The sequence below is a fragment of the Enhydra lutris genome, unplaced genomic scaffold (genome assembly GCF_002288905.1).
Source record: "Enhydra lutris kenyoni isolate GAN:26980312 unplaced genomic scaffold, ASM228890v2 scaffoldscaffold61, whole genome shotgun sequence".
Lineage (NCBI taxonomy): Eukaryota > Metazoa > Chordata > Mammalia > Carnivora > Mustelidae > Enhydra > Enhydra lutris.
The window spans coordinates 3,666,776-3,738,864 of NW_019154145.1; positions in this window are offsets into that span (position 1 = coordinate 3,666,776).

Below are 72,089 nucleotides of genomic sequence, written 5' to 3' on the forward strand. Positions count from 1 at the left end.
TTTATGCAAATGCATTAATAAGTGAATGGGACCATGTTTTACATCTCATTCTGTTTCTTACTCTTTTTCCTTCACTAAGTGCTGTATTTTTAAGACTCAACTATGTAACTGTGTGTACGTACGTACCATTTCTTACCTCCTGTTTATATAATGCTGCAAGGTGCATCATCACCACATTTATCTGCTGTCTTAGAAATGATGCTCTCCTATAAGGAAATGCTGGAATGAGCACCCACGTGTGTTTCCTTATGCACCAGCATCAGAATTTCAACTCTTCACCCACAAATAAATGCTGGAGTAAGCACCTATGTGTTTCCTTATAAACCTGCATCAGAATTACACTATTGGGTATTTACCCAAGTAAAAGTAAAACACTAATTCTAAGGGATACTTGTACCCCATGCATATTGTAACATTATTTACAATAACCAAACTATGGAAACAGCCCCAGTGGCCATCAACGGGTGAATGGATAAAGAAAAGGTGGTGTATACACAACAGAATATCTCTCAGCCGTAAAACGAAGGAATTCTTGCCATTTGCAACAACATGGATAGAGCTAGGGAAGATATTGCTAAGTGCAAAAAGTCAGTCGGAGAAAAATAAATGCCGTAAGATCTCGCTCATATGTGGAATTTAAGAAAAAAAAAATAAGTTAGGGGGAAAAAGGAGAGAGGCAAACCAAGAAACAGGTCTTTACTACAGAGAACACACTGATGGTCACCAGAGGGAAGGTAGGTAAGGGGATGAAGGAAATAGGGGATGGGCATTAAAGAGCACATTTATCACAATGAAAATCAATCAATCAGCCAATGAAATTGTAGCGACTCAACAGCACAGTCACTCTCCCAAGTTCATGTGAACACTCAGGTCAACCCACTTGACACCATCTTGCTTTCTTCAAAGGCTCTATATGAATCACTACCGTGGGCTCTGCTCCCCTGTTGCCGTTCTGAGTTTTATTCCATTCAACCCCACAGGTGTGCTTGCGCGTCGGGCAGCTCTGAAACCCTGTCGAGGAGCCATACCATTGACTCAGACTATTAGCCTGTTTCCCTGACTTTCGAAGCAGACTGCAACCTGCCAGAGGGTAGCGGTCACAGCCCCCTTCATTTGTGGATGCTTTGCAGCATCTGGGGTTTGCAACATTGGTTCGATAAAGGGTGTATTGCGTATCTGTTGAACACATTTCTAGTGTTGAATGATGCTGTCTTTGACTTGAAATAGCATCTTTTTCATTTCATTTCATGAGGAAATTGCATATTTTCTTGAGATCTCTACACAGAGTGGTAAGATCTCATGTGTCTTTGATAGGCCTTTTGGGGATTACCACCCAGATTCTAGGTTTGTGAATTTGGTCAGTGAGTATTAATAATCAACTCTCTTAATTCTCAGAAGGGTTAGCTAGGAAATTAGTCTTCAACTTGGAACTTCAATTATATACATAAAATCTACATGCTTTCCTCATTAAACACTAAGTTGGCTGAAGCTAGTCTTAAATTTAATAATTTTATTAGTATCCTAAAATTGCAGCAGGAAAGATTAATTGTGTTAATAATTAGAAACTGAGCATTAACTTTTTTCAAAAGAACTGTCTTTACACGATTATATTTCACTTCATTTTAGGAAAGCAGTGTATGTGCAAATGGAATATGATTCATTTGTGTCCCAACTTATGATTTTTTTTAAAGAATAAAGTTTTTGTAAAGACATTGAAATTGTGGTGTTATTGACCAACCATAAATGGTACTAGCTAACATTATGAAAATAAACAAACATCTCTTTTTAGAGCTTTGCCATCAGTGGATATGAAACAGACACAAAGCCATCAGAATTCAGGAGAAGTAATTAAGGATACAGGAAGAGCTGGGATGCCTGGGTGGCTCAGTTTTTAAGCAACTACCTTTGGCTCAGGTCATGATCCCAGGGTCCTGGGATCAAGTCCCGCATCTGTCTCCTTGCTCAGCAGGGAGCCTGCTTCTCCCTCTGTCTGCTGCTCCCCCTGCTTGTGCTCTCTCTCTCTCTCTCTGACAAATAAATAAAAAATAAGTTAACTAATTAAGGATATAGGGAGAGTATCTGCACGCAGGGTCTGTGTCCCTCCTCTACTCCCTGCTGACTCTACCCTCCACTTGCCAGTATGTGTCCAAGCAGCTGTTTCTCCTGAGTGGGTGTGTAGAAAGGCTCAACCTTCACGAGCCCCCCCCACTTCCTCCTGCACTCAGTGTGGGTCCCCTGGGGGTCTCTTGACTCTACGTGCTCACTGCTCTCTGTTAGATAGTAAAGCTGAGGCGACAGGGTGCTGGGATAGACGGGATGTAGGATTCTGTGTATACTAGATGACTGAGTTTGGTCTTGTCCAATTTACATGGTCAGTGTGAGTCAAAACTTGAAGTGTGTATGTATGCCTCAAGGCACTTCAGGCTAAGCTGTATGCCACCCATGGGTCATCACTGAGGATTCACACCAGTGAGTCATCTGGGGGAGGCAGCAAAAGCACAGGAGTAAGGAATGTTAAAAAAAAAAAAAAAAAGGCCCAAAGTAATTAAAATTTAAATATCAACTAACACTATCCAAGGATCTAGGGGAAAATAGAGCTTCTTGTCACATGACATCAGGAATCCTGGGTCTATAATCAAGCCAGTTACTCTGTTTAGGGAGAAAGACAAAACCAGCTTCTGAAAGGCCAGAAGGAATTCAAGGAAAAGCACAGGAAGTGGAAGGGCTGTTGTAGATACTTTCCTACTGAGCTGGCTACGGGAGCAGAGAAGCAGACGCTTCTAAGACCAGCTCTGGGAAGCCACCTCCCACCCGAACTACAAAGTCCTTTCTGTGAAAGTGTCTGTACCCTGGCCTTCCAGAGACCCAAGATGAATTTTTGTATGTTTAACCTGAAATGTGGAAACATTACATGCGCACTTAATTAGCCCATTTGGAAAATATTGATCAGAACACCCCGTTTTCTAACAAGTATTTTCAATTAGCATTCCAATCACTGTATTATTAACAAAGTCCCCATAAAACTAATCAGTCTCCTTTAGGCTTCAAAGATGTCAGTTTGATTACCTTAAAAACAATTAAAATGAGTTGCAATTTTGTATCAGTCTTCAAATCATATATGAACTGATGAACGGTCTCAAGTCATCATACTTTAAAATGCAACCAAACAGGTAATTATCATATACCATCAAATATAATTACACGTGCTAATCTCCATAAAATCCTACAAGCTAATATCATATATTAGCAGATAATCATATAGTTTAAAGGGACCCATCCATGCTGCATTTTTATGAACTCTCTGATCTGCATGAGTGAAGCATTCAGAGTCAGGGAAAGAGGAATGCCAATGCTGCTCAAGTTTTGTATTTTGAAACACGTGCCAGTCCTACAAGAAAGCATGTTCTAATTCAGGAGGCTAGGCTAGGAGTCTAGAATCCTAATAACCCAACTGGGGCTAGAAGGCACCAGCGGGAGAAGCTGTTTTCCTTCTGTCCGTGATTATCCTCTAGAGGCTCCACAGATAGCCGGATCAAAGGACTGTCTCATCTCCCCAAGTGCTTCTCATCTGCCTCCGCCTTCTCTCCATCCCTGAACAACGAACAAAGACGTTAGGAGTTTTTGGTTGATTTCCTTTGACTTACGAGTCCTGGCAGTTGATGCACTAGCACTAGGTTCCAAGACATAACCCTCCTTTCATTCCTAGGAATCCGTCCATCTGATAAGACTCTGGAAGAATTCTGTGTCTATTTAAGCACTTCCTGTCTTGCTTCTCCTCCACCGAAATAGGAGGTCCTGGATGAAAGCTCTTTGTTGAATATCCTTCTCCACCTGTTTGTAGATTTGGTGTGAAGGATATGCCCACATTATAATTTTTAATTTAATCTTTTAAAGTTTTGCTACTTAAACACAAAGAATGGAGCCACTTTGATAGATAAGGAGACCCAGGTAGATAGGTAGCATTTCAAAGGACACAGATTCTCTCCTCAAAGTAGGAGGGAAATAGAGCCTGTTGGAAACAGCCTCTTTTCAGTGCAAATATAATGAGCTCCTATTCCAATGGTGAGAAATTGACCATGAGGTTGGGTCTGGCTGTGGCAGTGGGTCAGAGAGTGGTGTGGCCCTGCCCTTGGGACCAGCTCACACCAGAAGAGCTAAGGACACATGCCCAGTGACTGGAAGGCAGCAGCATGTGTGGACAAGGAAGTATAAGAACCATATGCAGGCAGCACAGACAGAACTAGAAAGACAAGAGGACTACAACTTGGTTTTCCAGATTCTCAGACTCAAAGAGCTCAGAGGTCAGCTTTCACATAGCTGGTGGTGCTTAGAAGAAATGGTATGGACCACCCCCCCCCCCCGGAGAAATAACAGCATGAGAGCAAGCTCGGCTCTGAGGGTGGACTTCTGTCTCCTGAGAAGTGGGACCTCAGTACAGCATGGCCAGGCCGGCAGCAAAGACAAGTCTGGCCAAAAGATGAGGTTGCCGCTATTGCAGGCCAAGGCCTCATATGGGGAAATAATGGTTCTGAGCGAAATATCCACTCTGGGCATTCGTTAAAAGCCAGTTAGGATTACTCATTTCAATTATACAGTCACAGTTTTTGTTTTTGTTTTTTTTTTTGAAGATTTTATTTATTTGAGAGAGAGAGTGAGCACGAGCAGGGGGAGAAGCAGAGGAAGAGAGCACAGACGCCCCACTGAGCAGGGAGCCCGATGCGGGGCTCCATCCCAGAACCCTGAGATCATGACCTGAGCCGAAGGCAGAGGCTTCACCCACTGAGCCACCCAGGCGCCCCTGAATTTCAGTTTTTAAGTAAAAGCTTTAATTTGCTTTTGTTTTGGATGGTGGCTGACAGTGCCCAGTCTGCAGGTACAGCTACGGCACTGTGTCCATTCAGTTTGTCTTCCAGAAAGCGATCCATGGAACCCCAGAGACTTAAATCCGTCAGTTCCAAGGCTGAGATATGGTTTACAGACAGAACTACAAGGAGGGACAGGGTCTCAGGTGGGAAGCAGGTGATCTAACCCCACTGACCATCCGCACAGACATGCCCGCATGGCACTTCCTGTTATTTCACCCAAAAAGGGACAGAGTTATTTTTCCATGATTTACAGATGAGTATCCCAGGCATGGGTAGGCTAACATGTGTTCCTAAAATCAAACACTGAGAGGCTGTCCTTAGGATTCCAAAGGCCACTCGTCTTCCTTAAGAAAGAAAGTAGCCTCTGATTGCTAATTGTGTTGGGTGTTTACATTTCACGGTGCTGATCAAATTCTTGAAACATAAGTTTGAGTGGGTGTGTGGGTAGGGTGGAACCAAGGAGAGAGGCAGACAGACAGAGAGCCAGAGGGGATATTTTTTTTTTTAAGATTTTATTTATTCATTTGAGAGTGAGAGTGAGCAAGCAAGAGGGCACAAGCGGCAGAAGGAGAGGCAGAACAGGCTCCCCACTGAGCAGGGATCCTGATGTGGGGCTTGATCCCAAGACCCTGTGATCATGACCTGAGCCAAAGACTGATGCTTAACTGACTGACCCACCCAGACACCCCTAGAAGGGACATTTTCTGGGAGGTAGTGACCTTCCACTTTGGCCCTGCCAAAAAAGTAAAATTTTGGTGGTTAGCAAAGGGAAGCATCATGATTCTAGAACAGAATGCACATGGGAATGACAAAGAGCCTTCAGGGGACCATTGCACGAGGGATGGCTTCTTATGCTACTTCCTAAAATCCTCATTGTACTTGCTAAATACAAGGCATACAGTCACGTAGGTCTGGGCGATTCTGATGGTCCATTTTTGGAGATGTGTCATTGGAGCTCACAAATACAAGACTAGGAAAAGAGCGGAAAATAATCCTGTTAATTGTGTCTGCTGGTTTAGACAATGGGTTTTGGCATAACAGCTACAAACAGCCCATGCTGTATGTTCCCCCTAGGACATTGTGGCCTCTGTAACCATAATAAACATCTCACAGCACCTTCTCAGAGAATGGCCCTTCCCCGTTCCAGCAGCAGGTGTAAGGAGTAGTCCCACGGGCTTGGGCAGGCTGATGCACTCAGGGATGGACCTCATCCAAGCTGAGCTATCACATTCCCACTCTCTGGGATTCAGAACTGTAGCCAAGATCTTTTGGTCGGTCTCACCAAAAGGTTAGAACTGTAACAGGCAAACAAGTTGGGAATCTGAAAGTAGCCCAGTCCTATACCACAGATCAGCAAAATATGTCTGGAGAAAGAGAGACAGAGGGAGAAAGAGAAAGAGAGAGACAGAGGGAGAAGGACAGAGACAAAGAGAGACAGACATGGGCAGAGAGAAGGAGAATGAGAACAGGAGCCTCTGTTCCAGTTCCTTCCTCAAGCTTTTCTTCATCCATATCTTCTGGCTCCATGCGACGTCCCATCCTGTCTTTCTAAGAAACTCCTGCTTTAAGCTAGATGTTTGTTCCTGTTGTCTGTAACTAAAGAACGCAACCGATACAACAGGGAAGCCACATGGCTGGGCTCTGTGTGCTGTAATGATCTGATGACAACTTTTAGCATAGATCAGAGCAGGGGGAAAACAACTAAATGCAAAACACTTTGATGTAGTAAATCATAATAATTCATTTTCTCCTGGCTTAGAGTCCCTAGTAATGGAGAAGTGGTCCGCAGGAGTTGGCTGTCCCTCTGCGGGTCACGCATACAAATCAGGGGACATCAGGCTCAACACACTCATTCTTGTCCAGCTGGTGGGACAATTACAGACACTTATCCAAAGTTCCTATGCTGCTGTGTTGCTGTTTAATACCTGTTTAAGTAACAGGTATTATATAACCTGTTTAATAGCGTTTAAATAACAGTTTAATACTGTTGCATAATTTAGGCCTTTAATTAATTCAAATTGACCTTACTTTTTTGTCCCTTTCTCTGTTCCAGTCATGTGAAAGAAATTTTACCCACTTGTCATACACGCATGTGAGGATTCCCCAAGAGCCTTCTAGAGGTCGACTTGCGAACTAAACGAGCTACTGTCTGAAAGACCGTGTGGTGCCTGGCCCACAGGAAGTGAACTAGTGGGGGTCTCTCCTCTGCCTCTTCCCACTTCCAGCCCCCTCACCTCTCTCTGGGTGGAGACAGGAGATCATTTCTAGCCAACATGCGGGAATGGCAATGGCGTGGGTTGTCTGTAGACTGAAGCCAAGAAGAGCAGGTCTGTTTGCTGTGCATAGTCACGCCATGATGTTTAGAGGGGAAGGATGAGTGTCCCCATCAGACTTGGTTCTTCAGGGACAGTGAGGACCGGAGACTTCCTCTGGCCTGTGCTGCCTCAGTGAGGTGGGCAAGAGGTAAGCCCTGATCATGTGCAGTCTCTACGCTTTGGGATCATCGATAGCAGAGAATAATCTCTCCCAGCAAGAGAGAGCACACGGTCTCATGACTCTTGTGTTCTTCTTTTTTGTTGTTTTGTTGTTTGTTTTGGTTTGGTTTGGGTAGTTTGTTTTGCTTTTTGAGGAAGAGAGAGAGAGAAGGGAGGACAGAGGGAGAGGAAGGGAGAGAATCCCAAGCAGAGTCCATGTTGAGCACAGAAGTGGGATGGGGAACTCAGTCTCATGATTCTGAGATCATGACCTGAGCTGAAACCAAGAGTCAGACGCTCAACCCACGAGCCACGTGTGCACCCCTCAAGACCTTGTATTCTATCTATGAAACTGGGGCAGGGCAACATTCTCCTAAGAAACGGAAATTATGAAGACTCCTCTGTGAGCCCTGGAGATTCATAGGTACTCCCTTCATCTGGAATCCTTTGCCCTCCTTCCCTGTTGATGTCCTTACCCACAGAGCAGGGCGAGAGAAAGGGGTGGACTGTCCTGAGAACCCTCACGGCTCTCCCCTGTCTCGCTGCCCTACTGCAGGATGACCTCCGGGAGCCTCATGAGCTTTCTGTGGAGGCAGAGGTAGGAAAGTGACTCCCTCCGGAGCAGTGAAGAGGAGGAGATGGAAGCCACATGACACTATGGTGCCCAGAACGTTGGACTGTTACCAGCCATGCCGACGAGTTCGCAGGGGGGGCCACCGCAGGGCCCCATGTGCTGGCTGGGTCCCGGGGGTGGAGGTGGCCTGGGGACCGCCACCATCGTGCGGGGTCCTCCTGCAGGGGTGATTCTCACAGCGGGGCTGACTCTCCCATGGGTTTTTGTCACAAAACTTTTCGTCTGTTGGCATGTGTACGTCTTTGAGTCCCTCTAGGGGGACGTCCAGTGAAAGCCAGAAATGGTGTACTTGTTTCCTTTGTAATTTGCTCAGCGCTAGCAGAGTCTGCCTCAAGAAGCGTTTAAGTTTTCCTTAGGCAGAGAGAGCAGAATGAGTTCATAAACAAATATTTCCTTTTTAAAATTTTTTTTTCATACCAGGTTTTTTTATTTTCTGGAATGGCTTGATATAAACACCTGCTCGGGTCTTTAACAAGGGCAAGGTGGCAGAGCCAGCAGGTCCCGCTTTCTTAGCCTGCCTCTGAATGCATATAATTTCTGGCTATTTGCAGAGAGTGATTTCGAGTTTTATGGGCGTGCTGAGAAAAAATGGCAGGAATCTGCCTGCAGGGAAGCAAGACCTCAGCAAAGTGACAAACGACCTAATGGAGGGCGGTTAAGCCAAATGTCCTTGGCGAGGAAATGCTTGGGCCCTGCCCAGAAACCTGATCTTCGGGTTTGAAGTTTTGCTAATTTGCAAGAAGGGGGAGGAGGGGAGCAGACCTGTCGCTAAAATGAAGATGGGCTTTTTTAATGAAAACCTGTTTTTCCTCCTGAAAATAAAAGAGCAATGGGGTGTTAATGGTCCAACGAGTTGCTGGGTTAACTGGGTGAGTTACAGCATCCAAGTGTGTGTCCAACAGGTGTGAGCATGGAGTGAGATGTACGTCAAGGCCCTAGAAGCCATGTATTTCTCAAATTGCAGAAGCCCGCTGAAGTCGGTGTTGAAATTGCATCTGCCTCACAGAGCAGGAGGCAGAGACTGGGGCAAAGCCAAGCCAGGATGGAAGGCCCCCTCCTCCCCTTCTGCTGACGGATGGAACCCCCCTCCCCCCCTTCTGCTGGGCCCACTCACAGAGCCCATGCAGGTCCTGATGCCACTGTCCGTGCTGGTTGATTCTCATGGACTTCATGTTGATTTGTTTCACTCCATTATTATTTACTATTGGTAAACAAGGAAGCTGCTTCTCTTTTCAAATTTGTGCTCTAATGAGAAACATGGTTTTTAGGAACATGCTCTGCTCTGATTTCAGGCTGAATATTTGACAAGAGTGTCCCGTGACCATCTGTCTACCTTTTGGATTCCTCCCAGCCTCGATCTGATTCATCTCACTCACCCTGCTTCTGCAGAAGGTCAGTTTAGAGTACTCCTTATTTAGGACTGTCTCGGGGAGCCCTGAACCTTGTGTTGCTCTCCCTGGAGGTACAGTCAAAATTTCCAAAGCTTTCTTCAGAAGGTGAGACATGTACATTTTTCCCCCTCCATATGGCTCATCAGTAAAATCCGTCGAACATCTTCATACTGACGCCATTGTTTCCAACCAGGAGGCTGGTGTGCAGATATGTCAAATGCTTTGTGATGGAAGGCAGGACAGACATCATGAGCTACTGCCAACTTTGACCAGAGAATAAGGATAAAGTCAGTGAGAATTCTGAGTCTGACAGAATGAATTAGGCAGACAAGAAGCAGGGCTCTCCAGGGACCTTGAGGACCTGGACATCTGTTAGAAATTTCATTCTGCTAAAAATAGAACTCCTGGTTTCCTTTCCTGCCTGTCCTGGCTCGGACGCAGAGAGCACGGTGAGATTAGATCATGCCCGGCGTGTTCATTGCCCACCTTGCAGCATCAACGGCACGTGCTGTCATCAGGCAACCACTGGCGTGGCCATCTCCCCCGGGGGCTCGAGGACAAGCTGAGCTCTTTCCAGGGGCAGCTTTTCCAGAGAGCGAGCCTGCTGGAGTCCAACCAGCATGACTTTCATTCCCTGATCTTGTCCCTACTGGTTCTGTGACTTTAGGAAGATTACGTAAGTAACCTTAGGCGCCTCGGTTTCCTCTTTTATAAAACGGGGACAGTTATAACTCTCAACTCTCGGGGTACTGTAAACATGAAATGACATGAGGAGAAGAGAACTCACGGCATCATCTCATTGCTCCAGGAACAAAATACTTTATCTTTGTCTTCCCTCCAGTGGATCTCTAGGGTAAAGGGCTTCTCAGCTGCTTTCCTGCTACTTAACCCAAGCGAAGTCCCCTCCCTGGTAAAGATGCCCTTCTTGCCCCTGAGATCTTATCTTCTCTTGTCTCTCAAGGAGGCCATCGCTCCAGTGACTTATCTCCCCCAAAATGCCAAACTCAACCACCAAAGGACTGTTCTCATACACAGGAACCACAACTTAGTATTTTTCAAACAAAACAAAACACGGCCAACAAACCCCAAACTCTCTTGACCCGTCTCCTCCAGGTCCTGTCTTTCTCTGCTCTTTCTCAGAAAAACTCTTTGAAATTTTGTTTAGGACTCTTCTCTCCATTCCCAGTCCCTCAGTGTCCCCTGTGATTGATGCTTGTCCTATGATTGTGTTGGTCTGTGTTGCTTGGTTTCCTAAGTTCTCATGGTGCATCCATTCAGACCCTTCACACCCGTGGGGTTTCTGTGAGTGTACTCAGATGATCGGGTTTGCCTCTGGGCTCGTTCTCTCCCTGAGTTACTGGATGCCTTCGGTCTGGACCGGCTGCCTCTTCGTGAGGTGCTCCGCCTTTCTCCTGGGGGTCTCCCTTTCACGACCCACTTCACAACTCCCTTCATTGGTCTCCTGGCTGGAGTCCCGTTTTCTCACGTCCGTGGCCGCTTCTCTCCTGGTTCACCTTTCTTTCGGATAGAGTACATTCTCTAAGCACTACCTGGAGATACACGGCTGGAAAACCATTTTCTTTAGGCTTGTTAACATTCACAATTACTAACTGAGTATAGAATCTTAGACATTTTTGTTTGTTTGTTTTACTTTGTTTTTAGAGTTGTAGATGAAGCTGGCCGCTGTCTTGTAGCTTTCAGAGTCCTTGTTAAGAAGCCCGAAGTCATTCCGGTCTTTGATCTTCTGCATATGACCTATTTTTTAGGTGTTTTTCCTCGGGAGGTTCGGTGTGTCCTCTCTTTGCTGAAATTTCACAACATAATTTCTTGGTGTAAGTCCATTTTCGTCTCTTAATATGGGCTTTCATTGAGTCCTTCTGTTCTTGGAAAGACGATCGAAGTATTCCTTTGATATTCTCTAACTTGCATTTTCTCCTTTTCCTTCCGTCCACGATTCTTACTAACTATAAATTGGGCACCTGAAGCTGGTTCACCAGCATTGTTGAAAAAGCCTTTTTTCTCTTCTCGTCCCTTTCTCCAGTTTAGCTGTCCTCTCTTTGCACGTCATCAACACGCCTCCCAAGCATTCTCTTGATTAATTATTTTATGTCAAGTCTTAAATTTCTACGTGCTCTTTTTTCGGTCTCTGTATATTTCACAACACACACGCACATGCACACACACGTCTATCTCATGTTCGTTCTTCTCAGATGCAACGTTTTCATTAATCCCCGAGGACATTAACACTCTGTTTACATGTTTGGACACTTTCTTCTCCCTTCATTATCCCTCTTTGTTCCAAGTGGCTTTCCTTTTATGTTTGTTATTGTTGATTTTCTTTCTTTTTTTCTTTTTCTGTTTCTTTTTTTTTTTTCAGTTTGTTTTTGTATGAGATTCTATTATTTTCATGTTAGAGGCTTCTCTCCGACATCTGAAGAAGCCATCTGATCATCATTTTGCTGTCTTATCATCATTAACTGAATAATTAACAAAATAATTTTCCTGCAGCCAGATTTAGATTCTATCTCTTGAAATGGTAGCTACCGCCGTCCCTACTACGCTTGGAAACTCCGAACGCATCCAGACATTTGCCATTCACGTTATCCTTTTAATTGTGGGTTTGTGTCCAATAAAATCTCTTTACAGTTTAATTTGTTTAATTGGTTTCAGACGGGAAAGTTGACGTCTGTGCTCCTCCGGCCACCACTACCTGGAGGTCTCTTTCACTCCTCACCCCATGTCAGGTGGGGTCTCCCTGCAGTGCTCCCTGAAATGGTCGTGCCAAATTTACCAAGAGTTTCCACATTGCCATACCCAAAGGCACCTTCCTTTGACCAGCATCCTGAAGTGGCTACTCCCTCCTTCTTGAAACACTTTGTTCTGGAGACAACTCAACTTGATGATTGCTTGGTCTTCTCCATCCGAGACACCGCAGCCAACTGACCCACTTACCAAAGCGGAGCGTGCGGACGTGAGGCAGAAACCCAGACTTGTGGTCAGCTTCAGATGGTGCACATTTATGTCACCGGAACAGACCCTCTCCCTCTCACCTCCCACCAATCCCTGCCATTATTTGGCAGTGATTTTCAGCATGGGGCAGGGAGATCCCTGGTGTCCCATGTCCACTGCTGGAGGTCAGTCCACACAGTGGGGTGGACCAGGAGCCGTGCTGCATCCTCTGCCTCTGAGCTAAGCACCAAAATGAAATCTAAAAACGGTATTCTGAGGAGATGACTCTTTCTGGCATTGTTATCAGAAAGCCATGATTGCTTGGTATGTATTTTTAGCAAAACCTGCTGTGTGTGTGTGTGTGTGTGTATTTTACGAACTCCAATAAATTGTTTTATGTGCCCTAATAAACTGCTGTAGAATTTTATCAGGGATCCACACCATAATTTCTCCTTGAAAGCCAGGAGAACAGCCCGTGTGCGGTGTGTCTCACGTTCAGGAGGAAACTTTGGTGGTGTCCCGTCACGCCTGGAGGTTCAATGTCAGCTGCCATCATTAGACATAGGACACATCCACCCACTCACGCTTGTCCGAACAACCTCACTTCACCCTTCCAATTCCGAGAGTCTGCTCTTTGGTGGAAAAGATTGAAAACTAAGAAAACAAGCACTTTTGCTTTTTCTCTGTCACATGCCACCTCGTACCCCATTCCCAAAGCGATCCTTCCACACACCTAGTGAAATAAAAACAAAGTTTACTTGTTCATTTAACCTTTCTGACAGGCCTCATGTTTTCTGCACTTAAACTTTCCCTCTGATATCCTTCTGGGTCTGTGCTGCCCTACAGGTAGAGTAAGCTTAGCAGAAGCTCTGTTTGTAGACAGAGGTGTTTTTAACTATGTCCCCTCAATTCATTCTCCCTCATTTTGGATTTTTTTTTGCATTTTGGATTTTTTTCCCTATTTTTAGATCTTTAAAAAGTGTCTCATGTATCTCATGAGGTCATTAGTGCCATTTTCAAGGAGGGAGAACCATCTCGTAGCCACCATGCTCGGAGGTGGCAGAGCCAGAGTTCCAGTCCAGGTGTGCGGGACTCCCTCCCGTGCACATGTGTAGATGTGGAGAATGAGATAAGGATGCATGGACTCTGTCTTTGTTGTGAGTGTGGCCTCGGACAGCGGGGTTCCAGTGTGCTGTCAAGTTTGGGAACCACTGTCCTGAAGCTTCTCGGGTCATCCAAAAGCAAAGGGCCCTGTTTAAGAGGAGAATCATGATAATTCCAGAGATTTCAATGTGGGCTTGAGTTGCAACTTGCCATGAAGGGGTGGGGGGCTCTGGTTCTTGAAAGGAATGGGGGACAACAGCTTCAGCTGCCTCTGATCAGTTTCCTCTGTGGTTGTAAACGTGACTTGGGTAGCAGAAGGAAATGTGCACTTGGATCCAGTTCAGCAGGATGAGCTGAGGGAGACTTGGAATAAGGAACTGAGAAGGCACCAACAAGGATGACCGTTGGCTCTCCCATCTCAGCAGAGAGTGCTGATCACTGTTGTGGAGACTGAGAAGCAGACAGCTCCAAGTAGTGGAAAAATAACCCAGTGTGCAGCCAGTCGGGGCACTGGGGTGCCCTGCTGAACGGTAGTAGCAGGTGCATTCCCATTGTTTTCCTTCTCACTTGTTTTCAAAAGCTGCAAGACCACACAAACGCAGGAGGAGCACAGGACTCTCCTCAAAAGGAGGGCCAGCACTGCTGCTTTGCCAGATCTCCCGTGTACAGATGAGGGACTCCAAGATCAACCGGCAAGAGAGGAGACGTACTGCAGCTAATGTGTTTGTTTCTGAAGAATCACAGATTAAAATCAATGGGGAACTGAAAATTTTGAATGCACACACACACACACACACACACATACACACACACACACACAAATGAGTAATTTAAAAGTATTTTGATGAAGAAGGCAAATTGCGTTAAAGGGGAAAAAAAAAAGAACTAAGTCCTTAATGATCTGGAACTGGATGGGATAAAAAGCCTAACCTCGAGGCTGTGTGTGTGCATGTGTGTGTCTCTGCACGTATGCTCACGTATGCAATGCTTGCAAGGCACGTGTGTGCCTCTGTGTCACCTGAGTGACCGTAGAACCACGGAGCCTGCCATGGGACGTCGGCTCCCCCGGACCCATGCAACCAGTGGAAACATCACCCTGGAAGCACCTGGTGCAGGGCATGGTGGTTGCAGGGGCCCCTGTGAGGGAGGGGTGACGGGGTAGGAGGAAAAGCATGCTCCACCCGAGGGCTTACAGCCATATTTCAGCATTGTTGGCCAGGTACAATTAATCCTTTTTTTTTAAAGAAAATCTTCAGAATGATTACATATTAATTACATGGTTATGCTTATCCCTGTAGGTAACATCATTTCCTTTTTTAGGGAGAACTTGTCCCAATCCATGGCAAATTACTCTACATTTTGAAATTTAAAACCAAGTCTCTCCAGGTCTACTGTGAAAGCAGCTGTCCTGAGACCTGAGGCAAAGCTGGGCTTAAAATAAGGGCATTAAAAAAAAAAATGATATCACGGCTCCCACTACACTTTTCTTTGAAGACACCATTTCTGAAGTCCCTCTTTTTAAATACTGTCTGATCTCACACGCCTGTTTAATGTTATAGAACAGATACAATATTTTATACAGCACAAACCCACAGGAGGGATTCTATTATCCTCAGCAGTAACACAGTATAACATGAACCAATCAAGCAGAGGAACACTCATCCATTTCATGTGGACGGCTAAAACATTTGTGCCAAAATTCCATGACTGCCATTTATTACTGGCATAGAGAACATTTTCTTACACAATCATGAAAGCACTTTCCAAAAAACCACTGGGGTTTATGAATTGCTTTCAAATATGTAAGTGATTTCTGTAAAAGAAAAAAAAAAAGAAAATTTAAAAATCTGTATGCACTGTTGGAGTAAAAGGGATATTTTTTTCTTAGATTTTTAAAAATTATATTAAAGTAGTAGTAATTTGATGATGCTAACTAAAGTTCAATTCCTTACAATGTGAGTACTACTTCACTGATTAAAAAAAAAAGTGTGGTTTGTTTTAGAAATAAGATTATGTGTTATTTGAGCTTCAGAAGGAACAAAATGAAATATGGTATTCAGCAATATCTCACGCAAATATGAAACAAATGCCAGAAATCTTTACGACATATTGCCAGTTTTAGCATTCTTATGCTAAGGATGCCAGTTGAGATGACATTACTTGTGTTGTAAAAACATTTGTGTATTATGCAGAAGACAAAATTCTATAGTTTAGTCATGCTTTATGCTAAATGTACACAATGCAGCCTACATTATAAAATCTGAAGTGGAAATAGAGTCAAACTTGATTCAGAACTAGTCTATGTTTTCTGTAAAATTTAAAATAATTCAGAAGAAAAAGTAAAAGATTTCTTTCTGACAAATTCTAAGAGGGTAACGTTAGATGAGACACTGTCACTTGACAACAGAAATAAGAGTTTAGACATTGGGGGATTTGTGCACATTTTTTTTTCTTGAGGGAATTAAGAGTGTGTTTAAATTACATTTCATAAACTCCAAGGTGACACCAGTTTGACGTAAGCTGAGTAAGAAGGAACAAGAACCCCTTGTATTGATATTTTGCACCCTTACTGATTTTTTATGCATGTGCAAATGATTTCTAATCCCTGGATAAATTTTTGAAATGCGATCCCTGATATTTCATTTCATTGTCGAGACACATGGGTACAAAGAGCCATCTTTGTGCTAATATCGCCACCTGGACAACAAATGGGACTTGTTGTCCTTGTTGTCCCAAACTCAACAGCAGGGTCAGAGCAAAGTCAGGCAATGAAGAGGTTCTTCTTACAGTATTATTCTCACTGTTCTCCAGACATTTTTCTTACACTGTCCATCGTTTTTCATGAGAACCTCACCGTGAATAGGCGCACGATAAAAATCCCATCCATCTTGTCATGCCCTTCATTCCAGCTCAGAAAAAATATTAGAATATTATCTTCATTTATGTAAAACTCAAAAAGTATTGGGGAAGTCTGGCTAGCTCAGGTCGTGGCTGTCCCGCTGCAGGAGCGTCTTCACGGACGCAGCTCTGTTGCCTCCTCCCATGCCCTGGGCAGTGGTATTGGAAGATTTACCAATGATGGTACCCATTAGAACTATGCTTTCCAAATACCTCGGGAGGCAACACCATCCAATGAACTTGACCCCAGAGGACCTGTCTGTATGAGACTCTGTTCGTGGTTGCCTTTGCTCTCTCACACATTAGTGCTCTTCAAAGAGAGAGCCTAAATTTCATTTCCCAATTATAGTAAAGCATGATTTATTTTTCAATTCACCGAAGAACCAGAGGTCTTTTATACTAACCAGCTCCCTTGACTTTGCCAATTCAGACTGGAATCTAAAGAAGTTCAATATCTTTGTCCTAATGAAACTCAAGGTTTGGCTTGATTTGTTTTTTATAATCCTGCTTGCTTTTCTGAAATCTTGACTATTTTCCCTGATTCTGTACAAATCCATGAGGAATCACTAGAGAATGTCTCTATAAAAATCTGTATTATACATCGATACATAGATACAATCTACTTGTCACACTGGGACATATGTCTTTTGATGCCCTGTATATCTTTCAAAGACGCATAAATTAACTCAGTTAGGCTCAAAAACCTTACAAGCTGTTGTGCAGGCACACATCTTTCCATCTTTCCCTTCACTGTGCACATGGTGGAGCATTCACAAAACTGAACTTCATGGGCATGGGGGCAAAGCTTTACCAACCAAAGCAATCTTAATCTTCTGTTATGTCTCTGAGTTCCTCTTCTTTCCCCTGAGCCCCAACAAAATTAGGTAACACCTCAGGTACAAGGGCAGAGTAGAACCTGATCATCAGTACGGACCCTGGGCACTGAGTCCTGGATGGGAGGCGATGGCCATGGTCAGGGAAGGTCCAGTAATGGCCCCCAGGGAGGGCTCCTCAGAAAGGGAGGGTTGACAGGTGCTCAGGACAGGTGCTGGAAACTCCAAGTGGAATGCCTGTTGAGGGGGTGTTCTATTCCAGGTTAGATAGAAGCTTACAGAGATATTGTCAATGCTGTGTTTCCCCACCATCCTGGAGCACTCACTCAGAAGCAGTCTCCCCTCGCCCACATTGCCACCAAGCCAGACACACTATTTCAGACGTCCCAACGTGCATAGAGCTGGATTCTGCCCATTCAGTCGCTTGGCCTGTTCCCTCAAAGTAATGCCACTATAGGCTGGCTTTCGTTTTCTGGACCTGGTGCATGAGTTTCCTGGGAATGTAGAATGAGAACCAGATGGGGCTTACAATTCAACTCCCCTCCCTTTCCTGTTAGTCTGAGAAAACAATTCCAGATCCTGGGAGTGCCCAACGGGAGACCATTTCGGAGCATGGAAGCGATGGTGTTGTCTAATTCCAATACGGGCAAAAAATTCCCTAGCTACAAGATACCTTTTCTGATTCACCCATAATTAATTTTGCTTCAAGTGATGCTACCTAAAGAAATTAGTCTGCTCTATTTTTTTTCTTTCAACTCTGGGTTTCGAATTTTCCTGAATTTGTAAAAGCTATACTGTTTCTTCTGGACATGTTAAACAAATTGTTTCTCAAGTGAGATGTAGGAAGCTTTTATCAAGCTAAATAGCTTTTGCAAGGTATTGAAAATATTGCTGAATCTCTGGACATTTCTATAGTAATTGCATTTAGGGGAGTTTTACAATTTGAGTAATTTGTATTTTTTTCTGAGGTTTCTGTTATTTACTCAAATCCAACTTTCTGTTTCTATTCCACTTCAATATCATTTTAATGATTCAATTATTTTACTTAGCACTTTTTATTGAAAAGGCAGCAACAAATAATTTTGAGACTTTCTGTAATAATGGTCTTCATTCCCATGCATATAGATTTATTTTTTCTAGGTAATTAATATATTAGTAATATATTATTGCATAGGCTAATCGATATAGTAACAATTAATAAAATAACTATAATAAACTAGTAAAGTAACATGTTAACACACTTGTTTGGCTTCTTTCTTGCTCTTGCTCTTTTACTCACTAAGCAGATGAATTATGATAAGTCATCTCTGTATGCATAGCCACATAAAGAGTTCATACTCTACTGCCCAAGTTAACTGGTGTGTTAGAGAGGAATGACTCAGCATCCAAGACACTGCTACTCCCCACCCCACATCACAGTCTGTGTTTTCCCAAGTCACGTGACTAGGGAATTGCAGAATGGTCGTAAATTCCTGATTATACTGTAAGAACTGCCAAATCAGATTCCTCTGGAAGCTTGTGCCCATATTAACCATGGCCACAGAGCTGAGCCCAGAGTTGGAGTTTTGCAAATAAAACCATTTTGGTCCTTGATTATCTGAGTATATGGCCTACGTACTACAGGGAATACTGAATACATTATCCACATTTGTTACTCAGTGTAGAAAGTCTTTCTTGTGATTTTGGAGAAGCAGGCCTGCAGAAATAGTCAGGCCCTTGTCCGTAGAGAATGGGGTGACGGGATTGCACACGGGTAATGAAACTGCCCAGGCTGGCTCACCATGGCCCTGGGTTTGGTTTCTCTCGGGGAGAAGACCCTGGAACAAAGCAGTGGTCTCTAACTCCAAATCCTGTGCTCTCTCTGAGGTGACACACTGCCTCCTAAAAACCTGGGAGATCTCACTGCAAACGCTGTTGTTCTTGCACAAGAGTAAACCATAGTATCATCTCTCTGTATGAACAGACTGGGTCTCTCCATCATGCAGGAAGCTGACTGCACAGAGACCGTTTGCTTTGCTTTGTTTTCTGGGCTAATCCTCTCACGCACAGGCTAGAACCTTCCAAACTCATACCTTTAAGCCATAATCAATGGATGGTACTCGTATTGACCTCTTGAAAAAAATGAAGTCGGGTGTTTGCCTCCAGCCTAGCGAAGAGAAAGTGTGTTTTGTTATGTTTGGACTGCATTCTCTGGCAAAAAGCTACACCACAGTGATATGTTTGTAAAGAGGCCAAAATGCAGGTGAGGCCACGTGCCACACGGAGTAATCCCTCATGAGAGCCATTTATTCACCTTTCCCAATGGTCCTTCATTTCTCAATCAGTGCTTCAGAAGTAAGTCCTAATTCTAATGCCAAATTAGAATTGTGTCTGATTACCACACTCTCCTTTCTACCCGGTGATAGAAGACGGACCCTCCAGGGTGGCCTATTTTGTCTAAAATGTATGCGAGTGTGTACAACTATATCCTATGAAAGTCTACTTTCAGGGACCTGCCCAGGACAGGCTGTGGCTTCAAGCCCAAATTGATGGAATGTGTGATTCTTGAGAAAAACAGGATTGAATTTCTTGTTAGCTTTACTTGCGGAATTGCTGATAGGACTTTGAGCCAAGAAAAAAAAAAATCTCGAACAGTTTTAGCTCCCACCATCTGAATACCTCAACAAACAAAAGGACATTTGTTTATGACATATCTCTTTATCAATCTCTCCCCCTGGAGATTTTTCTCCCGGTTCCCACGTACCCCAGTGTCCACCTGCCCACCTGGTTTTGCTGCCAACTTTAAAGATTGACTTTAAAGATTGACCTTGCATTTTAGTTCTTTGAGAATTTTTTTTTTTTTTTATTTTAATGGTAAGAATAGAATTCTGTCTTTCATGATGGCACCATAGGACTTTCTAACTCTAGAAAGCTGAAAAAATAAACTTTGAAGATCTTTCTGTGGCGGCCACATGCCGTTCCCCTGTCTCCACCCCCCACCCCCTCAGCCCTCCAGCACCACGTGCGTCTTTCAGTTTTCGAGACACAGCATGCGGCTAGAGATGAAACTCATCTCTGCTAAGTCGAAGGGAAGCAAAAAGGTTTGCTTACAGTGGCATGCTTTCCGTATTTGCTTTCTGGAAGATTATGATTCCATTTAGCCAAACACTTACTAGCAGATGTGGTCTGGCCATGCCCTCAAGAGCTATGAAGATCCTGAAAGGACCAAACAAAAGATAAACACAGAGGAGCCCGTGAGGTCGTCTTCCAGGTTTCAGAGGCGAAGCAACGGTTGGCTATTTAGACAGCGTAATACCACCAAGCAGATGTCAGTTTGTTTAGCAAACCATTGGTTCAGTTTTCACTCTAAAAACAGATTATAATAGACTTTTCACTTTTCACACCTCTACGATGTAAAAGAGTGGGTCGTGTTTGATCAGACCTCATTTCCTGTATTATCTGGCGTGTGCAAGAACTGGCCCTTTTGGAAAACAGTATCTTGGTTCCGCTACAGCCCAGGAAGGTACGTTTCCTCATTTCCTTATTTATCCTAAGGCTACACAAAGTGATCTTTCAACCAGGAATTTTTTTCCTTTCTTTGTCTTACTTTGCCTCTGAACTTGAGCACTCATGAATAAGCCGTATGCATAAAACACCGATTTCTGCATCCTTATGGATTATCTTTTCTCTATTTCAATCATCAATATTCTCTATTTCTGTTGTATCCTCACAGCATCCCTGAGAATCACTTGATCAAGAAAACCTCGCGTCTAACTCTGTGGGTGGTTTAAGGCACTGAGTATGAACAGCCCTTGAATTCCTCAAGCAGGAAGGAGAAAGATTTGCATTAGTGAAAGGGAACCCCTCCCATGGGTGTTTGATGAAATGGTAATAGTTGTTGCAGGCGGGCAGGGGTGGGGGGAGGCAGGTAGAGGTAAAGGCAGCATGGGGTAGTTTATATTAGAGCTTTAATTGTGTCCTTACGTTCATTTCTTTTGTGATGATGTTTATAAGTCTTTGTATGTCTTGCACATATGAAGTTAATATTTTCCTTTATAGTGTTATGCGGAGGCTTCTCTGAGATGACCAAAGTCTCAGGGTTTCCTGCAGGGAGCAATCGATCTCAAATGGGTCCACCAGGCAATTCTATCCACTCTAACTTGGCAAGTAAGGTGAAAAATAAGTACATACGAAACAGTCCAGTAGGCGTTGGAAAGGGTTTAAGGAGGATTCCAGCCTTCCTAGAAGGTCAAGAGAGCTTCCTGGGAGAGACCCACAGAAGTGAGTTTCTTCCCCTATTGGTGGCTAATTGGAGCTGAAAACCTTATGATCATAACTTTCACGTCTTTGGGAAATGGGGACCCCTAAACTTTCAGTCCTTCCTTTCCCTGAGAACCCTGAGGACTGTCATGCATGTTGCCACAGCCCCTGTGGATAAACCCCTCTCTGCGGGGTTCTGCTGTAGCTACTCCTCTCTTGCCCATGTTGGCATGTTCCTCTCCTATGGCCACCACAGCTCCAAAAATGGAGGAGGAATTTCTCCCAGAGTTTTCAGTTACTCATTCATTCATTCATTCATTCATTCATTCATTCATTCTTCAACATGCTCCACAAGGTGCTAGGTCAAGCACCATGAAGACAAAGCAAGCAACAAATGAGGTCTCTTCCTCCAGCAACCTGCTGCTGGGGGAAGTAAGACAACATCAGTGAGTCAGCCGTGAGCACTGAGCCAGCCGCATGGAACTGCCCACGCCTGCAAAGCTGCTGCTCATGGTAACTGTGTGAAGAAGGACTCCAGGTGCTCTAAAGCAGCGTCTCTCAAACTAAGCATGCAACAGTCCTTTGGGCATCTTAGGTTGCAGGTTCTGAGTCAGCAGGTCTGGGGTAGAGTCTGACATTTCAGACATCCCTCCAGGGATGCTGATACAGCCAGAAACACTTCGAGGAGCAAAGCCTTTGGGCATGAAACTGAGAGACCTCACAGAGTCTGAAGAGCTCAGGGAAGACGACCTCTCCTTGCACATAGGAATGTGCAATCAGGCTGATATTTCAGAGGGGAAATAGGACTCAGCCAATGACTGTTGGTGGACAGGATGGTAGATGGGGAACTCCCGGGACAGAAAATGGCCCGGGGCACAGAGGGAAGGCACTGCTTCAAGAAAGAAGAGAGGAGAATAGACTCCCATTAGTGTCTGGAGAACAAGTTTCCCAGACTTGAATCTGTAGCCATATCAAGCCCGAAGCATTTCGTGAAACTCAAAAGGCCATGCCAACACGGAGCCCATTACTTTTGGTTCTCTGCACTTCAGCATGATTTCCTTCCCCACTGTGAATTTTCTTCTTTTCTTTTCGACTAAGCTTGGGTGAAAAGGATAGTTTATACAGTCAGCCTCAGGAAACTGAGCCTAAGTTGGTGTTCAGAGAAGCCCATCCCCCATTCTGGGTTTTGTCATGTTCCTATGGCAAGTGGGCTGCAATCACGTAGCTGTGGGGGAGGCGTACGGAGGCGGGGCTCGCAGCTGAGTTCTCCTGCACGCCCATATCAGCCCTGGGCTCCGCTCTGGCCATCCTGGTCTCAACCACTGACATCCATCAGAACAGCTTCAGCCTGTCGAGATCTCACTTCCTGCTGCTCGTTTCATCCTTAACTTACTGCCGTTTGGGTTTTACTTGGCTCATTTCCACTGGTGAGTGGTCTCACTAGCAGTCAGCACCCTGTTTGATTTGTATACCTGAATTGCCACTTCCAATTAATCATGCGTTTACTCTCATTCCTAAATGCATCGTAGAGTCCCTTGAAGGCTATAATCACATTTTTTATTTCTTTATTTTACATGTCGAACAAAAACAATGGATCTTGAGAATTTAATTGGCTGATAGTGTCAACGTGGACATTCACTTAGTAAAATCCACATACAGAGCAAAAACTCACAAAATAAATAATACAGTTAAATTGCTATCACACTGGCAAGGAAAAGGCTAGAGGCAAAAATACAATGAAAACGGTTTAGGTCTTTAAAAATGTGACTCAGGTCCTTGTGCATCGCCAAAATGTTACGGGAATTAAATAGGTGAATTTTCATTTTCGGGAGACACTTTATCATCAGATACCTTTATTACCTCATGTCTGAGTACGCAGCACTTTTAATTTTAGCAATGAAGACAGGTTTTACAGTGGCTGCGGCTTTCAGATTAAACCCTGAGAATTCATTCGAGTTCTGCTACTGGAATGGGTTCAACTCAATGAGGTTTACCTTCAAGAATGTGTGAAATGAGAAATAATTGTATGTCATCGCTGCTTCTCTCTCTGTTCATGTTTGCACAACGTGAAGATAGGCCTCAAATATCGAACTCAGACACGCATGGTTTTGAACGAGAGCACAGCTGGCCAGGTGGAAGCTTGTTCTGGAATGGAGCCGGGGAGCTAGTTGGCTGGTGGAGTAAATGAGCCACGGGCAGAGGCTGCCACGGCGAGTACCAATGCGCAGGCGCCATATCCCGAGTCACTTCTAAACCAGCTGAACGATTAACTTACCTTCAGGCAGAGTCTATGTCTTTTGAATATTCCTCACCATGTTCGTTGGTTCAACTTTTTGAAATTGTTTTGTATTGGCGGACCGTTGGCACGCCACGTTACATTAGTTTCGGTTGGACAGCATCATGATGGGGCAGATCTGTAGGTCATGCTGTGCTCGCCGCAGGTCATGCTGTGCTCGCCTGTCCCCACACAACGTCGTTACGGTACCACTGCGTGTTTTGCCTTGTGCTGTGCCTTTCATCCCCCTGACTTATTCACTCCAGAACTGGAAGCCTGGACCTCCCTCTCCCCTTCCCGCCGCCGCACTCCCCACCCCCGTTTTGCCCATCCCCCACCCCACCCCACTAGAAACCCTCAGTGTGTTCTCAGTGTTTACGGGTCTGTTTCTGATTTTTGTCTGTTTATTCAGTTGTTTTGTTTTTTTAGATTCCGCACATGAGTGAAACCTTGCAGTTAGCATAATACCCTCTAGGTCCAACTTTTAGAAAAGTAACTTTCTACCTGCCTCCACTTGATAATATGCAATGTGGAATGTAAGCATATTCCATTTTTAGTCCAAAGCCAAAAGAGATACTCTTTTCCTTATTCAATTCATGAGGACATCAGTGGTGTGACAATTTATAAAATGTACTCAAGATTATGTAGTGGGTGTGTGGGTAGAGCTAGATTCCAGAACAATTTACGACATTTTTTGAAACCTTCCTATCTTACATGCAGGCTTTGCTTGCCCTATTCTGTGTGTACACTGAGGAAACTGTTGTCCCCCATTTACTAGGGTCTGCTTTGGAGAAACCTAGTGGCATTTATGCCTCTGTCTAGTGGACTGCCCATTGGTGGCACATTCAGAGGGAAAGTGAAGGAAGAGCCATGGCTCACAGAACCATCTGCTGTCTCTTTGCTGCCCGACCTCCTCCCAGCACAGAAAGGGCCACACTGTGGACGTCTCCCTCCTCAAAGGTTGGCAGTCAACAGGACAGTCCTTCACTGTGTCTCTATGGAAATAAACCTTTTCCTCAATAGCCCAGATCCCATTATGCTGGAGCATAATGACCATTCAATTAGACATATCAATTGGCACTTCTTGGAAAACACCATTTTTGGAATATATTTCAAGGTTGTCTGTATGAGGCAGACTTCTTACACTTCAATATTAGAGAACAAAGAAATGCAGCAAACCCCACCAGGGCCCATGCCAACATATCTTCACATCAGTTTCCATTGCCAAACTGAAATGTTGCTCCTCCAAACCGGGAAAAGCAATAGGAACATTTTCATTTAGGGATTAGTTTTAACGCATGAATAAAAATAATAAAACAATCAGTGAAAACCAATAAACAGGACCCGAACTCATAAAGCAGCTGAAATGATGACCACACAGAGCACTTTCAAATCTTCAAAGAACATTAGAATTAATGCCCAATTAATTATCATTGCATTCATGAGAGGTAGGTTTTATAAATGGGCAATGCAGAAGAACCAGACAACTTGCCCAAGGCTGCCCAAGGAACTAGCATTGAAGTGCCCATCTTTCTCAATCCCAGGCATGGTGTGTGTGCTCTTTCTTGAGCATGGAACAAAACTAAAGCCCATAAAAGGTGATTACGACATGAATACCTGATGTTTCAGATATTGGTCATAAACTCACAAATAAAATCTATCACCCATAAAGAGGTTTTATTGGAGTAAGCCTTCTGACAATGATATATTTGCCTGTGGTGATGTTGTAAAGTACGCCTTTGACACTCAGGGCTTTTCATGGCGTGTGAAATACAATAACCTTCCTCAAGTGAATGGATGGGAGTGTGATTATTTACACACGTGGAAGTTTACGTACCAAGGCAGGAAGGCGGCCAACTAGGCCCATTTGCTAAGGGTTTCCAGCACAGGTGGGTCTTCCTGACAGCTAGTCATAAAATGCTGGTGAACCCAGTCTGCTAAAGGTACCAAAGTTAGCAATGTTAAGAAGACTTAAAAAATGGATTATGAGTCAGAAGAGTGTGCCATTTCTTTATTGGCAATTGTCAATTTCAGAACTCCGAGAAAGCAGCGCTTTACGAAATCTCCTAGAGAGCAAGACTGGAACCCGGGTTTGTCTGCAGGGAAAGAGGTGGGAGTCTCCAAAGATCCCCAAAAGGGACTTCCACTTCCATCCACACTCCCCATGCTTCCCAGCTCCTGACGGGAGGGTGTGAGCTGCCCACAGCCAAAACAGAAACCCGAAGCCTCATCGTTTAGAATTTGGACTTTCTCCCGTGTGTGCCAGGCATTTTACTGCAAATGTTCTAAAAGGGAAAATTCTAACAAAGCCAGTAGAGTGACTCTGCCCCCTCCCCATTTTTAAATCAAGATCACTAGAGAGAGAGGATCGTTTTGAGGCAGGCACAATGCAGACAGCCTCCAGCCTCCTGCCCAGAAAATTCTACCCTCTCAGTGGACACCACCCACAAACTCTCAGAGACATGGCCACTCCTGAGTCTTGAGGAGAAGGTGGGGACAGTGCCCATGGGACCAGAATTCCGACCACACAAGTAGAAAAGATATGTGAGTTTTGCCCTGGTCTGTTCAGACTGGGTAGTGTACAGACAGCATCCTTTAGCTGCCGGCTCTGGAGGTTGGTAAATGCAAGGTCAAGGTACCAGCAGGTCCAGTCTCTGCTGATGACCTGCTTCCGGGTTCATAGACAACATTCTCCCTGTGCCCTCCCATGGGGGAATACAGGGGGGGCTCTCTGGGGCTTCCTTCCCAAAATCACTAACCCTGTACATGAGTGCCCTACCCTCATGAGCTCATCACCTTCTACAGACTTCATAACACCATCACAGTGTGGGTTCAGCCTTCAACATGAACTTTGGGAAGGAGCAGAGACGTTCAGGCCAAAGCAAGCTTCCTGTGGGTCACACAAATGCCAAGGGTAATAGCGTGCCTGTAAGCCACCGTGTGGGCCCCTGGGAGGCTGTGTATGAACAACACCCTGTGGGTTGAGTGGCAGGTGGGAAAGATTCTGGAGATCTTCATGGGATAGGCATCAATAGATCTTCCAAAATGAGACAAAAGTACACACCAGAGATGGAGAGGAAGAGAGAAGAGCCAGCTCGTGTACATGTTCTAAGATTAAAATGAGCTTAAGGCCCACAAAGAACTCAGTTGGGACTTCTCAGTCAAACTTGGGGCAGCCATCACTTTGTCCATAATGATTAACATTTTGAAGAACGGCAGACTTTGTTCGGGGAACAGCTAGGTTAGCTAATCATCAAGCAGCTTTAAAAGCCAGGCCCTTTGCTGGAAATCGACATACAAAGATGAGTTTGCACCTTCAAGATGCTCCCAGTGGAGGTCACCAGCACAGGCACAACCTCGACCCAGGGTCACAGGTGCGGAAGTGATGGGAGCCCCATCCCTTCTTGCAGCCCAGCCTCAGCCCCAGCCCCAGCCCTGTCTTTCCGCCCGAACTCTAGCCACTGAGCGTCCTGCCGTCACACAGCATGTGTCCTAAAAATCACCACACTGGGTAAAGTCATGCGGCCAAAACCACAAGGCTCATGGGGGAACGGAGTGAGGCCCGAGGCTCAAAAAACTCAGCAGTGATGTATAAAAAGGTTCGAAAACCAATAAAGCATTAGCAGTTTTACCCGGACTAAAAGGATGAGAATACGTAACTACTGCAATAAATCTGGCGCTTTATTTTGAAAAGACCTGCCATTTGCTTTTGGAAGTGGGTGTCCCGGGGGGTTGCAGCCTGTGAGTTCCCGAGACGTGGTTGGGGCGGGGGGTGGACGGCAGTGGTGACACCAGGCCCGGAGGAGCTCACGACGCTGACGCTGATGGTGAAGGCTGAGCCGTGCGGTCCCATGGGCAGGGTTCCGCCGGGGCCGCATTCCCCACTCATGGAGTGCTCTTTGTGTACAGAATTGTAGTAGGAAGAGGTAAAGTCTGGGAGTGCCTGTTGTGGCCAAATTGTTCCCTGAGAAATCAGCCGCACCCGGACAAGTCTGCTTTCTCCAAACAAGCATAATTACTTACTGCCATCGACGTCAGATTGCCTTTGGTTGTTTGACAGCCGTACTGGATGTGAAATACCCTAAACAGAACTCGGGGCCCTTCCCCACCCCCTGCCCTGTGGCCGACCGCTCCAGCCCATCCTGCGGCATGAAGGGTGGGTCCCCGCTCAGCTCGTCCGCCTCAGACATCCCCCTCTTTCCCTCATGCCTTTACCTCGTATCTCGGGTCCTATGTGGCTGGCCCACATTCAAAAATGTATGTTGAATACAATCAAACGCACATACATAGCACATGTACTGTACACGTATGTATTTATGCATATACTGCCCGGGCCCTCCTACCCGACCTCCCTGCCTCCCACTGGTCCCGTTCACCCAGTGTGATGGGGTTAGGAGCTGGGGTGTTTGGGGGCTGATGACATCACAAGGGTGGAACCCTCATCGTGGGGTTTGCATCCTTACAAAAGAGACCCCAGAGAGCTCCCATGCCCCTTCTGCCATGTGAGAACACAGCACAAAGACGCCATCTGTGAATCTGGAGGCCGGGCCTCCTCAGATCCAGGATCTGCTGGCACCTTGAGCTTGGCCTTCCGGCCTCCAGAGCTGTTAGGAATGCGTGTGCGTTGTTCCTAGGCCCCCAGTCTGTGGTGTGTGTTCTAGCAGCCCGAGCAGCCCAAGACACGGTGTGAAGCCCTGATTTGCAGCAAAGGCACAAAGTGGGGCCTCCACGTTCCACGTTCAGCATCGCGGGCACCCAACCAGACACCCAACCAGACACCAGCCTGCACGGGAGCACCGTGTGCCCAGTCGAGGCGCGGGGGATCCAATGAGGCCTGGGACCCTGAGTCTGAGCAGAACATCACGAGCAGCCTGGAGGCGGAGGCTTCTGTGGCCCCTGCCGCTTAGGTACCTGCTGAGTGTGCCTTCTGGAACCTTCCTCGCAACCCACACAGCAGCAGCCCCGAGCACTGAGAGCGCCGTGGACAGCGCCAGCTTCCTGGAAACCAGAGCCAACTGTTCACTGAATGACTTAACGGTAGTCAAAAAATCCCAAGAGCTGAAACTGGCTCAGTAGTTATGCGGGTGCATTTTAGGTTGCCTCCTGAGAAGAGGGAAAGATTCCCCAGGCCCTGAAACGTGCCGTGGGTGTCTGCGGATCTCGAAGGGGACCGTCTCTGGATACCCCCTGTGTCTTCAAAGAACCAAGTCAGTCAGCCTGGGTGAAGCAAATGAGTACAAAACAAAGCCATATGGTGGTTTCCTAAAAGTTTTCCCTCTGGAAATTTGTCAAACCAGCTGTGCCTAATGCCTTAAATTAGTTACAATTACCGGCTTTTCCTTTAGACTCATGATGAGATTCCTCGCACTCGGAAGGTATGTGGTGACTAGGTACTGCCTTACTGTTTCTGTTCTCCCGCCTGATTGTCTCTACACCTACTGATGCTTAGGGGCGGACCCTTGCTGCCATATATCAGGCACGGTACAGGTGCAGGAAAGTGCGCTCCATCCATTCCTGAATGGAGCTGGTTCCGGGATGGTGAATGAGCAACCTGACTTTATTGCCTGCAGCTCCTTCAACTTTGTGCCACAGGAAACACAGTGTAGGCAAGATTACTTCTAATTTCATTGCAGCTTTAACATTCCAGTGCTTCTAACTCTGCCAATATGCCAAGCGCCTTACTGTTTTTTCCAATTTTAGTCATGGCCGTCCTTTTCCTCGGAGGCTTCCCCAGCTTTTTCTCATTGACCTTCATTCAGATGAATTTAGTACTTTGAAAAGGATTAACGAAAACTGCAAGTACTACCCTATGCTTCTGAGGACGGTTCCCCTCCTATTAGATATTCTGTATTAGGGCTGTTTTTCTAACTGCACGGGTATAATAGGCCTGTCATCCCACAGTTTACTTGAGCCTAGTGGGACCTGTTTTATACATCAGTCTATTATCTTTTTTGGTGAACTAACGGCATACTAATCATGACGCATTTCTTTTTCCCTCAGACCCTTTCTTTCCCCAGAACAGAGAAGTCAGCTTACAGTCATCTCCAAAGAAAATATCACCATTGATGGAATCATTTTTGTGGTGCAGAAATGCTCATGGGTATATTTTCAAAATAATCGTTAGCTACTGGGTATACCTGGGCTCAAATGATTACTTGTTTTCATAGAAGTTCAGGACATGCTTGTGTAACAGGGACTGCAGTGTTTGTACACATGATGGAATGCTTTTGGAAAATGGCACATAGTTTTAATCTCACAGTTATGAAAATGATGTCTTACCTGTAATGAATCATAGTGGACACATCCTTAGTGATATATAAAGCTGCTTCCCATTCACCAGATGTCAGAGTTTCAATTCTTTAAGGGAAGGGCTCAATGCATATCACAGTAGGTACCGTGTGGCCCGTCAAAGTCAATGCATGATATGCGACCGGCATGGTCTAAGTGCCATTATTAACAACTAATATTCACATAGCTGTGTTCTGTGAGTTTGCCAGCAGCTCTCTTTTCATTTAAAAAAAAAATGACTTATTTCTTCAGTACCTCTTGAGTTGCCTTGCTAAACTTTCATTTAAGGTTTTGAATTCCAGCTGGAGGACACTCAAGGAAATGAGCCTTTGGGATGAATACAACTGAAACACGAAGAGAGTGAATTATACTATAAATTGTTGAATAATACCAGGCTGCCTGCCTATGCAAAAATTATAGCACAAAGAAGTGTAGCAGATTATCGAGACAGAATAAGCACAGTTTTCTTAAATGTGCATTGTTCCTGGTACTTAAAATGCCCATACTTAGACCTTGAGAACTTGAGACTTGAGAGATAAAAAGTGATAAGTCTTTGGCCCTCATTTAGGATTGGTTAGATTACGTTGAGAAAATATGATTTGATTTAGATGTGACTATAACTAAATTACTACAATCTGCTATAATTATAATTGGAGAGGATCTCATATAGAATGGGAGAACTCTTTGCTACAAGAAATCTATTGATTTTTCTGTTAGGAATATTAAAGAGGTCTTCTCAAATTTTTGCTTAGGACATGGAATTCACACTTCTTCAGAGGGCAGAGGGACGGTGGGAAGGATATTTCCAGAACAGATAGCTCCCGGAAAGGAGAGGGAGGCCATCCCGATGGGAGGAAGTCGCCAGAGCGCAGGCTAGGATGCGGGACAGAGCACGCCGCCTTCTGGAATCTAAAAACAACTTCATGTTATCAGAGCACACAATATGAGGAGTTTGTAGATGAAGCTGAAGGGGTAGGATGGTGGCCAATCAGATCATGTTTTCAAGGAATTTCGGTGGAGACAAGACAGATCTTATTACCCTCGTGAAAGCCCACAATTGTTTATTCATACGCATACACTTCCAGCTGCTGAACACCATGGCAAGCGATAACTGGAACCCATAAGGATGTTCACTGATAGGTGTGATCATAATCTCCAGGGGCTCAGTCCCCTCCCCTCTTGCAAACATTTCCAAATACTAGCATGGATCCTGGTGACTCGATATTACTTTAGGGTGCAGAGCACTTTCCCTGGTCTCTCTCTTACATTGATCAGGAAGAAGATTCTAAAACATTTGTAGATGAAGACCAGAGGGCTGTATTGCCATAGACTAGGAAAGGGATTCATAGATTTTTGGCTCTTAACTCTTAACCGTTATCACAAAAAAGGTTATAGATCAATTATTCTAAGTACTTTTATCAAGTTTGGCTGATGTTCCCAACATTGACCCAAATCAGATGAGTTAGCAGCTTTCTATGGGCCTTCAGCCCCTCAGATGTTTTGACATGCCTTTGCCACCAATTGATTCTGAAAGACAAGAGTTGTTACAATCACGTCTGTGATGGACTTCCAAGGTCTTCAATGTAGTTCCTGTTTGTTTAGTAAAACTGAGGACGGTCTTCAGTCATACTCCCTTAACGAAATTACAGCCTTTTTGCTGGCATAGAACTCTACACCCTGGCAGTCCCTTGATCTGTAAGCAAGCAGAATCTGCATGTCACTTCCCCAGAGCCTAGGCTCACCTGCCCTTTGTCCTCTCGTGTGACTTAGGAGTTCAGCTACGTGCAGCTGTACACCCTCAACAGGCGCCTCTGCTTCCAGAAGACATTGCACATGCCAGGAAGGCACAGAAGAGATTGCACAACCTGTCAGCATTGAGCCGGGGACTGGGGAAGGCCGCCTTCCAGGTCCTTCCATGGCCGCTAACCTGTAACGGACAGATGGCACTAGTTATGAAAAAGTTCATTCTGAGAAGGAGTTCTTGAAGGAAGCATGAGGAGAAAGGCCCAAGGGGTATGTAGTCCATCCTCTCATCTAGGATGCTCTGTGTAGATGTGGACAGTACCCTTAGCCTACCAGCGGCTCTGCAGTCCCCCGACCCCCCACCACATCTTTTCCTATAAAACTATCTTTGGCATGGTGCTCTTGCCCTGCTTTGAGGGGTGTGGTGGAAAGCCCTGTTGCTTTGTAGGCTGCATGCTATCCCCTCTAGGGGAGCAGCTGGGGAAATGGTCTGAACACTGGAAGTAGATGCATCTCTCTTAGGGAGTAATTTCCCTCTCCCTTGTGCCATCTCTGAACCACGTAACTAATCACATTTCTTACTCACCTTCATTAGAGATCACTAGTGGAGTTTGTGACTCTCCACAATCTTCAGTACCAAAGTCTGACACCAGGTCAGTACAACCTACGTCCCATGCACTTGTCTCTCCACACCTCATTTCCCATTGTCCAAACATCACCACCCACTTTAAAAACTAATATTTAATTCGTGTAGAATGCATATGTTTTTGTCCTAAATTCATTTTAAAAAAGCAGTTGCTTTAACAAACAAAATGCCAGTCGTATAAATGATATACAATAGGTAAGTATTTCATATTGCTATAAATGAATATGCTTATGAATATTGCTTTTTTATTTTTATTATTTGCCTTATATTGCTTTTATTCTTTTATTAAAAGATGTTATTTATTTGTTTATTTATTTATTTGTCAGAGAGAAAGAGAGAGAGAGAGAGCACACAAGCAGGCAGAGATGGAGAGAGAAGCAGGCTCCCCGCCAAGCAAGGAGCCCGATGCGGGACTCGATCCCAGGACCCTGGGATCATGACCTGAGCCAAAGGCAGCAGCTCAACCCACCAATGCACATGAATAATAAATAATATACTTAATGACATGATAAACAAAATTCCAGGAATACTAGCTATGTCAAATAGTCTTACTATTGAAATTGAACTGAAATAATTTTGAACTCATATTCTTTCACTTATATAGATGATTGAGTTGTAGTGGAATGGAAAAAATGAATCAGATGTCTGACCATAGCGACTGTTTCTTTGGGATCATTGCACATGCACCATGTCATTCCCCAATATTCCAAAATAAAAGCAGATAAAACAAAATGGTACAAGCCGGAACACTTGAAAATGGAGATCATTGGAAGGCACTCTGATCTTTTAAACATTTTTCTGAGATAATAGATGGAACGAAAGAAAACAAAGAAGGAAGGAAAGAAGAAAAAAGGAAGGAAGAAAGGTGAATATAGATGAGAGATTAGGTAGGTAGGTAGGTGGAAAAACATGTTAAGTAGATGTGTTGCATTAATGGATTTACACACATTTATTAGATATTATATATTTTTCATTCTTCCATTTCCATTCTGCCAATCAGAGCAAAGCAAACCCTCCACAATTTTAAGGTCTTACACACATGATTGCAAATATATTCAAATATATATTTTGATTTGGGGGAACTCTAGATTAAAAGTTTGGGAGGGCTTAATTCAAAATGGAAGAAATGGTAAGACAATGCCTCAGACTGTTTAAGACGCCTTCCAAAGTATGACGCATAAAATCATATATTTTTTCATCCTAAAATTTAGTTTAGACAACTAGCAAATAATAGGAACTGATGCTTTAGGGTTTCATGTTTGGACCACTTTGATGGTTCCCCATTCAGAAAATGGAGATTATATTCTGAACAGTAAGAATGACGGACACAACTGGAATTCTCTCATTGTGCTGGCCCACTCACTTGACTCACATCCATTTCCCACCCTTACCTCAGTTGCAGTAAAGATGTAGAAGACTCCGTGCATGTCTTTGGAGGCATTGAATGTGAAAGAAAATAATGTCACCAGGTTCTTGAGTAACTGGGAAAGCTGACCAGTGAGTTTCCTCGGCGGTGTGCTTGCTTCTGTCCCACTGATTTAAATGGGTTGTGTCAACTTACTCAATGACTGATGTATTTGTGTTGATCGTCCACAGGTAAACATCGCAGGAGAAACTAAAGTTATGGAGGAATTTTGCAATCCACTGGAATAGCCGAACTAACACATAACTAACATGGTAGTTACTAAAAGACTGCATGGGAGGTACAAACCAGCAGGAAGTGGGCCACCAAACGCCGGCTGAGCTTCAGTTCTGAGAGAGGGTGTTTGGCCCTGGCACAGCACATAATCGTAAATAAACGTGTCTTTGTCAGCATCCCACAAGACTGGCACTTGTGGCCCAAAAGAAAGCTCTCTCAGTGTGGGTCACTGATACCTAAAGACCACAAACCCCATTAACACTAGATTATTGTGACCGAGCACAGTTCTTCAAATACCTTTATTTTTTAGATCCCTTAACTTTATCTAAATCACTTGTTTCACATTAGGATTGAAAAAAAAAGTTTACTCCCAATTCTGGAAAATATGTTTTATGGAACATTCGTTTGAAAGAATTAATAAAGACTTCAGAAAAAAGGTATTTTGTTAATTACTTAGGAAACACAGGGTAAAACAAAGTGAAACCGTGTTCCTGAAAGCAAGATTTCTGAGTTCTTCATTCATTAATGTGCATCATAAATCTTTCAAAGGGAGTAAAAAGTATTCCTTGTTGCTCCAAGTTGTTTGACCAAACAACCCTGTTTTCCAAATTGTGTTAACATCGCTTGGGAGTGATGAGTCATACAAGTCTTGGTAAATACTGCCTTAAAATGATGATCATAGCTCATGCAATCATACACCTTTTGAGCTTGAAGAAACTCTAGAGGTGATTTAATTTAAACTTATTTTTTAAAAAGATGTATTTATTTGTGTTAGAGATAGTGTGTGTATGCCTTTCGGGGGGGTGGGGGGGTTTGGCCAAAGGGAGAGGGAGAGAGGGTCGGAAGCCGACTTCCTGCTGAACAGGGCTCACAACCCAGATCATGGCCTGAGCCAAAACCAAGAGTCAGATGCCCAACAGACTCTAGCACCCAGGCGCCCCTCTAAGCTTCTTATTTTAAAGACAAAGGAACTGCATGTTTTACCTAAGCCCAACTAATCAGATATGTGGGTTGTAATCCCAGCTTTCCCTTGTCATTGTGGCAACTGTGTGCAGCTGTGGCAATGAGGTGATTGTGTGGTGCGGGAAAATTAACGAAGGGGAGTGTAATCCACTCAGGAGAGCTCCTAGCTCCGTCTCTCCCACGTTGTCTCCACCATGGCAGAACCAAGGGAAATTCCAAACTCCTCCCCTGTGTGCTTCTGCCTGATGGATTTCCATTCATCTTGGAGTATGTTTATCGTTTCTATTTAGAAGCCTGAAGCTTGTTCATTTTATTTTCCTCTTGGAGACATTTTTGACCGCTCAAATCTCCCACCTGCAGCTGCTCTGTTTTGCACAGAAGATGACAGACGGGGTCTTTTCCTTCTTCTTGGAGAGTATGTTTCCCAGACTCAGAATGGTCTTACAGAGACGGGCACGTGTGCCATGGGTGTCGGCCCTTTGGAAAGAAAAGTCTCTGTCTTACTGACTGGATGCAGTTTCTTAAAATTAAAAGATTAATATTCCTCTTGAAGGTATGATAAACCATTTCCCCCTGATTTAGAGCATTGTAGGCCCTGGAAAATTTTCACATGACATTAGTTATTAACACCCGCAGGAGAGCAAAAAACCTCCTTCCACCCTCTAAGTTTCTGCGGCTAGCCTAAAAATTAAACTGACATAAGAAAGATTAATGGGAGAAAAGCATACACATTTATTTACTGTTTTTATGTATACAAGGGGGGCTGCAGAAGGAACATAAAGATGGAAGAAGCCTTTAGGCCAAAAGCTTATATAACTTTTATATAAAAACTGGTAAACTGGGGGCATGTGGCAAGACAAGGAGTTTGGGTGGTAAATTGTGGGACAATAACAAAGCGACATCTGGGGGTGAGAACTAATGAAAGATTGGAGTGACTTTAGTAGGTGTCTCTGCATAGGTCCCTTTGGGCACGGATAAGCATGCTCTGCCCTTCCTGGTTCAGGGACGGCACTTTCTCATGGGAAATTGGGTGACCTGATTTTAGGAAAAATGTAGGAGTTCAGAGAGCCCTTCCTGCATCTGCAAGTGCTTTCAGCATGAACTCTCACCATGCTAATGCTACATATTTAGAGACGGCACGTTCTGAACCCTTCTATGCCCACTGCCAATTTATAGCTGCTCTGAACACTGGGAGGTGTGAGGAAACCACTGAAATGCCTTGGCCTGTTTGGGGAGAAATAAGTGCCCTCCAGAGATGGGGTGGTGGAGGTCTAGAGCAGCTTTAATGCTTAGAGAGATTGCATTGAGAGCAGGGGGCTAACAGCAGTGAAATGAGCCCCAAAGACCATGAGGATGCAATGGAATCAAGATCTGGACGGGCTTTATTACCGAAAGTGTGCAGACATGCATAAAAAAACGTGGAATGATTTGCCTTGACTCGGCAGAATGAGGCCGATTAAAGGATAGTTGTCACACTAGGTAAAGAGAAAGTCCCAATTCTTAAAAGAAAATCTCAAAGTCACATTTTTAAAAGATTTTATTTATTAGAGAGAGAATGAGTGTCAGCTCATTGAGACAGAGGCAGAGGGAAAAGGAGAAGCTGGCTTCCCGCTGAGCAGGGAGCCCTACACAGGGCTCAAACCCAGTACCCTGGATCATGACCTAATCCAAAGACAGACACTTACTTGACTGAGCCACCCAGGCATCCCTCCCAAAGTCAAATTTTTAAAAGAATTTTATGTCCAGATATGATATAACAATACTTTGAGGGAGACACCGATGTTTGTGAAAGGTAACTAAAGTTAGATGGGCTCACGGTTTCAAGGAAGGACTAATCTGATCCGTGGTCTGTGTTTTACGGTCTAGCGATGAAGCTTAGACTCCGCCTTGCAGCAGTGAAAACAAATAAACCAGCAAAGAAGCCCGAGGACTGAATCCGCGCACATTACGTCTTCACTGAGGTTTGGGCTGTGCGATGCTGTCTTCGCCCATTTGCGCTCCCAGAGCAAAACACACAGGACTGGGGCTCCGCTTGGAACACAGAAAACACTTCTGGGATGGACAGCAGACAACAGAGTGGGGTGTCCGTGGACAGAAATTTACCAAGAGGAGACACAGGGATAGGGGATGTGTGCTAAGCCACTTACTGGGATTCTCACTGAAGGCAGGCCAGAGCGATCAGGCGTCCAGGGCAGGGGATCGTGAGTCTGATCAGATCAGCAGGTGGAGGGATTTTGGCTGGAACTGAGCTGTGCGGACCTGGCGAGGACGGGGGCCAAGGCTTAGGCCAGGTCAAGAAGCAGGCTCAGAGGAGCTGGACGCTCATCTCCTTTGGTCTTTGTCATGCCCAAACGTGTGATGGAGATTCCAGCCTGAGGTCCCAGGCTGCCCCTTGGCACCAGAAGAGCTGAGAGGTCCCCAGAGCCCGAGTCCTAGATAATGTTGCTGGGCTGAGCGCCTGCTGTCCAGGGAGCTCTGCGCATGACTCCTAACTGCTTTACTGATTCACATATTACATATACATATTTCCAACTTCTAATATTTTACCAAAGCGAGATTTTAGATAACTCCCAGTAGGCTCAGATGCCTCTTGGCAGTGACATACTTTTTTTCTGCAAACCTCCTGCCTCCTCCTTCCCCATCTTCATGCCTCAATTAAGACCTCCAGCTCTTGGTTCTGTTATCTGACCAAAAAGTCTTGTCAATTTTAAGAGGTTATAACCTTTTAACAGACATTTCTGCTACTTTCTGTACACTTTCTAATTTCTCATCTGCTTTCCCTGGAAATCTGATGCTTGATTTGGACACAATTCAATCCTCTCTCCTTATAAAGGCTGCTGAATGAATGCTTCAAATTTAAATTCTGCCCTTGGCTTAGACTTCCCTTGCTTTCTTTAAAAAAAAAAAAATCACTCTAGAAAGCATATACAATGTATGCTGCTGCTGTGACTGACTTTTTTTTTCCCCTTTAATCCTTTGACTCGCAATAGAGAATTGCTTCCAAGTAGGAAATTTCCAAAATAGTTACATTTTAAAAATAATACTTTTAAAAAATATATTTGTTGCAGAAAAGGCACTGAAAAAAAAAAAGGCAAGTTACAATGAGGAAAAACTCCCTCTAGTTTAGGCCTATTAATGGCTAAAGCAACTAGCCTGGAAGGCTTGTTTTAGCAGACCTTCTGCACTACCATGTCCCTTGGAACAAATCACATTGGAAAAATAAATGAGCTCCCTGTGCATTTTTGGTTCCTCACAGCCCACGTGCTGAGTGGTGCACCCGCTATGCCCCACTGAATTCTCCTGCAATGCTCCCTTTTACAGAAGAGGAAGCGGAGGCTCTAACCCACATGCGACCCAGTGTGCTCACGCCACCCAGCAAAGAAGGTGAGATGCCAGGGCACAAAGTGCTTCTGGAGGGCAGCCGCCAATGCTGCCCGCTCCTTGTTATTGGGAGCTGCAGTTACCCGTCAGTTTCTGGAAAGCACCCAGTCCTGCGGTTGTCACACTCTGCCCTGCAGAACCCTCAGGTCTCAGCTGACCTGTGTGACAGAGTGGCTTCCCCACACAAAGGCAATGGACGCGTTGGCAAAGTGAATTCGTGGGACTACTGACTTCCTGTCAAACTTGTTCCTTCCAGGGGGAAGCGCAGCTCAGAAGAGCTACTTGAGTTGTTTCTGGTCATACAGCCAAGCAGCCCTGAAGCGAGATTTCCCTTTCCGATGCTCTTGAGGCGACAGTAGGATGGCACACGATTCACTAATAAATGTATTTGAGATCAGTTTGGTTTCCCTCAGTCACTTTTTCAGCTTCTTTGAGTTTCCATTTTAAAAAAGGAAAGCTCAACGTTCTAGGTGTTCCTCCCACCGTGAAGTCCCCTGGAGACAACCCTGATCCTCTGAGAGGGAAAGGCACGGGTCAAGGTAGCCCACTCCGCAGAGACGGGCGGGCGGGGCCCTTACTTGTGGGGCAACAGAGAGACCACCTCCACTCCAGGAAGTGCCCAGGACTGTTAGCGACTTGGTGACAGTAGCTGGCAGGTGGAAATAAAAATCCAAAGTTCATTTATTTAAAAAAAAAAAATTGGAACCAAATGCAAAGAAAAATCTGTTCTGACCTATTTAGAGAAAAATATAATTTCTCAAAGAGCTTTGTTGAAAAGCAAAGGATCATGATGAGGAACTGGGGAGAGGTAAACTCCAAGATAATCAGAAACTGGATTTTGCATGAGGATTTTAGAACAAAATCAACAGCTTTAATTGGCCCCAGATGTTAATAGGTAGCCAGGGGCATATTAGGGAACACAGATGAAGAGAGCTCCATGTTCCGTAATAGAAATATTTTGCTTCAAGTGTTGAGCTGCTGTAAGCACAGCTGCAGATGTGTAACGGTTGGTCGTTTTCCTTTGCTTTTCTTAGCGCCGCTCCTTCCAGTTCTATCTGTTACAAAGGACTTTTATTCCTCTTGGTGTCATTTAAAATCTAGGAGGGAACAGATTCAATTTTAAAGGCGTTTCTTTGGGTCGACTTTAAAGCCAAGGAAACAAGGCAAGGCTGAAATGTGCTAGGTTCTTTCCCACCTCCAACAGGGAGGGCCGCAGACAAAACAAAGTCGTTCAAGCAAGCCTGTGGGGCCCTATGACTTGCCCCATCAGATGCCCGTTCCCTCTGTTCCTGATGGCTGATCCTAGCTTACTGTGGGTACACAGCCTTTCCCCAATTCCAAATACACCTCGAACTTAGGTTAAAAATCAATTCCTGCTGTCGGTGCTAGCTGAGAAACATTGAATGAGCTTTTCCTCCCAAAGCAATGTTTGTTATCATAAGAATTTCCCCAAAACCCAAACCATTCTAGACCTAGAAAGAAACAAATGTATAAGGCTAAAATTTTGCTCAGTGAGCTAGTCTTTGAAGGGAGGGAAAAGAGCGATTTGGGGACCAGCTAGCATCCCCAGGGCGGCTTCTCAAGGTCAGCACATCGTCTAGCATTCCTTGTGTGAGCCTGAGGACGAGGTTTGTCTGTGCACTCATGGGGACATCCACAGGAAGCAGCCTCAGGGCAGGCTGCCCAAGACCTGTGCAGTCCCTCCAGGCCTCAATGCATTTGTGGTTCTGTTCTGTTCTTGGCAACTAACGCCACCGCTTCTGTGAGCGTGAGTGGCTTTCACATCACACAGGGAAGGAGGCACATCCTATAACCATACTGAACGATATTTCCCCGTTGTCCCTCTCTTTGGAAGGTGGCACATCTCAGGGACTCACAATTCATAGGCCACAGCTAGGGGATGGTATACATCTCTGCAAGCTATGGTCCTGAGCAAACCGTATCAGGAAAGTATGAAGGGGTTCAGACACAACAACCCCCAAAATACAGATATTATTTTGAGCTAAAGCCCTTGAAAAAGAGCAGGGCCAAAAGGACAGTCTGACTTTCCTTTTTCTTCCTGAAAGCAGGAGGTGAAAGTCCCATGTGAAGGGAGCCCTCCTTGTCCCAGGAGGAAAGAAAGAAAGCTGAGAGATCTGTACAAACCCCCTTGGCAAATGAACATGATCTTCTTAGTTACTTTTCCACTATTCCGTGTCTTAGCCCAAACCTGTCTTGTCATGTTTTCACCATTTACTACTCTTCGTCCAGCCCAGTACAACGACATTCAGCTCTACCGTTTCTCTGGGTCATCATTTCCTTATTACGTTTCCTGTGTCACATAACACTTCCATTAAATAAATGTGTATGCTTTTCTCTTGTTAATGTGTCTTTTGTTACACAGAGCCCTGGCCAAGGACCTAGAAGTGTAGAAGGATAATTTTTTCCTTGCCTACAAAGAGTTGGGGTTGAATCCTGTCCCTCAGCTCTTTGCTTCCAAATCATAGCAGCCTGCTCTCCTGACTTTGCACCGTCTACGAGTGAACTGTGTCCTCCCCTCACGGCAGGGTTTCTGTCAGTGACTGTCCACTGCGAGGCTGGGTCAGTGTAGACCACTTGCCCATGACTACCTACCAAGTCCTCTTCAAACCTCCCGCTGTAGTCTCAGTCCCCATCCCACCCCTTCAGTCGCTAGAGAGCACATGTTGAACTCACCCTCAAACTCTCGCTCTCATACCCTCACCTGATCCCTAAGCCAATTCTACCCATTTAACTTTGAAAATACACCTACCACTTCTCCGCATCGCTATTGTTCCTGTTCTGGTCCAAGCCACTGTTAAATCTTGCCACGATTCCTGTGTAGCCCCTCCCTGGGATCCGGTTAGGCCACTGTCCTCTACAGTCCAAGCAACATATTCAGATTATGTCAGTTCTCTACCCAAAATACTCCAAGGCCCCTCTCAGAGTCCCCAGAATGGCTGCAAGACCCTTGCTTCATCTGAGACTGAACCAGCGTCCTCCCGGCTCCCGGCCCCTGCATTGCCTCTTCTCTCTGCTCGTCTGGGACCTCTTCTTCTTGTATTCACTTCTTCCAAGACTTTCTCAATTGTTATTCTTCCCCCTTACTTAAAACTGGCCCCTCTGTCCAGCAGCAGCTTCCATTCTTCTGCGTCTCCCCTATAACCCTTCCCTCCACCTAACATACTATACAGTCTGTTGACCTCTTTGTCTGTATGTTCCAACTATATCTACCCGTAATGTAAACTCTGAGAATGGCAAAGATTTCTAGGTGCCCGGCATTGCTTGATCCCCCCTACCCAGTAAAATCCGTCATATCTAATGGGCATTCAGTAAACATTTATCAACTATCTGGTTGAATGAACGAGCTAAACAAACCCAAACTGTCCGCCCTGATTTCCCTGTGTGTCAGCTCTCCAATCCCCGCCCTGTTGCCTGAGGTCTCCTCCGTGAGGAGCCTCTATGTGAACACAGCCTGCCTCCTTACCCGAAGGAACCTTACGTGCTTCCATAGCCCCTTCCCAGACTGAAAGCAGCCATCAGGAGACCTTCATCTTCCATGGAAGCAATTTTATCAATATAAATCTCCATCATTATCAGAAAATGACATTAAGAGGAGGACATTCTGTTTCCTGAATTACCCAGGATTAGATTAACAAAGTTCATTTATTATTAAACCAAGATACCATTAGAATATACTACTGTAAGACAGGACCGGGTTATTGGAGTACTAAATGATTCAAAAAGATTATTAACCCATGCATCCTCTAAAAAGTTCAAAATTAAAAACACTGCAGAACTCATTTCAAAGAAATGAAATAGTGTATAGATGCCATATGCTTAAACCACTTAAACTAGTTGTTACTTTTAAAAATAAATGTCAGCTGTAAAAAGGTATAAATTGAGGGAAAACTGCAGAAAGCTTCTGCAAGTTCACGGCTAAAAGGCAGTTGTTTCATGCACCTTCAACCATTAAACGTGCCAGAAGCCTGCCCATAAGGAAGGAGAGCAAGCAAGATGGACGAGATTAGAGGTCAGTCTGCAGTGCATGGTGCATTTTATAAGCTTTATGAATATTTTATACATAAAGGTGCCACCGCCTTTAATACATAAAAAACAGCAATGTCCTAAAGTGTCCAAAAAGGCCAGCCTGCCATGGAAGGACAGCGCTGGCATCCTTTTCTCAAGAGAGGAAGCTGAGTTGTTCTAAGGGGAGGAAGGTAGACTGAGCACTGAAGGGCTTTAAAGGAGATGCCTGTTAGCGCTGACCCTACCTGGTGCACACAGCACCCCCTCGGGATACTCATGGACACGCCACCCAACTGAGGCACGTACAGAGTTGTAGTAAAGAACCTCAACCGCCAGGGAAGGATGCAGCTTGCAGAGCTTGTGTCTCAGGTCGTAGATCTCCGTCATGGGCTTAGACAGCATGGTGAGAGCATCATGTGCTCACCTTCCATGCCCTCCATCATCTGACTTCCCGTCCCTCGGGTTACACCACCTCCGTAAATCAAACGTACCTAATCTTAAACTGGCATTAGAGAGGAATGTCTCCAATTTGCCTTCATCTGAAACATTACAGCTCAAAAGGAGCAAGTCTAGTCTCTCAATTGAATTCAACGTTTAGAAATTCCGTACGAAACAGAACTTGAGGGGACTCATTTCTGTCGCCAAAGCCTGACATGGAGCAAAGATGGCTCAGCCACAGGACGACAACGTCCGCCTCGGAGAACGCTTTAGGCACAAGACCCCAGCACAAAGTCCTTAGAGTCGCCCATACATTACTTGAGTTATTTGAAAGAAGCTGAGCTGATTCTAAAATTACTGACCTTTAAAAACGTTTTAAAATATTTCCTTAGTATCATTTATGATACAATAGTCCAACATAGCTACCAGTTCACCGGCAAAGGGAGTCCTAAAAAGATTATACCAAATTTGGAGAGGCTTTTGGGAATCATGAACCAATAAAAACAGTTCTTGACCTTTTATCCACAAATATCCAAAGGATTTTAGGGAAGAGTAAGCCAAGAGTGTACCTCGTTCTTCTGCCTCCAGGCCTCAGCAGTCCAGTGTTCTGCTCAGTTACACTGAAAGGGAATTCCACTCTGGGCTATGCTGGCAGAGCTGGACTCCCAATGAAAAACTAGAAAAGTTGGACAAAACCCAAATTAAGTAAACAAATAAATAATATAAAGGTAAACTTATAAATAAAATTTGAAAGCATAAGAAATTTCCAAAGCAGCTAGGACTTGAGACTTGGGAAGCCAAGATTCTGAAGACAGAGAGAGAGAGGAAGAGCGAGAGAGAGGGAATGGGAGGGAGGGAGAGAGAGAGACAGGGAAAGAGAAGGGGGGTGGAAGGAAAGGGGGGGAAAGGGAGAGAGAGAGAAAGAGAGAGGGAGGAGGGAAAGAATGCTTACAGAGACAAGTCATTTCTTCTTCAGGTATTTGCTGGTCTTTAAGTGGCTCAGGCCCAGAGGCCAAGAAGTCAAGCAAAACAAGGACGTCTCACGAGAACTGGGAGGAAGTAAACAAAAAACAAAAATAAAACTGGAATTTAGATGCACTGAGGTCATCAGAAAGTGAAGGGCTGTGCCTCTGCACCAGGATCCTTCTTTGCCTACTTTTGCACAGTGTAGAAGCAGAGCATCTGCACATACAGCACCCGTAAAGGTGAACAAACTTTGGGCCATCAATGGGTGCTCGGATCCACGAAGGCACAGTGGTTTTGACATGTTGTGACTCTCAGGGACCCCCATGGACACCGTCTAGAACGAGTTTTTATACTCATATAAAAACTGAACCTGTGCTTGGGCCAGAGAAGCCCATCATGGGATTTGGATGCCGGGCTTTATTCTGCTTTATGCCAGCAAAGAGGGTGCCTCTCTTCCAGAGAGAAAAGAGCCTTTTCTTTTCATACAAGATGCCCATTCCTCAATAGAAAATTGCTAGACTTACCAAAAAATAGCACTAAAAGAAAGAGAAGACAACAAAAATAGAACAAAAAATTACCAGACGGAGATGTAAAAGTCTGGGATGAAAAGTGAGACTCACTTCTCCAGGCAACATGCACGTCTGTGGTCACTCCCAGAGCCCTGTTGCCAATTGTCAGATCAAACTGGCCCGGCCTCTAAAATTCCAAGCAGAATTATGGTCCTGACTTGCTCATGGTGTGTATGGTAATAAGGTAGAGGGGACACAGTCTCTAATCAGTCACTGAAACCACCTGCCAATATCTTGTCAAATTTTAACGTTATTTTCATTCTTGTATCCAAGACCTGTGGTCAGTTAGCTGAATCTCAGCCTAATACAATGACTGGTAAGAGAAGGCAGCAGGAAGAATCTGATTGTACTTTACTTTTTCTTTCTCTCTCTCTTTCTTTCTTTCTTTCTCTCTCCTTCCTTCCTTCCTTCCTTCCATCCATCCTTCCTTCCTTCCTTCCTTTCTTTTTACTTTCCATGAATAAATGAGGCCCGTGTGTATCAGTCAAGCCACAGTCTCTTCTTCCTAAATCATCACTAGACACCAAGTGCTTATGGGCAACTTGATGGTGGGTTTGTCTTGTATTCACAGAGCCCAGCAGTCAGGCCCAGGAAGTTCTTGGTGAACCTGACCAAACGTGTTGTCAGCATGCTCTACACCATTAACCCTTCATGTGTGAATCATTCCTTTCCCCTAGATAGCTAGCTATAGATATATGATAGATAGCTAGCTAGATTGATAGATAGATAGGTAGACAGACAGACAGATGGGTAGATAGATAGATGGATAGGTAGACAGGTTGGTAGGTGGGTGGATGGAGAGAGCAGAATTTACCTGCCAGAGGTAGAAGGATGTTAGAAACTCTCCTGCACTATCGTCATCCATATAACAATGCTCATCTTTCTTTTGTTTTTTAAAGATTTTACTTATTTATTTTAGAGAGAGAGAACAGAAGGGAGAGTGTGAGCAGGGGACAGGAGCAGAGGGAAAGGGAGAAGCAGAGTCTTCTCTAAGCAGAGAGCCCAACACGAGGCTCAATCCCTTGACCCTGAGATCATGATCGGAGCCAAAATCAAGAGTTGAACCATGTGCCCCATTCATCTTTCTTTGAACATGTCACTTCTATTTACAATTCTATGCCTGACCACTCTCCTTCCTTTTCCCAGAACGCCCTCTACCAGGGTCTTGAACTTTACATTTTACAATCTCCTCATTCTTCAAGACACTGTTCAAAAGCCGTCTTTTCTAAAACCCTTCTCTTCACCTGCAAGCAAAATTATTTATCTTTTTTCTGCTCTTTTAATATTTTATAAATATTTCTCTTACAGCACAATCATATATTAAATATTCACTTTCAATTATAAATTATTTTTTGCATATTTAGGAGAGCTACTGAATGAAGCATAATATCCATTCAGACTATTTAATAGGTAAAATCCGTGAAGTCTTTCATCAATTTGCACACCCTTGTTTCGCTAGGTACCAACCTTATCACATAACTTCCCTTATACACTAAATATGAATGTTCCTGAAAAACCTCATCTGCATCTGTGTAATTTGTCTCAGACTCATTTTATAACCATTCATTAAATAGTCATTGGATAGACTGTATCTTCTATATTTTTGAACTCTAGAATGCAAAGTTATTTTATTCACTTTTTATCTCTAAAAAGCCTGGCATAAAGTGACACTCAGTGTTTGTGTGATGTGGGACCTGAAAGCCTGAAGAACATTTGCATGTTTGAGAATTCCACCTGACCAGTGATGACCTGGAGTTATCTGGATGCTGCTGGAATGTTCTCCTTTGTTTAAGGGCAAAGGTAATTTTCCATATCCCTTAGAACATTATTTGATTTTGTGTGTGTGTGTGTGTGTATTTGTGTGTATATATATATGTTTGTATGTATATGTACCTCTATCTTATTTAATATTGATATCAATATCAAAAAGGTAAACAGTGACTTATTGTCTAAAATATGCAAAAGTAACAGCCTTCCATTTGAGAAAATGCTGTATGATGTGTCACAATTACTGTGTATTTCGAGTCTCTAGCAATAGTAAAAACAAAGAAGAGGTCACTCCCATACTACCATTATAACAAGAAGAAATCCCACCAAAGCCAATAGGTTATTTGGACATCTAAATTAAATCAACTAAGGAATGTTTAGACTGTATTTTGCCTGAAAACATATTTAAAGGAGGCAACGACTCAGGAACGCTTTCAACAAACTATTCAAGCATTTGGGGAATTGAGACTCTTCTTTGCACCCCACAGATGATCCTGCAGGAAGCCTGGCGCCCACAGAGCCACTGTCCCAGCCCTCTTCAGGAATGTCCTTACACTTGTTTGGGTGGGGACATGGAAGGGTGGGGGAGCCAGAAACGCCTTGCTGTCCAGAATTCCTGTCTGGTGGAGCAGACACGTAGCTGCATGTACTCCCAAGGAAGACATGGGCCACGTGTCAGCTGCCGGCCACAGACTTCAGTGGCAAGTTGGCGTTTGGGACAGGTGAGACGCAGGAATCCTGAAGACAAAACAATTCAGCCCAAGATTTTGAGTCAAGTATCTGGCACGTCAGTTATCCACAGCTGAGTATGAGGAAGTGACTGGGAAACAGTGGCTTGTGCCCATGAAGGAAAGGTCTGCTCTCTTCACAGGGGCAAGAAACCACAGAATATTCCAGGCTTCCATGCCAAGGGGGGCGTGCCCCTAGAAGGGTGGTGCACAGAACAGCCTTTCCAAACACTCTTGGTTCTTGGGCAAGTCTAGAAATGCCTTTTCAGTCATGCAGTGCAGTTGTGGATATAAAATGGTGGGCTGGATCCTCTGTTTAAGTCTGCAGCCGCATAGCCCTGCTGCAGACAGGGCATAGAGACTGCCTTTCTTCTCTGCTCCGGGTTTATGTCCCCATCTGGTCTCGCTGCCCAGAGAAGAAGGAAAATGCACTGACTTTGTCTAAGTGGTGTGCACCTTTGTGTGCCAGCGTTTGTGGGCCAGCATTTGCCCTGATGCAAGAGGAGCCGTCTGTGTGTCATGCCCTCCTGGATGTGCCAGGCGACGGGGAAGCCTGTGGCCCAGGGACTGGAAGGCGGCATCCGTCACAGAACACAGAGTCAGGTGGATAGTGACTATCTCCTCAAATGGCTCAGGGTATCTCCCCCCAGTAAATCCACTGGTCAGTTGTGCCCAACTGTCCACTAGCCCAACCGGCAAGGAGCCACCGGAGAAGTGAGTTGACTCGGGGTAGCGACACTATTTAGAGGAAAGAGAGAACAGATGTCATTAAAACTTAAAATGACCTGAGTCATTGCACTACTCACAACAATAATCCTCACTCATTTTCATTGAGCTTTTCTGCCTTGCTCCAGGCATGCTTCTAAGCTTGCTCATTAGCAGTCCATCAACTCCTCAATGACCTCCTATTAGTTTCCTAGGGCGGCTAGAACCAAGCACCACACAAGGGGGGACTTAACAGAAATTACTCCCTCCTGGTTCTGAGGTCGCTCAAGGTGTAGGCAGGGCTGGTTCCGCCTGAGGCTCGGAGGGGGACAATGTCTATGCCCCTCTGTTGCTTCTGGTGTTTTGCTGGCAATCCTTGACACTCCTTGTAGACGTAGATGCAAGACCCCAAAGTCTGACTTTGTCTTCACTGGCCTTCTCCTGCGTGTGTGTCTGTGTCCACATTTCCCCTTTGATCAAGACACCAGCCGTACAGGACCCATTTTCACTCAGTCACCTCTGCTAATGACCCTGTCTCCATAATGGGTCCCATTCCGAGGAATGTTCTCCCACTTTACCCACTGTAACGAGTTTGAAATAGCTGCATTTCAATATAGATTCCTCTTCTGGGCTTGTAGATAACTTGAGATTGTTTATAGAATTGAATAATTGCCTCACTAAGAAAGCTGTGGCCTTCCTCTCTTCCTTTATCCCTACCTGTCTCCTCTCTTCCCTTCTTTCTGGGATATCTTAAAAATTTAAGATTCTGCCAATTTCATATATTCCAGCTGTAGGACTTAGACATGCTTAATAGATGCATAATTTGCAAATGGTTTTATTAATTCATTGATGGCAACTTGAGGTAAACACAGGAGAAATGAAACAATGAGAGACACTGGGGAATTCTTTTAAAGTAGTAGTGTATCAGAAGGCTTTCACACAATTTGTGTTAGGAATAGTCAGCAAAATTCTCCTGCCCTACCCCTAATTCCCAAGGAGAACAAAGAGCTTGTTGATTTTTCCTGAGTTTTTTGTTTTGAATGTTGTTCTGAGCATCATTCAGTAATCCAGTGCATGCACAGGGTCAAGAAAAAACTGACTTTCTGCCAGTCCTGGGAGGTATTTCCATTTTCCCCTCCTTTCTGTGATCTATCTATTACTGCATTTAAGCACATCTTACGTACTCTGAGCTGCTCTCCTGAAACGATGCAGAGCTTTGTCTGAGGGAGAAGGAGGCTTTGTTTTGCAAATAAATGGGGATACCTCCTCTTTGCATTTCTTTTCATCCTCCGTGAGTTGGGAGAGTCTATATTTAGACAGACTGTGTCTTGAGAGCCACCCCCTCAGTCTCTAGGAGAAGCCAGAGACAAATTACAGAGTTATTTTGAGGGATGCAAAGAGAGCCCTGGAGATCAGCAGGAGAGGCACGGGCTCTGCGCAGGAAGGAAAGCTTCTGATCTCAATCTCAGTGCGAGCATTCACCGAACCAGTTTCATCTCCTTCATTTTTTTCAGCCTCTGTGGGGAAATGAAATCATTCCAACATCAACTGCTTCTCTCATTCAGCATTCTCAAATCCAGTCAGACATGGACAAGATGACAGACTCAAGCAAACCTGCCACCCCAGGAAGGAGCCTCTGTTTCCAAGCCAGATTCGCTGCTCTGAGAGTCTGTTAATAGGTGTCACATAAACAATCCTGAACTAAAAAGATAGGCCAGTGTCAGTCCCGTCATTTAGTTGGTTACAATTTTGGGTTTTACCCTACCTGCACCCCATGTGTCCATATCACACACTCACCCGGGGCATTTCCTTAGCCTCCCTCAAGCCTTATTTTCTTAATCATTTCTTTTCTGATTACAGGTAATTCAATTATGCAGCACAATTTACCATGTTCATAAATGTCTTCATGGCTTGCACAGAGAAGAGCCAGACAGTAAAGGGGATCCAATATTTCCTAGAAGCAAGCAAGAATCAGATGATTTATTTGAATGTACAATTTCTTTCCAGTGGGAGCAATGATCTTATTCCAATTACTGATCTAATTGCATTGACTCAACAGAATGGAAACTTTATATAGATGTGAATTAGTATATTTTAAGGAATTTTCATAATAGTATGTTTAGTAATAAAATTGTTGAAATATATAATATTAGTTCAGTGGATACAGAATAGATCTAATTGCATATACTTAACTAATAAATCTCATTAAACATGTTTATTCCAATGATACTCCCTAAAGTTAGGTAGCTGTAGATGGTCAGATCTAATAATCCAATGTTCTTTTCTCCAACAGGATGTAAATGGTGCCTGTCCTTAGCCTATTTGTAGGCCTCTGAATAGCAATGGCATCAATCAGAATGTAAAATTGCATGCTAATGAGGTTATTCATTAACATACATTTTAAAAACGAATCTCATTTTAGATATGCAAATACCTGAGTTAGCTGACTTGCTCGGAGACAGAGTCAAGAACACACATCTTGATAGCCAACTGAACGGTCTACTCCACTAGAAAGTATCATGCAAATCCCCTAAAACCAATTCTCACTACACTCAGTATCCACGGAAACCTTTTTCTCCTCTTGCAGCCTAACCCAGTGCACACAATAGGCAAAACACCATCCTGTCTGGTGGGGTCCAAGCGTTCCAGACCTTCTACAACCCCCTCCTGGCTGGTTGATGATTGGTTAACATAGGAAAAGAAATAAGGAAGGAAAGTAGGAGCTGGACACATATGCATTTGGTTTCCTTTCATGCGGATAAAAGGGACAGTAGCTACAAAGGAAAAAAAGATTCTATTCATCTTTTCCCCTAAATGAATATTTCTGTTTTTTTTTCCTTTTCCTTTATGTTGACCATCCTAGATGAGAAAACCAAAGAAGGCATGAGACAAGTTATCATTCAGTGTTTTATACAAAACTTCTCACATTTTTCCAATCAAAATAACCATCTTCTAGACACGGTTCATATTAAAGATTCAAAACAATTGTAAAGCCTGAGTTTATCAAATGTTAGAAGCTGTGTTAGGATTCACTTTTGATTTCTTGGTATTTTACTCTTGAGTTGCGAATGTGGGAAAGCCACACGGGTCTTCATGCTTAACACATGGGTGGAAACATGCGTGAGGGAAGGCGAAGAGCCAATACTCAGCAAATCCACCATCGAGTCTTCCCTCAGATGTTTTTTAAAAATGTCTTCTAGAGAAATTAATGCTGAAATGCATGTTTCTGATGCGCAGACCAGTGCGGTCTTCATTCTGCATTATCCTAAGCTGTCTCTGAGCACAGCGCCAAGGTTTATCTTGCCAGCGATTAAAAGCTTCTCTGTTCCATGTTGCCGGCTTGCAGCTCTAGGCCATTAGCTGCTCTAGGTCAACTGCATCTCACTGACACGGAAGCACCTTGGCCAGCGCCTTCCAGCCGTGCTCTGTCATTACGAGTTTTCCTGGGTCGTTATTTTCTGACTCCTGACCCGTGAGTCTGTGCGATGGTGACGGATAGGAACTGTGTTACCAATATCAGGTGATTTATTTGTATTGTCCTCTAGGTTGAGAGAGAAATGACTGTTCCCTTGTTACCTTTTGGATTTTTAAGGATTCTACTTAAGTCTGATGTTTTTGTTTGTGCTGTTGAGGCCTTGAGATGATTGCTTCTCTGGGTTCATGCTGAATCCATTTGTGGATCAGAGGCAGGGGTCTGGAGTCGGTGCTGGCCTTGCTCTGATGCCTGCCGTGGAGTTCAGGGGAAACACCAGGGCTCCCAGCTTTGGAAAGAATGTAAGTACTTAGCCGTGTGTGATGTCCTCTCACTGTAGAGGGGTCTCAGCAGTGCCTTCCTCTGCTGGATGATGTCAGGAGCAGCAGGGCCTCCCTTCAAGTCCCCATGTATACCATCACTGCCAGCGGTAAGACTCCAAGCAATCCTAAAAACCCTCATCACAAGGAAAAACACATTTTTTAAATTTTCTTTCCTTCCCTGCCTCTCTCTCTCCCTCCCACACCCTCCCCCTCCTCCCTCTCTCTCTTTCTTTCAACTGTATGAGGTGACGGAGGTTCACTAGACTTACTGTGCTAATCATTTCACACTAAATGTAAGTCACCACACTGTACAGCCCAAATTTATACAGTGATGTGTGCCGATTATATCTCAATAAAACTCAAAGTCAAAAACGTATGATTTCTACCTTAAAAAAAAAAAAAGCAAGAAAGAACAACTGTTTGCTGGCATTTTACCTCTCTTCTCACGTGGCCTCCGTCGGCACACATTTCTGGGTACGAACATCCTGCCCGAGTCTGCTCCAGGCCCGGCCAGGGTCCTCAGGCAGAGTACCTGACTTCTAAGGCAGAGACATCCTTTCCACTTTGATGCAATCACTGCTCTTCTGCTCACGGCGATTGTCTACTTGGTTGCTCCTGAAAGGAGCTTTATTGCTTTGCATCGTGAGCAGAGAGCGAAACTGAATTTTAATCTTGGAGGAAAGGAAACCAGTTTGGCCTCACATTGGTAACTCCCAAAGGATCTGCCAACAATGAGTTAATGTCATCAAGCCACCTTTGTTTAGATTTTCTATTTTAAATTGTTCTCAAAAACTCTTTTTTCTCCCTTTCTCTCTGAAAATATTACTTCATATATTGACTCATTCATCCCCGAGACAAAATACAGAGGTGATGGATGTTTCATCATGAGGCTGATACTATAAGAATTAGTTCACATTTGTTAAGATCTTTGAAGATAAATTGATCTATTTAGGAGCTCAGCATGCCTCGACCCTTACGCATGATCATCCGTAATATGTTTCCAGTGGGTCCTTTACAGATACCCATTGGAGCTTCACACTCCTAGGTCTTCAGACTGTTCTCCCCAGGTGGCTTTGCCACAATCCCAGTGTAAGACAGAATCTTCCACGCTTGTTTGCTGGAAGCATTAAGCGTCGATTCCAATTCCATCTCCCTTTCAGGAGGACAACTTTCTAGGATTCTTGAAGGAGAGAGAGCTCTGTGCAAGCTGTGTGCTTTCCTGGGAGAAATCCTTCAGAAAAAATGGATTTAAGCCTTCCTTCGTGACTAAGTCAGAAATGAGGATGAAACTGGTTGCTCTCTTCCTCCTCTTGTCCCCACTGAATGTTTTAATTAAAGTAGGCTGCCTATGAATGTATGGGCAAAGTATGGCCTGTTTAGGAGCTATAGTTGTAATACAACAAACTGTGCTTGAGTGCCCAGTGCTCTGGGATCTCCAGACACTAACAGCCATCATTGGTTATAAAGTAAAGTCCAGAACAGGATTTTATCAATGTGCTGCTGGGTGTTGGTTTTGGCAGGAGGGAGGCTCGCAATATTACTTGTAGTCATCCAAACAAGAGTTGTTTTAGAGAGGTGTGGCCGAAGAAGGGCAAGAAACAAAGTAAAAAAAGTATTATAAAGGAAGGGTGAAGGACGTTGAGTGATGGCATATGCGTACTTACCTCTGTGTGCATTCACTAGTCCGCTCAAGTAGTAGCTACGGAGCACATACTTTCTATCTTGCATTGTGCTGGGTCCTGACACAAACAGAAGAGTAAGTCCATGTCCTTGTCTTTGGGAGAGATGTGGAAATCCAGGGGCTGAATTAACACGGTATAGATTGTATAAAGAGATGGCAGGTTAACACAAGAGTTGAAAGAGAGAAAGAAGGAAAGCAGGAAGGGAAGAAGAGAGGGAAGAAAGAAAGGTCCCCGGTGGGGAACTGTGATCATGTTTGTGCCAGTAGGAAGTAGAAATGGTCTCTAGGTTGGTTAAGAAAATGCTGTGCAGGACTTGAATGTGTGAACCCTGAGAGTGGTACATTCTTACACAAATACCAGACTGACAGCAAATATGGAAACTCAGGGAATGACATACAGTCACGATTAGAGGTTTTACTCAATTGATGATGGAGGAAATGAGCACGCATATACTTCCCGAGCGAGAGAGTAACAGAGACAAAGGCCAAGGGCTGAGTTGTAAAATGTGCGGCATTGCTGAGCACACACCCAAGCACGAGGAGTAGAGGCTCAGTGGGGATGTGGGTGGGCATCGTGTATGGACTCAGGCATCTCTGTCCTCTACACAATGGAGTGACCAGAGCATCTTTAATAACAAGCCTTCTTCTTTCATCTGCAAAAAGTTCAGTTTATGTTTTTAAATGTGTAGACAAAACCAACTGGCTGCTTGAGTTAGAAAGCTCTTATCGGAGGTACGAAGTTAATGATTTTTGATGGCTTACTCAAGGGTAGCAGGCTGAGCTTTGCTTATCAATCACAGATTCCTTTCGCCAGAAACATCCTATAACTGATTTGGAATCAGGTGGTGAGGAGGGACAGATGCAAATCCATCACCGCTAATGGAGAGAGTAATTTGAACCTGGTGATGGGGGTCCATGGCATTACATATGAAGAAAATCACATTGAAAGCCTAAATAAAATGGAAGTGTTTTATCTAGTTCAAATGTAGATTTATTTTTTGGTCAAACCTAGCAAAAATATGCACTCTGATGCAAATATATTTGCTAGGTACTACTTATCTATAAAATTGAAAATTTGCTCATAAGTTTAAAATAGACTTTAAAAGCAATCAGACAAGTTTGGAAAACTCACAAAGAAAAAAAAAATTATCAGCTGTCTTCACAAAAGACTTTCCTTGTCCTAGAAAATAATAAGTCGGTACTGTTTTTATAAACAAATTTTTGTAGAATAGATATTATTCATTTATTCTGAAAGCATTGAGGTTGCCTTTTTATGCTATTATATCTTTGTTTTTATTCAACTTTCAGATAGTATTCAGAACATCTTATGCGTTCATGTGTGGATCAAATATCAGTTAATCAAATATACATTTGAGAACGTATACTTAATCATCACGAAATGAGTAAAAGTATCCACTTTACTCTGCCCCCATTTTCTTATATCCTGAGAAAAATAAGGTACTCGGAAAAAAACCCATATGGTAATTATTTACTCAAGATACATGATAATTGTAGATTCAATGCTAAATAAACAAACAAAACCCAAAATTATCTAAGAGCAAGAAACTTGCCTGATCTGGTCACCAACTTATCCTCAGTGCCTAGAACAGTATCTGGTATGTAGTAGATGCTCAATAAAAGTTTTTTGAAAGACATAATCAACCAGAAAAATTATTATCATGATTTGCTGATTGGTTTTGAGTTTTCTGTCTGAGTTTACATCCTTAACCAAAATTTCCTGTGATGGCCAAAGATTTTCTTAGCTACTAGCAATAGACTAGGCTACAACGAATGAACCTAAGGCAAACACAGAAATATTCAACAAGTGGTACAAATTGTACAAAACAATACAACTAGAGGTACCCTAATGACTTGGAGCTTAATGTCATTACCAAGTTCTACTTTCTAAGATGGATTTCCTGCAAGTGGGATTATTACTGTAAAAAGCTATGGAGGGACTGGATGAGTTTTTCCAGTACATATGTATACATATGCTCGAGTAAGGCTGAGACACATATAGGATGTTTGGCACACGTCGTGTGATTAAAGGAGAGACTTTGGGCACTCAGTATCTATTCTTGGCCATACAAAGTTGAGAGTAGAAGGGATATAGTTGTCAACAAAATTTATGTTGAAACCAGGCCATAAGGGAAAAAGTTGGTTGAACTGAAGCTGGTTTAAACTATACTGAAATCCCTTTTATAAGTGTGCAATTTCAAAACTCCTAGTTGTTTTCAATAAAATCTAAAACCACTGATTTTATTTCTTTTTAAAGATAATCATCCATCAATTATGCTCTAAGGTTTTAAATGTATTATCATCCTCCCCATACCCTCTTTTGCCTTTGACTGACATTTAAACTTCATTTCACCTTTAGGACTTATCAGAAAAAAGAACAAGGAACAAATAAAAATACGTTAGATTTTTGTGGTCTTTGGCCCTTTACAAACAAAACAAAACAACAACAACAACAAAAACTACTGATCCCTGGCAAAAAATTTATCACAGAGATTCAAAAAGACAAAACAGACAAACAAACAAACAAAAAACAAAAAACCTTCAAGAGACAAAAGATGTGATGAATACGGGAAGAGGCTCTAATACAGCACCAAGAAGCAAAAGAGAGCAAATAAACTAGTAAATACCTCAGTAATCCTGAATAAACATTGGCTATGAAATTCAATAATAATAGCAGTGGATAATCTGATGTCCTTATAGTGAAATGGCATTTAAATATCTGAATCAAATAACATGTAACATGAAATTGAAATGACTGATAGGAAAGTCATCTAACACATTGTCACTATTTAAGAAAATGATACTTATATGATTTACCTATAGCCATTTTTAGATAAGTATGCCTATCAATATGTAAGGGTAAATGCCAAAAGATACTTTTGCAAAGTGCAGCTCTGAAACAGGCAACCACAAAGGAAAATGATTGCGCACTAACAGCACTAACAATAGAGGGAAGATGACAAGTCAAGGAATCTGAAGCATCCAAAGGGAGGCAAGGAAAGAAAAAAACAGAAACAGAAGAGAAAATGAATACCAAATGGTAGTTGTAATTTCACAGAAATGAACTATGTGGGTCATAAATATCCCATTAATCACAATGTGAAAAATTAAAATCATTTCTTAAAAGACAGAAATTCTTAGAATGGACAAAAACATGGTTAATTTTATGTTGCCTTCACTAGTCCATGGGGTGCTGAGAGATTTGGTCAAACATTATTCTGGGTGTTTCTGCAAGGGATATTTATCTGGATAAGATTAACAGTGCCATCTGCCAAGTAAAGCAGATGGCCTTCTGTAGAGTGGGTGGGCCTCATGCAATCAGTCGAAGGCCGGCATGGAATCAAAAGGCTGACCCTCCCCTGAGTAAGAGCGAATTCTCCAGCAGACTGCCTTTGAACTGGAACTTTAGCTCTAGACCTGCAGCCTAAAATCCACCTTGCACTCTGGGCTTGCCACAAACCTACATAATCATGTCACCTGATACCTTGTAATGTAAATATTACCAATGACTTTGTGCTGAATTCCATTATCAAGTCCCTAAAACATATGTTTCTAAAACATATCTATTTCTCTCGTATGGTCTCATTTCTCTTGAAAATCCTGACTAATACAACAACTATATATAATGTTCTCCCCCAAATATTTAAAATATAGTACACAGACGTTTGAAGTTTAAAAATATTTATCAGGAAAACTGACCAACAAAAGAAGATCTGGTGATATTACATCTGTGAAAATGCACATTGTGGCAAAAGAAAATACTAGGTTAAGAGAAAGTAACTATTTGTTGACAAAAGGCATAATTCATCAGGTAAATGTAAAAGTTCTGAAAGTATACACGTGTAAACACACGCATCAAACAAAAGGAACTCTGGTGATATTTCCCTGATGGTGAGTGATGTTGAGCATCTTTCATGTGTCGATCAGCCATCTGGAAAATTGTCTATTCATGTCTGCTGCCCACTTTTAATCGATTATTCACTTATTGGGTATTGACTTTTATGTTCTTTATATATTTTGGATACCAACTCTTTCTCAGACACCATTTGCATAAATCTTTTCCCATTCCGAAGGCTGCTTTTTAGTTTTGTTAATTGGTTTCCTTCATCGTCCAGAAACTTTTTATTTTGATGAAGTCCCAATAGTTTATTTTTGCTTGTTTCCCTTGCCTCGGCATCCCTGATCATCAGCAAAATGCAAATCAAAACTATAACGAGATGCCACCTCACATGTGTCAGAATGGCTAAAATCAACAACACAAGAAAAGCAGGTGTTGGTGAGGATGTGGAGAAAAGGCAACCTTCCTGCACTGTTGGTGGGAAAGCAAGTCGGTGCATACATGTGGAAAACCGTATGGAGGTCCCTCAAAAAGTTAAAAATAGAAGTACCCAGGGCACCTGGGTGGCTCAGTGGATTGAGCCTCTGCCTTCAGCTCAGGTCATGATCTCAGGGTCCTGGGATCGAGCCCTGACATCAGGCTCTCTGCTCAGCAGGGAGCCTGCTTCCCCCTCTCTCTGCCTGCGTCTCTGCTTACTTGTAATCTCTCTCTCTCTCTGTCAAATAAATAAATAAAATCTTTAAAAAAAGAAAAAAGTACCCTATGATCCAGGAACTCCACTACCAGGTATTTACCTAAAGAATACAAAAATACCATTATGTTTATATCAGCATTATTTATCGTAGCTAAATTATAGAAGCAGTCCACGTGTCCATTGACTGATGAATGGGTGAAGAAGATGTGATGCGTGTGTGTGCACGTGCACGCGCACACACACATATACACACGCGCACACACACACACTGGAATATTACTCAGCCGTACCAAGGAATGAAATCTTGCCATTTGCAGTGACATGCACGGAGCTGGAGAATATGATGCTGTGGGAAGTCAGTCAGTCAGCCAAAGACAAACACCATGTGATTTCACTTATGTGTGTAATTTAAGAAACAAAACAAACAAGCTAAGGGGGAAAAGGAGAGAGAGAAGCAAATTAAGAAACGGACTCTTAACTGTAGAGAACAAACTGATGGTCGCCAGACAGGAGATGGGTGGGGGATGGGGAAGTAGGTGAAGAGGATGAAGGCGCTCGTGACGGGCACCAGGTGTGTGGATGTGTCGGATCACTGTACTGAACACCCGAGACTCAGGTGACACCGTACGTTAACTAACAGGACTTAAAAACTTAAAGAAAAGAAACATAGTGACAAATTGATAAAACAACAAATATAACAGAAAATTTTAGTATACTTTTTAAAGAAAATCACAGATAAAGCAGTCATGATTTTAATAAATTATATAGATTCAATTTGAGTTTAACATCCCAGACTTGCTTTTTCACTTTCTTTAACTTTTTTTTTTTGCTTTTTCTCAACACATAGTACTTTATTCTAGAGATATAAAGGATCACTTACTAAAGAGAGTAATTTGGATGCATCTTCCATCATAGTCCAAATGCAAAAGTCACAGTCTTTTTTGAAATGGCTGCAGACATAGTTATTTTTGTGGTCCAGTTGTCCAAAGACATTTCATAAGACAACTTGCAATTATGTTACAAAGTTGATATAGGCCCTGACATGATTAGGTCGTGTGATTTTCAAGTAAGCATTATGAAGATCTCTGAATTAGGATGACTTCCAGGAAGATGTTTGGAAAATAAAATCATGAAAGCATTAGGGGTTTGAAAAATAAAAGCATTTTAGGATCATTATATAGGTCGATCATTCTTCCTAAATTCAGCAGAGTCCTGTATTAGACGAATCATATCTATTTTTACCTATTAAGTGACTTTCTCATCAAAATAGTCTTCAAAGGCAGCCAATGTAATCCTTCAAACCAAAGTCAGAAGGAAGTGATGCAGGCTATGCCATTCATCCAACTACCCGTCCATCCATCCATCCATCCATCCATCCATCCATCTGTCTGCTCATCTACCCACCCATCTATCTATACATCTGTCCTCTCCCGTCCTCTATCCATCCATACCTTTAATCATCATGTGGTTATTCCCACAAATATTTATTAGCAGCTACTATGTACCAGACGCTGTTTTAAATTTTAGTGAATGAAGTAACAAAGTCTCCATCTTGGGCTTTAAATTCTAATGAGGAAAGATAGACAATAAACAGATATACAAGTAAATGCACATTTGCTTGCTTTGGTTGTAGAAGATTATGGGCAATGATTTATGGTTAATTAATTCCTTGGTCATAAGAAGTTTAGTCTAGATTAGGTGGTAGGTCCCTCACTACATTACTCAGCAATCTTACAGCTAAGATGCAGAGAATCCAAGTGTCATAATATACATAAATATATATAAGTATATATTTACATGCATGTAAATACATACATATACAAAATATATACATATATGTACATGTATGTAAACATATACATATACAAAATATAGTATATATAATATACATAATTATCCCACAACTTCTCAGCACAAGGGAAAACAATTGTCAAGATTATGCAAACAACAATAATATTTAGAAATACATGTAGGGGCGCCTGGGTGGCTTGGTGGGTTAAAGCCTCTGCCTTTGATTCGGGTCATGGTCCCAGGATCCTGGGATTGAGCCCCGCATTGGGCTCTCGCTCAGCGGGGAGCCTGTTTCCTCCTCTCTCCCTCTGCCTGCCTCTGTGCCTACTTGTGATCTCTGTCTGTCAATTAAATAAATAAAATCTTAAAAAAAAAAAGAAAGAAATACATGTAGATTTCTTTTTAAAGAAAAGAACATTGACTTAGGTAGTTGAAGTATTTAGAGAATATGTTTATAAGGGAGTGTACTAAGATCTAAATAACTGATTTTGGTTTTTCATAGTCATCATAGTGCATCGAGATCATTTACTCCTACTTCCTTACTCTTTGCCATGGGACCTGGACGATGTTCTCAAGTTATACACCTGGTCTATGAACAATCACTCCAAGTGAGGAAGCCACATAGGGTGGATAAGGGTAAAGTCAAATTCAGTAAGAAGCTCAAAATAATATGACAGACAGCATTTTAAATGTTTACTGAACCAAGGAGGTAACTCCTATCCAGCTAGACACATGTTAGAAACATCTTGAAGCATGAATTAATTCTTTCTTCTTGCTCTTTTCAAACACTCTTTCCTCTATACCACCATACTCAACTCCTTCACCAATTCTTGCCTCTGACATTTCCCGAACAAAAATATTAGCAGTTTTTTTAATAATAAAATGAATTAGTGACCTTAAATACTTCTAATTGCTTCAATTTTGACTATTACATCATCAATCATAATGTGCATATAATGAAACTCATTAGATAGGACAAAATACAGCACAATGGGTATCCAAGAAAAATAGAACAAAACAAATGACTGTAATTAATACTCAAAGAAATATAGCTATGTGGAAAATATGTATGCTAACACTTTTAATAATATTGGCAGCTGTGTGCTTAGTGATACCAATTTGGTAGTGCTGTGCTTAAACTTGGAATTGAGGTTGGAAAAATCTGGGTCATAACTTAAAACCTAACAGCAAGAACTTTGTTTAAGCAAATGGATCCTCTCTTTGCTTCTTCGAGCAGCATCATGATATAAAACATGGGTTAAAATGGAAATGGGAGTTCTGGATCGAGAGTCAGAGCCTTGCCCACCGATTTTAAGACAAGGAGTTACACTGGAATGCCTCTAATCTGCTGCATATTTTGGAAGAAGCACAAGAAGTCTTTTTCCAAAGAGCACAAAGGTAGAGTCAATGAGTCAATGAGTCAATGAATGAGGAGAATCTTGCTGGTATATTTTTTGGTACATTCAACACGTCTATCTGAGAGAAAATCTGAGTTGCCAATCATGGCTTTGACCTCTACATCATGAGGCTTCCAAGAAGGTTTTTCAAGTCAGTGGTCAATAGCTTGGTCAGCAGGGTGGTTTTAAGGCCAAAAGCATTGTGTGGAAGGACAAGTGATACAGCCCAGCTTCTGCCCAGGGGAATGCAAAGCTCTCTCCTAGAATAGGAGTTTGATCAGCACCACTGTTCCTCACCAACCACACCCAAAAAACACTTATCCAAGGGCACTGAGAATACCTGCTCTACCACCAAACCCAGAACCATGAAATGTAAAGTCTCATTGCCTTCCCTAGGAAGAAGGATTCTTAGGCATCCGTAGAATTTCCTGGAAATACCACTTTACACAGCTGTCAATTTCCCTCTTCCACATATTTACTGATCACACTTCTTCTTAATATCACCCTTACGTGACAGAAACTGAGAAGAACTGCATGTTTTCTCACCAATTTCATTCATGCACATGAATCTAGGCTTCTATCTCTCAGCACAGCCAAGGAAAATGATGCGGTGGAATATTTAAAACAAGTAGGTGCTAAGTTACCTCTCCTGTTCTTTGATGATTTACTCAAGTTCTCATTGTTATGCTAATGTTCACTCGAATTGCTCTGCTGTTCAATGGAGCTAGTTGTCTTAGAAACTGTGAGAGGCTGTAAACATCACCCCCGCTTACACCTGAAAAACTGAGTTAGAGCCCATTTCCTGCCTGGGGTCAGACCCATGGCACAAGAAAAATTGAACAGATAGATGACTTGGTTCAAGGAACTTAGTCTCTACAGGCTTGAGCCTCATCGTTTGTAAAGACAAACTGAGTTAATCAACCTAAAGCATGTGGAAACAAACCAAATGTGTAGTATTTGCTATAAATATATTCCCTGGGATTGGTGTTTGCAAGATCAACAAAGGGCCTGGGAAAAGAGTTTCTAACCTAAAGTGTCCATCATCCATGCAAGTTTGTTCTTCCTACAAGAAATGTGTCTAAGAAGATATTAAATAAATACTAGATGTATTTGTCCTAGAGTTTACTCTTTGAGGGTTTACCTGGGCCGTCCTTATGTTTTGAGATTGAGCCAACGCCATTTTGAAATGTCCACAGGCGCACTTGCATTACAGACAGAATTAACCTAACCTGGGATTTATCTGTGGACACATTTAATTAAGCATTGCCTTTTATCTTGCTATTTTTTTGGAGCCTTGTAGCTGCAAATCTGACGTGGCTACAATCCAGTAGTTTGTGTTTCTGTGTCCTGGAGGCATGAGTAATTTAAAAGCTCACTGGAGATTTATAATCTCGTTCAGACAGGTTTTGTTAATATTCCTTACAGACTGTACCCATTTATTAATATGTCATAAGGTCTCTTTAAGCAATAATTTTTCTCATCAATTTAATGTGACAAGACCTGCAGTTTCATAGTTTGATATTATCCCTAAATCTGATTATATCACACATGTGTAATGAACAAAGACTAATTATATAATTAGCTCCTGTCCTGTTGCATTTGAGAAACTGTCCATATTACATTACCCTAAAAAGCTTCCTTGGAATCACAGTGACATCCTACTGTTCTAGAAGGGGTATTAGTTTTGAATGATTTTTTTTTCTCTCTCTTTTTTTTAAAAAATAAAAAGTTCCTTTGATGGCAGAAATGAGTTTTACTTATAATTGTATGTCTACCATATAAGCACTGTTTCCCTCCCAGCACCTATGGTATTACGACTAGGGCTGTAGAGCACCCCCCAGTAGGATGAGGTTGCCTTTCAGATGATATTATACTTATTTTTCAAGGGGCAACACTATGCATGGGAAATTCTCCTTTTAACAAGAAAGCTCGTTCTCTTTGTTTCTCTCCAGTGTATCTCCAGTGTTCTCCGGTGTTTCTCTCTTTTCCTCGATGATGGTCCATCTATGGGGTTTATGATTTTGAATGTGCTTCGAAAAAGCTAAAGGTATAATAAAACAATAGCTTTCATCCTTTGATCATCAAGAGGTTTTTTACAGCTTATTTCAAAAGGCATTTCATTAACTGCTACATATATTCAAAATAAAACTTAAAATCTTGCTAAAGAGATAATTATTCTTACTGGAAAAAAATGTATGACATTCTAATGAAAAGAATGATCTTGTTTTAAACAGGGAGCTCCTGTAATTTTATTTCACTTGATATGCAAACTAAAGAAGAAAATGCTTGAAGTTCCAGAAGTCAGGAGTCTTTAGAATTTTTTTAAAAACTTAGCAAAAAATGGGAGAGGGGGAACATTGGAATATAGGTGTTAAGTTGTTTTATTAAAATATTATGTTGTGGGGCGCCTGGGTGGCTCAGTGGGTTAAAACCTCTGCCTTCAGCTCAGGTTATAATCTCAGGGTCCTGGGATCAAGCCCCGCATCAGGCTCTCTGCTCGACAAGGGGCCTGCTTCCTCCTCTCTCTCTCTCTGCCTGCCTCTCTGTCTACTTGTGATCTCTCTATGTCAAATAAATAAATAAAATCTTTAAAAAAATATATTATGTTGCTTGTCAGCATGAATTTTTATTATAAAACGAGACACACTGCAGTGTCGAAAGAAATAGAGTTTCAAGCTATGACTTTTCCCTTATTGCTGACATACAAAGTGAACGATTCTATACTTGGTGTAGCAACTGGCTATTACGTGTTAGTGTCTTGGCACACTCTCCCAATTTAAAAAAAAAATAGATTTTATTTACTTATTTGACAGAGAGAGAGAGAGAGAGAGAGCACAAGCAGGGGGAATGGCAGACAGAGAGAGAGGGAGAAGCAGGCTCCTTACTGAGCAGAGAGCCCCATACAATGCTGGATCTGAGGACCCTGGGATCACGACCTGAATCGAAGGTGGACGTTTAACTCACTGATCCACACAGCCCCCCAATTTTTTTTTAATGTGCATCCCAACATTAACAACAAACTATCAGTATTGTCAGTGTTTGGCGTTTAATGTCTCCCCAGAAGGGGCGGCTGATGATGGAGGCATGTGGTCCTGCTTCTCATCGGAAACCTAGGTGAAGCCAGCATCCCCAGCTCTCTCTGTGGGGTGTGCCTGTATCTTGAGAAACAGCAGAGCAGATGAAGAAGGATGAGACAGATTTTCTCAACCTTCCAAATAATCTATTAATCCATTTTCTGGTTTACCATTGCTAACTAAACCTTGTATTCCAATGTGAAACACTGCACCACAAGAAAACTGTGTCATATATTTTTTGGAAAAGGGGGTAAACGTAAAATAGCAATAAATGGTTTTATGTTCTTTAGCTAAAAACGAAGCATTTAAATTTTACACAGAAGAGCCCTATCTAGTGTAAATTATAAATGATATGTGAATTATGGCACATAGAAACCCCTCGGTGTAATGTAGCTCATGTTTATGATGAAGCAAATTATGTGTTGGAATTGTATTAGCAAGTGAGAAATACAATTTTATTTTTTCAATGGCGTTCTTTTAAAGACTGTTAAAATGTAATGCTCTTCAAAGTGATGTTATGATTATTCCCTGCTGTAGTTGTAGGGCTGCATAAATTTTGTCTCACGTTTGAAAGCCAGTTGTGCTCATCCATGAGCTCCCACAATGTGACCTCCCTCCCAGATAGCTCATGAGGTTCGGCCAGAAAGTGGAGGGAGTGCAGAAGACAGGACACAAGCTGGCAAACCCTCGGGGAAGCCAGCACATGATCTGCCCCCCATCCGGAGCCCCGGATGTCACTGCTGCCTCCTTCCTCACATCCAAGTACATCTGACAGGTTGCACCCCCCCACACACACTGCTGTGTGTTCCTAAATGCCAGGTTGTTTCCCTGATGGTCTCCTCTTAACCTTCATGACCATTCATTCACATCAGCAGGGAACACAACACTCAGACCGTGACTGTATCACGATGGCTTGAACGTACAGGGATGTTCCACGCAAAGGAGAAGCCTGTTCAAGATTAAGAATTTGTTTACAGAGATCCATAAAGCAAGTGGTAGTTTAGGACCGTCTTTTTGGGCTTCTGTGTTCTCAGACTTGAAAATTCCTTTAAAAGGTGCTAAGCCAACGGGGTTCCAGGTTCTGCAGGAATGAATGCCGTTGGGTAGGGAACGTGGATCTTGGGACCTGTCTAGTTGGGCAAAGTCTTCCAGGCCACATCACGGCTGGAACCCTGCGGCTGTCACTTCCAAGAGCAGGCCCCGAGCTCTCTGCTCACGTCTGCCAAACGTCTTCCCTCACAGCTAATAGAGACTCGGGTGCTGGTCTGATTGCTTTTGACAGTCCTTATTCTACCAAATTGCCTCGGTGAGTATGAAACACATCCCCAGAGCAGCTGCTCTTCCCTTTCCTGACAGCATGTCGTGTGAAAGTACTGTCAGGAACCATCACTAATCAGGCACAAAAACACTCAGAATAAATAATAGTAATAACAACCACAAATCAGAATGCATTGTGCCCTTCACTCTGCGTCATCTGACCACAGATCCAAGGAGACTGCACTCCTGAGCAGGATAGATACAGAACGAAGCACTAGAATGAAAAAAATTAGAAACGGCATCCAACTTCAAGTGAAGGGTGTGGTCTAAGAATTTTTAAACTCTTTATTTTATTCTTTATTTTAGTAACGACTTTTATTTTCATAAAGCCTGTTTTAAAAATGACAATTGTGAACGAGGGCATTCTTGAGGCAGGAGGGGGAGTTAGGCAGAGATTATCAAAGTTCTTAGTGATGAAATAAGTGAGCAGAAGATTATTGATGGTTTTATGGCATCAATGAGCTTTAAAGAGAGTATCCATGAGCTTTACCGATTCTGACGTTTTTCATTCCCCAAGAGGGTGGTTAGATTGATTCTCAGTTCTTAAATATTTCTGCTTGACTATAAAACCAAGATCCACATCAATATCTGCTGAGTATTTCTTAAATTCTGAGATTATATCTATATATCTGGGCATACGGATATATTCATTTGAGCCTCAAAAAAATAAAACCAGAAAACAGAGTTATATCACAGTGGTTTCAAATTTAAAATTTAACAAGAACATTAAGTCTATGTTTTGATTATAAAATCATAACTAATTATTCTAACCTCATTCACATTGCAACTGCATTCTATAGAAGAACATATTGTATGTAAGGAAGAATTTTCATGCACTGTAATATGTTCTTAGCAGACCACAGAAGCCAAATATGTCATATTAAATTTATATTTAAATATATGTACATATTTTTTGCTATATGTTAAAAATGGTTGTGTGACAAAGAAAACAGAATTAAGAGCAAAGTTCTAATACTACTTAAGAAAAACTTATTTTCAAGAAAGCGTTTTCAAGAAAGCATTTCATACAGTAGTTACAAAGCATTTTTATGTGTCCATTAAGGAAAACCCTCAAGGTTTTTATTAAGAAACTTATTGTCCAGAGTACAGAATAACAATCCTTGCCAACCCAATTCTAGATTTTCAAGATATTCTCTGTTTATTCCAAATCTTTAAAAACTTAACTCATTGCAAGGAGACTCTATGGGCATGTGGCAGTGCATAGTTTAATTTTCATCAATTATTCTTTATACAGTTTTTAAAAATACCAATACATGGTATTTCTTAATATTTATTCTTGATGCATAAATCAATATGAATACGTATTTATTTGTGGCAAACTTGTGAGACAGAGATGAAATGATCTAGATTGTACCAGGCAAAGAAGCCTGTGGTTTATGCGTGCCTTTTGATGTCTGCAAATGTATAGAATCCACACTTCAGGTCCACCTGGAAGGCCACACTTACCAAATGAAGACATGAAAGCTGACAGAAAGGAAAAACACTTTACAAGGGACAGGCCTGATGAGTGGTGTGTTCTTCCCACCCTGCTTCCCTTGGGTGGGGGGGTGGGGATACCAGCAAGAGGGTGTAATGGTGGCTGGAGACCATGCTCTGAAACGACCTTGAAGATGGGGCCCTCAGATGGAGAGAAGATGAGACTCTGGGAAATTCCTCTAAGTAGACCATGAAATTAGACCTGTTCTATTTTTTTTTTTCCTTTTGAAGAAATGCACCATCTTTTTGCATAATATACAGTGAGATTTTTGAACAACCAGGGACAAATGGGCTGTATTACAGGTCTGTGGCATGGCTTCAGTGACAAGCAGCTCAGTTAATCTGGTGGACTGCTGATTACTGATGAGTCTCAGGTACAATTTGACATGAGAGTAACACTGAGCTTTCAGGGCTGATGAAAGAATTTATTAAACTCATGCATCAAAATGATCTGGAATCCCATGTTGGCATTTGTCATGCTCTTTTCCAGGTATCCAATGATGAATACGTTATAGGAGACCTACCTCATGGAAGTAAAACTTCAGCCAGTTAAATGTTACAACATATTTAAGAAAGGACTGAGCTAAAACAACCAACCAAATAGAGACATAATTGGATATCTGATTTCTGAAGTAAAGAGGAAAGACAAGATGTCATGACAGACAAACTTAACCATTTAGCTCCTCTGAATACATGACATTGTAACCAAGATCAAAAGAGTTAAAAGAAAGAAAATGAGTCAGAACAAAAGGATGAAAAGAAGCTGGGCAAACACCAGCATTTCCCAAAGCAAAACCACAAGGGGAAGAGTACATCATGCTTCATAACTCAGAGGAGGATGGAGAAAAAAGTAGGAGATTGTCTTGGAGAAGAAGAGAGGAGTCAGCTCCTGAGGGTTCTGGGCTAAAACCCAGGTTCTAGACATAAACTCAAGTGTCTTAAAAAACCAATGAAGGAAAGTGGAGTGAAGAACTTTGATCAGAATTGAGTTTCTAAAGGATAACTGGTGCTATGCTAACAGGGGATGGATTAACAGGTGACCTACAGTAGATCTACAATGACCCCTTCGATGTGCCTGCAGGAATCCAGTGGGATGGTGGAGCTGTGGGTATAGCAGGGGAAGAGAGACGAGTGCAAAGATCTGAGGGGCATTTCAGAGGTGACTGACTGGGTCATACAGGAGGGATAAGAAAGAGAACTTAATTGAGGATGACTCCAAGTTGTCAGGCCCGGGGAACAAGACAGAAAATGCATCATTTCAAGAGATAGGGGACACAGAGACGTTCAAAACTGATGGCATCTTGTGACCTCTCTGTGGAAGGAGAAGATGCACTCTACATAGAATACATTGGATTGAGAAGTCCTTGGGATGTCAAGTGAAGATGATGCAAGGTGGCAGGTGCAGAACCATGGAGTACAGACTACAGATAGGAGCTGGGGAAATAATTTTGAAATTGGTGAATCAACAATGAAGCCATGAGCGTGGGTAAAACTGCATATAGAGAAAAGAGAGATTAAAGAGAGAAGATGACCAGGGGCTGAGTCTTGTTGAGGCTCAGTGTGCAAATACCAGTGTAAGGAGGTGAGGCGAGGTGTCGTGAAACCACATAAATGGGAGCCCAAGAAAGGGTGTCAGCCATACACTAAGTGCTACAGGGCAAATCATTCTTTAATTTAATAGCATAGACTTTGTTTGTATTAAAAATAATTTTGTACATAGAATTTCATTTAACTCTCTGATAAAAATAATTTTGTACATGGAATTTCATTTAACTCTCTGAAGAGTGGAAAACTTGAAGATTTATAATCTAAAGATGACTTACAGAATCGCATGCTTGTAATTAAAATCTATGAGCTATGATGACAAGGAAAGAGTGTACCCAGGGAATTAATTCATTGAGGGGCTGTATAGGAGCAGGAGAATGATGACTTCCAGAAAGGACTGATATGTGCCTTTCCCTCAAAAACCATACAGCAATACAGATCTTTGAATGGGATTTTGAATGGGGATTACCCCATTGTGTGGTTTATGCTCATTACACCTCTAGGTATTAGTAGTTTAAAGTATGTCATCTCACTTGTACTTCTTACATTTAGAAGCAAGCTTTATTTGGTACTAGATAGTCAAAGCTCTTACAATTTTGGGTAAGTAGAATATGAGTCATTTGGGTAGAATATGAGTCATAAGAGGTATTTGTAAAACTGTGCTTCATGGACCTCCGTCTTAGAGTCACTCAAAGTGCTCATTGAGAAGGGTAGCATTCTGGGCTCCTCATCTAGTCCAACATACATACAAAACAACTATTATTACTTGTGATTTGTAATAATTATAAATAATGAGATTCTACTTTCTAAGCTACACTATTTTTTACAGAGAATTTGTTTTGTTCTAAAATATTTTCCTTCCTGCACTCTTGGAGATTAGATTTTCTATGAAGCCATCCACCTGGGATTTCTTTAAAATGCTCATCCTTGCCAATGGACCCCCAATGCAAATTTAACCCAACATTTCACTCTTTTTTGGGTCCTGTTTCCTATGTGAGTATCTGTAAACAAATTTTTCAAAGGTAGTATGGGACAGATAAACTTCCCCAGTCATTGTATTTCTGAAAAAGTATGTGTTTCTCCTCGGACTTAGTGGTGTTTTGGTTGGGTATAGAATTTTAAGTTTAAAATTGTTTCCTCTCTCCTTCCCCGACCTAGACTTTTGTGGACATTTCCGCACGTTTTTTTCTTCCTCTTAAGGTTGCTAATGGAAAGTCCAAGGAAAATCTAATTCTGACTTGAAACTGACCTGTCCTTTCTTTCTGGTAGGTCTTGGGCTTTTCTCTTCATACTTAGTCTTTTAAATTTTTATGAGGATAGCCTGGGTGGGTAGCATTCATCTTCTTTGGAATTCTTCATACATGATTCCAACTTGGATACTCTGTCTTAGATACTGAGCTATCTGTCTACAGCCATGGTAAACGTGGCTTTTCTTACTTCTTTGGTAATTAAGCCCTCTCATTTTTTTTGTTCTCACATTCATAAACTCTTTAATTGATCCTTTTTAAGTCTTAACATTTCACTCATGCTATCCCTCATCTTTCTTCTTGTTTTTGGTACTATTTTGAGGTATTTCCTTCTTTATTTCTGGAAATATAAGAATGGTTGGAAACCCTGCTATGGAATGCTTGTAATTTTAACAATTGTGTTTTTAATTTTTCAAAACACTTATTGCTTATTTTCATAGTAATCTATTTATGCATAAAATATTTATTGCATAATTTCTGTCTTGTTTCCCTTCTTTTCTAAAATCCTTTTCTCTTTCTTAAATTAGCTTTTTTCCCCTCTAGATTCACACTTCTATTGGTTCATTTTGGTCCTTCATTTTAGATGCGGGAATTTTCCTGAAGTATCTGGATCATTTCTTTATCTTTGTAAATCACAGGTTCCTTGGTTTTCCGTTCTTTTTAAGAAACGTGGACTAGGATGTCTGACACTAGACAGCTGAGGAGGGCTTGCTGTGCACATGTGTGGTAGGGTGCCTTCTTCCAGAGCTGACTTCTAACCTCATCATCTCAGAATGCTGGCGGGCGAGGCAGCGACCTGCACATGGGGGTGTGGGTAAAGAGGGTGCTCTTCCCTACATTGTGAAAATGAAGAGGGTTCATGTACGAAGGGACGCATGCATGCCAGGAGCATGTCTTCACCCCAGCATGCTTTCTTCTTGGGTTCCTGACTCTTACTTTCAGCCTAAGGGTGCTGGCACTTCTTCTGGTTTCTGTATTGTTCTCCAGTCTCTGCAAAACTTCTGCTTTGGTTCACCTCTTATGGCCCTCCCTTCCTCTTGGGATGCACCAGATATGAGTTACCATCTCTGATGGCCCACCACCCCTTCCTGACAGCCCCATAATTTTAATGATCACATCAAAGAGACTGCAAGGGAGAGAAGGTAAACCAACATGAAAGCTTTTATTCTCTTGTTTATATTTTCCATCAGAATGTTGATATATCCATTGTGTACAATGACATGGTTGTTAGCTTGGTTATCTAATTTTCTAGGAATATCAAAAGTGTCATATTAGGGTTTTGTGGAGAAATAGAACCAATAAAACATATACAGATGTACAGAAAGAGATGTATCCTGAGGGACTGTCTCATGTGGTTATGGAGGCTGAGACATTTTCTGATCTACCAGTCTACAAGCTGGACACTCAGGGGGGCTGCTGGGGCAGTTCCAGTCAAACCTGAAGTCCTGAGAACCAGGAGAACCAATGATGCAAATCCCAGTCCAAGGCAAGAGAAGACCTATGTCCCTGTTCAGACAGTCAGGCAGAGAAAGCAGATTCACCCTTCATTTGTCTTTTCATGCTATTGAGGTCCCTATGGGATTGGATGAGGCCCTCACCCTGCAGTGGGTGGTCTTTGTTACTCAGCCGCCCTGTTCAAATGTTAACCCCATCCCAAAACACACACACAGAAATAATGTCTACCTGAAACTCAGGAGCTCACTGAAGGAGAAAAGGAACCTTATATTGCTGAACTGAACTACTGAGAATGTGTGGGGCTAATGAAAATGCTATCCTTTATCTGACTTAAGTCCAATACAGACAGTACCGTTCATGATACCACACAATTACTACCAGAGTCTTTGATATAATGAAATGCTTTTCTGGGTGCAAATTAAGATTGTTAAATGACACAGAAACAAAGTCGTCAAAGAACAAGAGAAGCTAGACTGGATGAGGTTAGGGACGTTTGCATCCGCCACATCTACACCTGCTTCGTCAGTTCTTTCATAAGAAGAGATCAGAGTTAGCACCAAGCCCTCTCCATGTGTCATCGCCGTCACTACCTTCCTATAAAAGCATCATTAAACTGAGTGTTTGGTGAAGTTGTTCTGTGGTGTGAGCTCAGGAAACGCCAACTATTCTTCTTTCAATATCATCGTAATTCCTCCAATTCAAGAACTTAGTTTTGTATCATGCTGCATCCAGCAGAATTCAACCTGACAATCACAGGTAAAGTGCTGGTGTTCAGACTGAGCACACCAGGAAATTGGTGTCCTCAGAGCATGCCTATATCTTTAAATGTATTACCCTCTGACCATATCACATATTTGATGCATGGTTAATGTAATAGTCTGGTGTTCTTAAGCTTGGATTCACATGGCTTTAGTAGATGTGTAGCTGACCCAGCTTCAAAGGATCTCCAACTATATGCAATTTTGGGTAGCATTTTCTGGATTTTGCATTTTTTGCTAGGGATTGCAAGGAGTCTTACCCCTGATAGGTTTAAGAACCAATAGGACAAAGGGGGAAAAAGGGTTAGGCAGTGTAGAAGAGTGGGAAAGGGATATTAGACTGGTAAACAGAACAGAGCCACACACTTGGTTTTGGGTATATTTTGGTCTCTTAGAGGAAACTGCCCCCCAAAATTTTAAAGGAAGAAAAACTTATACATACACAAAAATAAGGGTAAACA